This window comes from Lolium rigidum, chromosome 3, assembly GCF_022539505.1.
Source record: "Lolium rigidum isolate FL_2022 chromosome 3, APGP_CSIRO_Lrig_0.1, whole genome shotgun sequence".
Lineage (NCBI taxonomy): Eukaryota > Viridiplantae > Streptophyta > Magnoliopsida > Poales > Poaceae > Lolium > Lolium rigidum.
The window spans coordinates 268,043,666-268,115,754 of record NC_061510.1 but is presented as its reverse complement, the minus strand read 5'-3'; the positions used below and the strand labels follow the sequence as shown (position 1 = coordinate 268,115,754).

Genomic DNA, 72,089 nt, shown 5'->3' with positions numbered 1-72,089 from the left:
CTAACGAATTGAAAGAAACGCATGCAGGTAATGTATGCAGCAAGGAGCATTTACATAGCATTGCGAGAAGAAAGTTGTAGCTACTGGATACCAAGAATGCATTAGAGGACTCACATTTGTGTGAGCTAGGATGGCGTGGTGAATAAGATCTCCCATCCGAGTCACTTTAATTCGCGCGGTCACAATTTTCACGATCGTCACCCAACCATGACCGTATGTGTGCATGTCTTCAACAAATCGGAAACTAACATGCCTGAGAAATGAGAAGAACACATGTATCAGTCAAACTAACAAATGAAATCTTTGATGCAGTATTATAGTGTAGAAAGAAGAAGTTACAAGTGAGGATTCCAGGCGAAGCGAGAGTACGGCCTTGGTGGCATTATTCTCTTCGATCAGGCGCGTCCGAAGCTAAGTTGTACTACCATGGTTAGTTCCTAATGTTGAAGATTAGTTGCATCATATTCTGCTAATTTCTAGACCGGGTCCTGCTTTTGTACATCAAGTATTCTGCCTGGGTGCAATTCACGTCCGCATTAACCTTGATTCCATTTATCTTCATATTACCTTATGGGACGAGCTTGATTATGGAATGATCTTGATTATGGGGCGAAATTGATTCTGGGCGAGTTTGACTGGAGCGTGATTACATTCCTTTTGGGAATTATGGGACGATGTTGATTATATTACCTTATGGGACGAGCTTGATTATGGAATGATCTTGATTATGGAGCGAAATTGATTCTGGGCGAGTTTGACTGGGGCGTGATTACATTCCTTCTAGAAATTATGGGCGTGATTACATTCCTTTTGGGAATTCTGGGCGATTTCTGGTACGAGTTTTATTCTGGGCGAGATTACATTCCTTCTGGGCGAGATTGATTCTCGGCGATATTACATACGTTCTACGATTTCTGGTGTGGCCCATTCGGTGCGGCCCATTTGGGTGACGACCAAAACTGGTTGTAGTGAGAGGTTGGCAGAATAGGGAACATGTTCCTCCTTTTTAAGTAGTGTAGATACACATATATGTGTAGCAGTCCATATTCGTTGTCCATCATAGAGATCGCATCTTATGGAAAATAAAACTAAGAGCCCAGCCCACTAAGCACGACTCCCATAAGTTCTCTATATACCCACCGGCCACGATCGAGGGAATCACGCACGTCCACGCCCCGCAGTCCCACTCCTCGCCTCCCTGAAACCTAGCCGCCTCCCTCATCTAGGGCACCCCTCTCGATCGTTCGTGATGCCTCCCTCGCCGGTGTCAGCCGGATTGCAGCGGCGAAGTGCTGGATGCGCCAAGGGCTCCCTGGCAGAGTGCCATGTCCGGTTCCCTTTGGAAGCAGGGCCGGCGTGCCGGCCGGCTCTCCACAAGATGGGGACACAGCCGCCCGAAGGAGCGTATTGCGTCGATGAATGTCGCTAGCGGCAATTCCGTGTTGATGTCGAGCTATGTGGACGACATGGAGACGAAGAGGTTCATGATGTAGTGCTTGCCCCATTGCAGCAGGTGAGTTATTCATTCATGTGGAAGCTGGGAGGGACTCTGATTTTTGTGGAATTAGTCTTGCGTGAAAAAGTTCAGGTTTGTAATCTTGGCAAGTGCGAACAATATGAAGCACAAGTATTGGAGGCCACTGTTCTTGGTTCCAGGCGACATCAAGCAGTGCGTTCTGAAGGGTAAGGAAAGACGAAAGATTATCCTTTGAACATGGTGGTGCAAGACAACTAGAACTGTAACTGACACTTTAATGCAATGCAGGATTTAGGCAATAACATGCGCGTCGCTAATCGTGGCGGTTCCGAATATCTGCAGGTATGGCAGATGTAAAATATCATCAAAGTCAGAAGTTGGTCTTAAAATTGTTTTTTCTAATAGCTTATGTTGATTCCAAGTACTCCATTTTTTTACAGGAAGGCAAAGGGAAGAACGGCGGTGAGCCGTCCACAGATTGTCTTTACCCCAAGTACCGCACATAATTAAAAAAGGTTGGATGTTCTAGCGTGACCCCAAAGTCTGTATGCTATGTCGTTACATGGGTGGCCTAGTTACTGAAAATATTCTGTCTTCTGTTAGGTTGATTCATTCAGATCCCATACCGCATGGTTATTTTATATCCAGATTTCCTCATGTGTACTTCCATTTGTATGGTCACCACTATGACTTGTGAGTGTTATGAGCACTGTTCCAAATGCAAGGGATAGTAAAAAATTACTTGTGTACTGACTTACGCCTCCAAGGTGAGTGTTACGTAAGTTGTTTTAACCATGTACTTAGTAGAATTCACTACCCTTACACTGTTTTGCCACTTTTGTATTTAAAACAAAAGTTTGTATTTTCAGGTCGCATACAAGAGTACATACATCGGCCTGCATATTTGGATGTCAGCTCCCACGGGGCTAGGAAAAATATTAGAAGGAATATATAGGATTTGGTAGAATATCATATTTTTATGCAAGATTGTAAAGTGTCTACTTTTCAGACAATTTCATGTATGAGATGGCGGTTCCAATATAAATCGAATCATTATCGTGTTGTATATTTGTATTCCTAAAGTTTCATGTGCTTTCTATGTCCGCGGTGAGAAAAAAATACCATTTTCTAGAGCGATGAAGCCGTCCATGCCACAAATAAAAAAGAAAGCCATCCAGGCTAGAAAATAGTATTATTTAGAAAAATAAAAAATTCCATACATGTTGGACGTCTCTACCAACGCATACAACTGTTATGCGTACACCGTAGCAACTTTACAACGCTTGCTCCATTGGTTACCAACGGATCTACATGTGTTGCATTGTACCCTTGCAACACCCAAAAACGCAACGCATTTTTATCCGTTGGTAAATGCGCTAGCAACGCCTATATGAGCATTTAGATACAGATAATTGTGTTGTTGTAGGAGGGGTCCTCTTGTAGTGGTACGGACGCTTGCAATCCGTGCGTAGACTCAAGTCGTACTACTCGAATACTTTCCTCTGCCAAGTTTTTCACAAGTCTTCATAGGTCATCCGATACATTTTCTTTTCGCAAAGGATAATGAGTAACGTGCCCAACTTTTGTTGGCTAACTACCGGTGGCAAAACAACGTTACTCTACACAGAATCAAGTCCCCGGGCATAATCCTGGAGTGCAAAAAACTTTCAACGGGTGTGCACCACGTCCTCCCGATGGGAGTGATTAACGAAGTGTGCAAAAAACTTTCAAACTTTTATTCCTTCGACTGCTTATTCTGTCGAATCTTCTTTTTATCGGGTGCGCGTCAGCGCTCCCGATGGGAGTAGCCCCCGAGTCCAAGTTCGGATGCCCGGAATCCGTGCGCGGACTCAAATCCTTCATCCGATGACTTTTTATGTTTCCTTCGAATGCTTCCAAATTATGACGTCATTGCTGTCGTGTAACTGTTGCAGGCTGATTTGACGGGTCCATCATGACGAGCTAGCCCTAGCCCTGCTCAATTAGTGTTTTAGGGCTTGACCACTATACGCGTAACGACCGAGGTGGCTCCTCGATTTTCTCCACGGTTCCCGCAGCATCTCCTCATTCCCCCTCTTCTTCCTTCTTTCGCCATTGTTGCGCCGCCGCCACAGTTTCAATCTTCCTCAGATCTCGCGATGGTGAAGAAGAAGAATACCGCCACCGTCGCTAGCTCCACCAGCGGAGGTGCCGCTGCCAAGTCCTCTCCTCTTCCAAAGGGGAGCGCTCCGAGCGCCCCTCCCCCAGCTCCGGCGCCGCCAGCGCCGTCGGGCTCGATGGTCAAACCTGGGGACTGGGTAGCTTCAACCGTCACCAAGCGTGATGAAAAGAGGTCCCGAAGCTTGGGATTGATATCCTCCGACGCGGGAGATGTGATCCTTCCAGGTGCGATCTCTCGGCCTGATCCTCCTGCTGGATTTTCTGTGATGTTCTTATCTTTTCTTCATCGAGGCCTTTCGCTCCCCACTCATGGATTCCTCCTCCATCTCTTGCGGACGTATGAAATCCAATTATGGCAACTTACCCCCAACTCAATCCTCCATGTTGATGTGTTCATCACCCTTTGCGAGGCGTTTTTGGGTATTGAACCTCATTTCGGGCTATGGAAGAAGATCTTCTATGTGAAAAGATACAGTAGTAGTAATGGGTACTTTGTCACCGGAGGAGTAGGTTTTGTTGCTCGCTCAGAAGTTAATTACTTTAACTTCCCAATGAGAGAGTCCGTGCAAGGATGGAGGTTGAAATGGTTTTATGTTAAAGATTCCTCGTCACCCGAATGTCGACTTCCCTGCTATGCCGACGTTACTGAAGCCAAGCCCAAGGACTCTTGGAAGAACATCCTCTCAGCCGACGAAAGGGCCTCAGCCGAAGAATTGTTTGCCAAATTCCTTCGAATCAAAGAGGCCGACGGCCAAACTATGATTGGTACGGAGGTGGCAGCAGTTTTCTCGAAGCGCCGAATCCGGCCGATCATGGCCAGAGTTCACCCGATGTGGTTATACTCAGGTCCAAAGGATGAGACCAGGATTAATGCTGCCGATCTATCAGAAAAAGAGTTGCTTGATGAAGTTCGTCGTCTTACTTCCTTCAACCAGGAAGATTCTATTCCGCTGATCTCTTCTTATGCTCCCCTTGATGTTGATCATCCACCATCAGGGGTATTTTCCTTTCTTCACATCTCTATTATAGCTCCTTGCTTAGCCAACATGATTACCTTTGTTCTTACTTGTCATTTTTCTTTGCCAGATCCCTATGGCTTCTGAAAATACACGTGATTCACCGGATGATACTTCTGAGGGGAGAGGCTCCTCAATCCCCGTAGATTTTCACACCACCGATCAAACAGGTTTAGAGGATGAATATAATGGTCCGATGAATCCTGAAGTTGCCCACGCTGATCTTCCCTCCTCGGCCGATAACACTTGTATCGCAGACGGATCAGTGCGTTACGTCGACACTGATCGTGATACTTTTGTTGATGCAGCTGCGGATGGGGCCAGAGCTTTTCCTGCGAAGAGATCAACCGGTGGCTTTGCCGATGAAGATGATCTCTGCGACATGTAAGTAGTTCCCTTTTGAAAGTTATACTACTATGCCCCCTTTTTTTTTACTTTTCATACTCCTGTTATAATCACATTCAACTGTTTACTTTTGCAGTGATGAGGGCTTTATCGAGCCTCCTCCTAAAAAGGCCAAGTCTGATGCCGTTTCGCCGATCGTGGTGGCTTCCGAAGCTTCAACTCCTAAGGCTGCCCCCATGGCTCAAGTATCGACTGTGTCTTCCCTTTCTAAAGGGAAGGATATTTCTCCAACTGCCGCTACTGCGGCTCCTTTTTCTGTAAGTCCTCTTCTGATCTTAATACGGATTTCTTGGAGCGTGCCTTGTTTAATTGTTTTTCTTTCTCTCTTAAGGACCTGCGTGGCGTTATCTCTTCTCTGGAGGTTTTCGCCTCCCGATTCACTTCTCTAGAGGCCGACAAAGTTCGGCTGCAAGAGGAAGTCGAATCTTCCTCCTCAAAACTCGGATGGCGCGAGTCAAGATAGCTGCCGCAGCTCGCCAAGAGATTGATTCTCTGAAGGAAGAGCTGGCCAGACTGAAAGGGAAGCTGAAGGAGGAGGAAGCATCCAGGCTGGTAGCTGAGGCTCGAGCAGCCGAAAAGGATGAAGTCCTTCGTCAATCTTCTTTGGCCTTGCTTGGTAATCTCTAACATACTTTCGTCGAGTGACGTTCTTAGGAATTTACTTTTTGTCAATGACTGAATTTTTCCCTTCCTTTCTATTGCAGAGGCAGCAAACATTCCTGTTGATGTCCTGGAAAGAGTTCCAAATAATTCCCAGCGAACGATGTGTCAACGATTCTCGCTTCTCACCAGCTTACACAAGAGCTTCTTGTGAAGGGGAAGGGTGCTCTGGCGCGGATGCACTCGATGATCTTCCCCAAGATTAAGCAAGAGAAGACCCTGGGACAGCTAATCGATACCTTCGCGGTTGACACCAAAGAGGTCATCGAGGTATTCAAGCGTACATCGCGCACTTTTGGTGCTCTCCTTGCCTTCCAGCTTATGATGGGTTACGGCTTTAAGAGTGACATCGAGGAAATGACTAAGGGGCTTCCAAAAGGGCAAGACGGGCAGCCTGTTGATTTGAGCACCTTTAAGGCGTCTCGCTCTTACTTGTGCCCGTCGGCTCCTTGAACTGGTTGCATCAAGGAAATCGTCTATCGGTCCTAGTTCATCGACTCAAACTCAGCTTCCTTGATTCTTGTAACAAACTTGTGCCTTGAGCTGATGCAAAACATTGCTCTGCCGCAAAAACTCATGCTTTGTAATAAACTCCATGCTAGCATTGTTGTTAGCACACTTTTTCTATGATACCGCTTTCTTGCGCTTCTCCCGATGGGAGTTATTTTGGACGTTCGGCTGTACCATATCCATCACTTCGTATAACCGAGCACTTTCTGCAGGTCTTCCCGGTACCCTCGTTTGCGGACGATTCGTCGGGTGCGCTTCCCGAAAGCGATCGGATCCAGCCGCATGAAAGACCGGATGACACGGATGGAGAATGATTTACGCAGCACTTATGCCTTGGCTGCCATCATTAATAAAAAGAGCGAGATTGCAGCCGTCGTGGAGCGGTACATTCTTGGCGAGCTGCACAAGGCTACCGAAAGTTTAAACTCGTAAGTTTCTTGATCCCTTTGCCTGCTTGCTAGCAACTTCTTGTCTGAGTCTTTTATTAATTCTTTTGGCAGTCATAGCGTTGAACCCTGCGGAAGAGAACAAGCGGATACACGAGCGGGTGCATGCTTTGACTCAGCTTTCCTCATCCGAAGAAACTTTCTGGCGGGAACACTCGAAGGCCTCGGCTGTCGTCAAATTTCAGGATCGAATGCAACAGGTCCACCAGTTCTTCGACAAGTGCTACAAGGCCATGAGGGTAGTTTGGAAAACAATGTTTCCTCTGAATGCAGTTCCGCCTACCCTTTTGACTTTGATGTCTGAATTTGGAAGTGCCAAGAAGGTTCGGGAGCTAGTAAGATCTCAAGTCTTTGCAGGGGCCAGGTGCACGCTTGCCCTTGTGCTTGCTTGCTACCCTTCAGCTTGCTTGCTGTCTATTGCCAACGCAACTGGTGACTTCGAGGAGCTGTACCCGAAGGTTTTAGCTCCTGCTCATGTAATTGTCGACAGGCTTGAGGAAATGTCAAAGGTTCCTGAGGAAAAGGAAACTCCGCAAGGGTGATATAAAGGTGTAAAGTTACTTTTGTAAATTGTATTGGCTAGTTCATCCGAGTGCTCGGATTTTTGGACCAAAAACTTTCTTATTTGGTTGGTACATGAATGTGTACTTTTACCATGCCGTTGGCAAATATTTAAAGGGGCGAAGCTTAATTGCCCGTTGGATGTATGAGTACTAGTTGGTTAGCAAATCATTATGAGTGATCAGCTCGTGTTGCAGGTTTTGCTAAACCTGTTGTATGCGCAACTTTGCTTTCAACCGTTTATAAATTTCGACAGTCATTCCCGAATTTTTCGGGTGTAATGATTCTACCGATGAGCCCGTTGTTCCTTTGATATTTCCATCAGTAAAATATCGAACGTGGGTTGTTGTTTGTAAATTTTTGCTATTTACGGCACTCGTAGAGGCATCTATAGCGGAGGAAAAGGTGGACGTCCTTTAGCACTCGTAGAGGCTTTTTTGGAGCGCGATCTTCTGCCTTGTACTATGTTTACATAGTGATGGGGCTTAGAAGTTTGTCGTTACTTGCAATGCTTAACAAGGGAATAAAGCTTAAGTTCTTATTAATAAGGTAAGCACGATGCTAGAGGGCGGAAAAGGGAAGCCCTGTTTTAAAGTAAAGGGGAAAAGAAAGTAAAGGCTAGTAGACTGCCTAGATACGGAAGGGGTTCTTCTCCTCCTCTGGCTTCTTCACTACGTCAGTGATTGCTGCAGCGTTGCTGATTTCGTCACGGGTTTGGGCGGTGATCGTCATCTTCTTGCTATCTCCTGAGCCTTCTGTGCCATCAGCTGCCGATCCCTTTGCTGCCGAGGCTCCTGCTGCAGAAGCTTCTGATGTTGAAGCTTTAGGGGTGAAAGCAGCTGAATTCTTCTTGGCGTCCCTGCCATCTTTTTCTTCCTTAATTTATCGTATAGACAGCTTGGGCGGAGGGTCGAAGATTTCTTGCTGTGACCCGAACTTTGCAGCAATCCTCTGAAAGTCGCGATCACAATTGTCCGAGCGTGAGAAACTTCCATAGACTGTGATGCTTGTCCCGTTGTTCCCAGGCATTTTCAGCTTGAGGTATGCATAATGCGGCACAGCCATGAACTTGGCATACGCTGGTCTCCCGAGTATAGCGTGATACTGTGACTCCCAGTTCACCACTTCAAACTCGATCTTCTCCTTCCTGAAATTGTCGGCCCTGCCGAAGATGACATTCAAGTAGACTTTGCCAAGGGAGTGGCCCGGTGCGGTTGGAAGGATCCCATGAAAGCAGGTGTCTGTTTCTTCCAACATGTTCATGGCGATCCTCATACTTCTAATTGTGTCGACAAAAATCAGGTTTAGACCGCTTCCACCATCCATGAAAACTTTGCTCATCTTGAACCCCCCAATTTGTGCTTCGACTACCAGGGCGGCGTGCCCTGGCTTTGGTATGGTCATCGGGTGATCTGCTCGATCGAACGTAATGTTCCGAGAGGACCATTCGACGTACTCGGGGATGTTTGCCATGATGCTTTCTCGCCAAGTTGATCTCTCGGGTGAGTTTCTTCATCTCTCTTTTCGAGACACCTGTCCTATGGATCATGCTCATCTGCCCACGGGGTGGTGGAAATGCCTCGTTGGGTTGATGAGGTTCAGCTTGCTTGGACCCGATGTTGCGGTGGGGGTGGTGGTGGTGGTGGTGGTAGCCGTTGCTGGCTCTGCCTATCGGATGAGTTTATGCATATCGATGAACTGCCGATAGTCCCTGAGCAGGTGGCTAGACTTTATTTTACCATCCTTGGAGTCGGTATATGAATGCAGGTAGCATGGGGCGTTGATCTGCTCAGCGTAGGGTAGTTCGGGTGTTCTCCGTTGTCGTGGTTTATAGTTGCCACGGTTACCAGAGTTGCTCCGATTACCATCCTGTCGATCGTCTCGCCTGTCATCATACCGGTCGCCCTGCCGATCAGAGTAGCCTGCGGCCACCAAGTTGTTGTCATCGTAACCGCGGTTCTTCCTTCTCTTGTTGCGGTCCCTCCGACCGCCCGAATCATGTTTCGGCTGGTCATCCTCTTCGTCGTCGCTGCGCTGTCGTGGCTTTCGAACGTTGTCTTCGCCATCGGCCCAGCTGTTGGCGATTTCCATTAACTTGGTTATGGTTTTAGGCGTTTTGCGCCCAAGCTCCTCTATGTAGCTTTCCCGCTGAACACCGTCGCTGAAAGCGTCAATTGCTCTGTCGACAGATACGTCTTCGGCGGCGTTTAGGAGTTTTGTGAATCTCCCGATGTACGAACGCATTGATTCCCTCCGCTATCGGCGGCAATTCCGCAGCTCTTCGATCCCGACGGGCCTCTTGTATGTTGCTTGGAAGTTGGCAACGAAGGCATCTACTAGGTCGTCCCATGATTTAACGGAGCCTTTCGGCAGCCCCTTAGCCGGGCCCGTGCTTGAATCTTTCAAGTAAAGCTGCAAGCATTGCATTGCTGCTATCTCGGTTTCCTTTGTGCAGGATCACGGTCCGCAGGTAGTCGTCTATCCAAGATCTTGGTTCTTGCTGCCCATCGTACTTGGCGGCATCGGTAGGGGTAGGCTTGAACTTTTTGGGTGGCATCGTTTCGCGGATCTTGTAACTTAGACAGTCGGCTCCCCTGAGCTCGCCGTCGTACTCCTGGTCTTCATCCGAAGAATCGCTGTCGTCGTCCTTCCTAGTGGCGCGTCGCCGCCTTGCTTTGTCGATCCTGCTTTGGGTGATTTCGTCTCGAGCATCTCTCGCATGATGTTTCGACCCACTGCCTTGGATGGTGGTCCTTTCTTTTGGCGGGGCTAGGTTGTTCCCCAATATTGCGAGACTCTCCAGGGCACCTCGATGAGCTTGAGCCATGGATCCTTCGGGCGCTGGTTGATGAGGTATGCGGCGAGGTTGGCCGTTGCTCCTGCGACGGTCTTCGGCCGTGGCATGCCGGCGGTATCCATAGTCATAAAGGATTTGGTTAGATTCGACGTTATTTCTCCGGCGTCATCTTCCGAAAGCCTCGGATAGTCTTGACCGGTTCTTGCCTGTTCCGTGAGTGTTTCGGGAGGCACTCCCTTGCGAGCCCCTTCGCCGTTCGCTGGATCGATCCGCCGCTGATAGGCGTCTCTCAAGGGTGGCTTGCTCTTTCGACAGGTGCTCCCGGTTTTTCTCTAGTATGGAGCGATAAGCATTGAGGTTTCCAACCGAAGTTCTCCGCGGGGAGCGGCGTGTTGTTGAGTACTGCTTCCCTTGCTGCCGCCCACTCCTCATCCGCGATAGTGTAATCGTTGTCGCGGTTGCTGGCGCTGTTTCCAAAACTTGCCCTTCTACTGGAACGAGGGGTATGGTCCTCGTCTCCTCTGCGCCTTGCGTTTCCCGTGTTATTGGCGACATAAACCTGATGGTGTGCCGCCCTTCGGGTGGTTCCCTGGATGATGCTGTCGATACTGTCCTCTCCCGATGAATACTGGGCGTTGCAGATGAACGGCGTGTCGCTTGATCCCAGCCCGTGCCCGGTGTCACGGTTCGGGCGATGAGTACGAAGTTAGTTTCGAGGATGAGGAATCATCCGATCCTACCGACATGGAGGACGCCGAGTGGGGAGTCGAGGGCACAGGGGAGCACGTCGATCCCGTCAATCCAGCCGACAGGTCGAGTGATGATGACGCGCTTGATCCCGCCGATCCGGAAGTGGGGGATTCCAGCAGTCGAAGGATTCCCTCTGCGTTGACGTTGTAGTGGACGCTGCCGAAGGTCATCTCCATGTTTCCTTGTAGATCTCGAAAAGTTCGAGCGGGAGGAATCGCCGTGTGGAGTAAACTCGTAGGAGCCGAATCGGATCGGGCTTCCCGGGGTCGGTGACGATGGTGTCGATGAAGCTCGCCGATGAAGCTGCGGCGAAACCGCCGGTGTCATGATCGGACCTGCCGATGCTCTGCCTTGTGCCGACAGGGTTCCCACAGACGGCGCCAATTGTCGAGGGTACTCCTCGCCAATGCCCTCCGATAGGGGCTTAGGGTTGACGGAATACTGCAAGCTGACACGAGACATCGGTTCACAGACAAGCGGGGAGAGCGATTTACCCAGGTTCGGGGCCCTCGATGAGGTAAAACCCTTACGTCCTGCCTGTCTGTTCTTGATTATGATGATAATGGGTTACAATGGGGTGCCGAATAGTTCGGCTGAGATCTCGTCGAGATGGCTATTGCTATGATGACCTAGCTCTAAGCTTTTTCCGGCTAAGATTGCTAAGATCGATTCTCGTCCCTCGGCAGCCCCTCTCCTGGCCTTTATATAGGAGGCCAGGTCTCAAGGGTCCTAACCGAGTACGACTAGGTTTACAGTAGTTTAGATCCAATCTTTCCTTGTTTGTTCGCTTCCTTGTCTTGCCTGTCAAGGAATCTTCTAGTGCGCCGACCTAGTGGCCCATCTCGCCTTCAGGTATCTTCATGGGCCTCCAATTTGTCAATACCAGATAGGGCAATACTGGTTACCCGAAGGGTAATGCCCACGTCAGACCGCCATCGTCCGATCCGGGAGACCCGGACCTAGGGTTTCCCCCGGAGCAGCACAAGTGAGAGACCGCAGACTGCGACGGCGATGCCTTCAAGAAGGTAGCGGCGCGACATGTCGCCATCATCCGCCAACCGAGGTCGGAGCATGGTTTTCACCGCCAGCCGCGCATCCCCAACTCGCCAAGTGTAGTGCCAAGCCGGGCAAAGGTGATGCCTTCGACAAGGTAACGACGTCGACCGACGCTGCCATCATCCGCCAAGACCGAGGTCGAGGCTCAGTTTTCACCGGCCGCCATGACACCCCGGACTAGATCTTGCCGCCACCCTGCCGCCCACACAGCCAGAGCCACGGGCCACCGCCGCAAAGAAAACGGCACCGCTGCCACCATCCGGAGCCGCTGCTCCGGCGTCCAGGCCCCCGCCAAGACCACCGCCAGCAGCCCCTCCAGCACCGAAGGCCGCCGCCACCGAGCCGCCAGATCCCGAGAGCTACCCTCCGCCACGGACGGAGGAGCCACTGGTGAACACGATATTAGAAAATGCAAGAAATTAAAAAGCACAAAGGCGTACAAAATCACCAATACTAACTAATCAAGATAGTGTCATAATGGCACAACAGTGAAAGAACTTCCCCTGAACATCACATGAAACTTTTGCAAATTGTTTTGACGAAGTAGAAATTTGAACCAAACTGGGATCATGCTTTCTGGTACACAATAATCAGAACCAAGAGGATCTTATAATGGAAAAGGATGTAAAAACATGAGATTGGACACTGCAATTGTGTATTATGAGGACTATGGCGAATCAAGTGTGTGAGGAGGCAAGAATCAGTGCCACAAAATATTCAGATTAGAAATTATACAATAGTGCGAGCAAGGTATGCAAATAAATAAACTACAACCATTGTGTAAGATTTTGCTGACCGATTTTGTTTTGCGAAGCAGTGGTATATACCTTTATGAACACCTTCACTCAAAATAATCTGAAGATTCCAATAGTAGCACAAAGTAGATATAACCAGTTCAACAAAAAAATGCCGGGTCACATTGCTTTGTAGGATCCAGAACTACACAACGGTTTCATCCATTCATGACTTATTTATACATTGCACAAATCAAAAAATAAACATCATGGTGTATGCAAATCCAACGAATCCACCTTACTACTGAGCTTCTTAAGTGAGCTCACTTGTACACTAAGAATGTTCATTGAGTATTAGCATAAAGTATACATGTTTATTTCAAGGAGCACATATGACAATTCATATTAGCCTACAACTTGGATGGTTGGGATACGGTAATATACCACCTGTGTTTCTTTCTAAAATTATGGATTCTGCAAAAGCGTTAGCTGTAACACAGACTGCGGGCTGTGCACTACCATCAACATATTAATATTCGCCAAAAGCATAAATGATGTATCATTAGAGAACACAGAAACCTATAAGTACCTTGATATCCCTTCAATTTCTGCTTCAAGCTGCTTCAACAGTTCCCTTTCTGTGAACATCATATACAATCATTACAAGAACAAATCAAAGGACTCGGTGAGGTAGTAGGCTTGGTTCCCCGACCACACATGACACATCCAACGCGTACTCCGTCTTTGTGCACCCTCCCTATCACCAACCCCGTTTCACCGTTGATATCCTGCAACATAACCCCCAAATAAACAGTTACATGTCTTCTACACATATCATCAAACATGTTACATACATAGGTTTCTCTACATCAGAGGACACACACACAGAGAGAGAGAGAGAGAGGAACATGGAAGGAGTGCGAGAGAGAGAGAGGAACATGGAAGAAGGGGTGGAGGAGGGCAGTGTGGTACGGATGTTGCAGCTTATGATCTTCCTTCTCTTCGATGGGTGCACCCAGCTCAAGCAGTGATGGCCGCCGTCCATGAAGAAGATGAGCCGGAGAAAGGGTCGAGCAAACTGCCGATGTCACGGTAGTCCTGCCTCTTCTCGCGCGGTGTTGCGGCGGCCGTCCATGCGCATCCTGCCGATATGGACGAGCAGGTGAGATGAAGGGGGAAGAGGGCAAGATGTTGGGTGGCAGAAAGGAGGCGACCTGAGAGGAGGGTGGGGCTTGGGAGGTGAGGGAGAAGAGGTCGAGCGAGCACGAGCAGCGGCGGAGCGGGAGGGATCTAGGGGAAGAGGGAGAAGTGGATTGGGGACGAGCTATGGGAGCGGATTGGGGGAGAAAGCGGGAGAGCGATTGGCTTGTGGCGGCTAGGGTTTTCACCGTTGGTGGAGCGATTTTATATGAGGCGGTGAAAAAAATCTACGGCCAAAATTCACTGCAAGGCATAATCTAACAGACGTATATCAAATCGATATGAGCTTCCCATGTGGTTGCATCTATTATACCTTTAGATTCAATGTTGACTTGAACCCGATCTGACGCATGAATGTATGTTTCACCCAATGGTTCAACCTCCAATTGAGCTTGCTTTGCCTTCCCAACTTCAACATTTCCATGTCACTACCGTGCCCACGACTATATGTCAAAATTGACTTAACTAAGCACATTTTTTTTTGAGAATATGTATTTGGATCGAGTTGTAATATAGAACAAATGTGGATTTACTAACAACACCGAAACACCCATAGATTAGGGAGGAAATGTTGTTGCAGGAAGAGAGGGTCCACAGTGAATGCAAACACTCATTGTTGGGGCACTTGGCCTCCGTGCCATCTTGCCTATAGACTGGGACGTACACTGATTAGTTGTAAGTTGTAACGCCAAACTGTAAAATGGCCTCCCAGGAGGTGTGAATCTGTAACAAACTCTTCTATGCAATGAAAAGAAACGCAATATCATCGTGTTTTCTTGAAGAAAAAAAAGCAAACTCTCAAGTCTGAACCACATAACACGCAATGAAAAATATATGATATGACTAGCAGCAGTCAAACACCAATAGGTGAAAAGGCAGCAATACTGCTAGAAGTTCCAGACTGATATAACCTCTGAACCACCAAAAGCTATCAATTTTTTTGGAAGTGACTGCCAACCCAACAAACATCGGTGGATCAAAAAATAGCAACAAATGATACTGAAGAAAAAACCCGTTCTGAAACAATATGTGTGGTCAAAGATGTGCAAATGACTACCAATGATATACTACCAACAAATGGTATGCTCCTAGCAAATTGATCAATCGAAAAATGTAGTAAGAGAACCTCCGAGTGAAAGATGCCTACATATACATATCCTAAAAAACAAAGAGAGGTAATGCACCTATATCACCAAAACCAGCTACAAAAAAGAGAAATGAAGAGGGATCCGTATCTACCCTAGCATCTACTAGATCTCCCACCCGCTAAAGAAGAGGCTATGTAAAAAAAACAACGCTCAACTATTTCTAGAAAAGGCTGTAGAGACTAGGCGTGAGAAGGCTCAAATTAAAAAAGCATTTTAATTTGGGACGGAGTGGAGCATCAAAAGCATTTTAACTACTAACTCCATCTTAGCAAAAACAAATATTTCTGGGGTACTCCGCAAAGATTGTTCTAAACAGGCATATGAATTATGAAAAGCATACATTGCGGTAGAGTGGCAAGGCATGCATAAGGTTCTAGTTCAATTTGATTTCAATGGAAAAACTTGAACTCGCCGGACCTTTCAGGACCACTAGTATCTACTACAGGAATCATGATCAATCCGTGACACAGAGTTCGCCGCGTTCTTCGGCTGGGCGCAACAACATGTCGGCGGGACCTCCTTGTACGATGGGAGATTTCCATTGTGAATAAGAGATGTGAAGTATGACAATCCAATCTATGATGATGAGCTTGGAATCCACCACGAGAACAGTGTTTGCCAGTACGCTAGGGATTTCGCAGCTGGACTGGTGGGGCATATAATTGCCAATGTGAAGCTCAGCAGTCCACGTCGTCCAAATACGCAAAGTTTGCAGAGAGTCGGTTGTATGTGCATGTGCAATCTGATATATGGTTGTTGGATTACGGTGAAAAATTTATACAACTTCATGTGTAGTGAGTACACTCGTCTCATGAATTGATTCAAGAGGGTTATGTGTGTGTATGTGCACTTATACATTAATATTTGATAATTTCCAGCTCGAAGAGAAAGATTGGGAAAGATTCATCGGGCAAGGGAAGCTGAGGGCACAAAAGCGCTATGCAAAGGATATCAACCAAGCATGTAAGATATAATCCTTTATAACTTGTATCTCATTGTATACGTGTGCTACAACACAAACACTTCATTGCTTTATGATCCACACCTACATGGTAAGATCTGAAATCGTACAAGCAAATACGTTACAAAACAAGATACAAATAATGCAAACTGGATTTTGGAATTTACATATCACCAAACCCATGATGGAAGTTCATGAATGCTTGTATTACACAACAAAAATAACAACATTATTATCATCGCATAAATCATGTCGAAGACACCCTCCGCATGGTTTTTCTATAGTCCACACAATTTCTGAACCACTCACTCAATGGCTGTGAGACATGTATACTCCTGTATAAATAAAAAGAAACAAAGGGTTAGCTTACTACCTATGGAAAGACTAGATATTAATGTCACAGTAATGAAATATATTAGTAATATATTTTTATACGTTAGAACATTTCTAGTCAATCAATCATACTCCAGAAAGACTCCAGGGGCGCCGCCGCCATCGCGAAACTCCGTTTCGGGGGACAGAAGTCTCTGTTCCGGCATGCCGCCGGGACGGGGAATTGCCCCCGGAATTCATCTCCATCTACACCACCGCCATCTTCATCACCGTTGCTGTCTCCCATGATGAGGAGGGAGTAGTTCTCCCCCGAGGCTGAGGGCTCTACCGGTAGCTATGTGGTTCATCTCTCTCTCTCATGGTGTGATCTTTATGTGATCATGAGCTTTGTATCACTATTAATCTATGTGCTACTCTAGTGATGTTATTAAAGTAGTCTATTCCTCCTCCATGATGTAATGTTGACAGTGTGTGCATCATGTAGTACTTGGCGTAGGTTATGATTTTAATCTCTTGTAGATTATGAAGTTAACTATTACTATGATAGTATTGATGTGATCTATTCCCCCTTTCATAGCTATTGGTGACAGTGTGTATGCTATGTTAGTACTCGGTCTAAATTGCAACGATCTATTATGCACTCTAGAGGTTACTTTAATATGAACTCCGTGAAGTTGTGGAGCTTGTTTACTCCGGCTTGATGTGTGCTCTTGTAGCCCTACACACTGAATGGTGTTTGTTATCCAACAAGAGAGTGTTTGAAAGTAGCATAAGTGAAGAGAAGTTATTTATTTATGTGATCATTGTTGAGAGTGTCCACTAGTGAAAGTATGATCCCTAGGCCTTATTTCTAAGCATTGAAACACTGTTTCCAACAAGTTCTGCTATATGTTCGCTTGCTGCCATTTTTATTTCAGATTGCAATTACTACTTATAATCATCCATATTACTTGTATTTCACTATCTCTTCGCCGAACTAGTGCACCTATACATCTGACAAGTGTATTAGGTGTGTTGGGGGCACAAGAGACTTCTTGTATCTTAATTGCAGGGTTGCTTGAGAGGGATATCTTTGACCTCTACCTCCCTGAGTTCGATAAACCTTGGGTGATTCACTTAAGGGAAACTTGCTGCTGTTCTACAAACCTCTTCTCTTGGAGGCCCAACAATGTCTACAGGAATAGAAGCGTGCGTAGACATCAGCCCACCATGCCACCGAGACTCAGCGCCAACAATGTGGTAGATGAATACCACTCCACCAACATCCGCCAACATCCAGCAGCTGCTCCAAAAACGATGCCCCAAGAGGTAGAACGACGCAGGGCGCACCGCCATCGTCCGATCCGGGAGACCCGGACCTAGGGTTTCCCCCGGAGCAGCACAAGCGAGAGACTGCAGACTGCGACGACGATGCCTTCAAGAAGGTAGCGGCGCGACATGTCGCCATCATCCGCCAACCGAGGTCGGAGCACGGTTTTCACCGGCAGCCGCACATCCCCAACTCGCCAAGTGTAGTGCCAAGCCGGGCAAAGATGATGCCTTCGACAAGGTAACGACGTCGACCGACGCTGCCATCATCCGCCAAGACCGAGGTCGAGGCTCAGTTTTCACCGGCCGCCATGACACCCCGGACTAGATCTTGCCGCCACCCTGCCGCCCACACAGCCAGGGCCACGGGCCACCGCCGCAAATAAAACAGCACCGCTGCCACCATCCGGAGCCGCTGCTCCGGCGTCCAGGCCCCCGCCGAGACCACCGCCAGCAGCCCCTCCAGCACCGAAGGCCGCCGCCACCGAGCCGCCAGATCCCGAGAGCTACCCTCCGCCACGGATGGAGGAGCCACTGGTGAACACGGTATTAGAAAATGCAAGAAATTAAAAAGCACAAAGTCGTACAAAATCACCAATACTAACTAATCAAGATAGTGTCATAATGGCACAACAGTGAAAGAACTTCCCCTGAACATCACATGAAACTTTTGCAAATTGTTTTGAAGAAGTAGAAATTTACACCAAACTGGGATCATGCTTTCTGGTACACAATAATCAAAACCAAGAGGATCTTATAATGGAAAAGGATGTAAAAACATGAGATTGGACACTGAAATTGTGTAATATCAGGACTATGGCGAATCAAGTGTGTGAGGAGGCAAGGATCAGTGCCACCAAATATTCAGATTAGAAATTATACAGTAGTACGAGCAAGGCCTGCAAATAAATAAACTATAACCATTGTGTAAGATTTTGTTGACCGTTTTTTTTTTTGCCAATCAGTGGTAACCTTTATGAACACGTTTACTCAAAATAATCAGAATATTCCAATAGTAGCACAAAGTAGATATAACCAGTCCAACAAAAAATGCTCGGGTCACATTGCTTTCTAGGATCCAGAACTGCACAACGGTTTCATCCATTCATGACTTATTTATACATTGCACAAATCAAAAAATAAACATCATGGTGTATGCAAATCCAACGAATCCACCTTACTACTGAGCTTCTTAAGTGAGCTCACTTGTACACTAAGAATGTTCATTGAGTATTAGCATAAAGTATACATGTTTATTTCAAGGAGCACATATGACAATTCATATTAGCCTACAACTTGGATGGTTGGGATACGGTAATATACCACCTGTGTTTCTTTCTAAAATTATGGATTCTGCACAAGCGTTAGCTGCAACACAGACTGCGGGCTGTGCACTACCATCAACATATTAATATTCGCCAAAAGCATAAATGATGTATCATTAGAGAACACAGAAACCTATAAGTACCTTGATATCCCTTCAATTTCTGCTTCAAGCTGCTTCAACAGTTCCCTTTCTGTGAACATCGTATACAATCATTACAAGAACAAATCAAAGGACTCGGTGAGGTAGTAGGCTTGGTTCCCTGACCACACATGACACATCCAACGCGTACTCCGTCTTTGTGCACCCTCCCTATCACCAACCCCGTTTCACCGTTGATAACCTGCAAAATAACCCCCAAATAAACAGTTACATGTCTTCTACACATATCATCAAACATGTTACATACATAGGTTTCTCTACATCAGAGTACACACAAAGAGAGAGAGAGAGAGGAACATGGAAGGAGTGCGGGAGAGAGAGAGAGGAACATGGAAGAAGGGGTGGAGGAGGGCAGTGTGGTACGGATGTTGCAGCCTATGATCTTCCTTCTCTTCGATGGGTGCACCCAGCTCAAGCAGTGATGGCCGCCGTCCATGAAGAAGATGAGCCGGAGAAAGGTTCGAGCAAACTGCCGATGTCACGGTAGTCCTTCCTCTTCTCGCGCGGTGTTGAGGCGGCCGTCCATGCGCATCCTGCTGATATGGACGAGCAGGTGAGATGGAGGGGGAAGAGGGCAAGATGTTGGGTGGCAGAAAGGAGGCGACCTGAGAGGAGAGCGGGATTTGGGAGGTGAGGGAGAAGAGGTCGAGCGAGCACGAGCAGCGGCGGAGCGGGAGGGATCTAGGGGAAGAGGGAGAAGTGGATTGGGGACGAGCTATGGGAGCGGATTGGGGGAGAAAGCGGGAGAGCGATTGGCTTGTGGCGGCTAGGGTTTTCACCGTTGGTGGAGCGATTTTATATGAGGCGGTGAAAAAAATCTACGGCCAAAATTCACTGCAAGGCATAATCTAACAGACGTATATCAAATCGATATGAGCTTCCCATGTGGTTGCATCTATTATACCTTTAGATTCAATGTTGACTCGAACCCGATCTGACCCATGAATGTATGTTTCACCCAATGGTTCAACCTCCAATTGAGCTTGCTTTGCCTTCCCAACTTCAACATTTCCATGTCACTACCGTGCCCACGACTATATGTCAAAATTGACTTAACTAAGCACATTTTTTTTTGAGAATATGTATTTGGATCGAGTTGTAATATAGAACAAATGTGGATTTACTAACAACACCGAAACACCCATAGATTAGGGAGGAAATGTTGTTGCAGGAAGAGAGGGTCCACAGTGAATGCAAACACTCATTGTTGGGGCACTTGGCCTCCGTGCCATCTTGCCTATAGACTAGGACGTACACTGATTAGTTGTAAGTTGTAACGCCAAACTGTAAAATGGCCTCCCAGGAGGTGTGAATCTGTAACAAACTCTTCTATGCAATGAAAAGAAACGCAATATCATCGTGTTTTCTTGAAGAAAAAAAAGCAAACTCTCAAGTCTGAACCACATAACACGCAATGAAAAATATATGATATGACTAGCAGCAGTCAAACACCAATAGGTGAAAAGGCAGCAATACTGCTAGAAGTTCCAGACTGATATAACCTCTGAACCACCACAAGCTATCAATTTTTTTTGGAAGTGACTGCCAACCCAACAAACATCGGTGGATCAAAAAATAGCAACAAATGATACTGAAGAAAAAACCCGTTCTGAAACAATATGTGTGGTCAAAGATGTGCAAATGACTACCAATGATATACTACCAACAAATGGTATGCTCCTAGCAAATTGATCAATCGAAAAATGTAGTAAGAGAACCTCCGAGTGAAAGATGCCTACATATACATATCATAAAAAACAAAGAGGGGTAATGCGCCTATATCACCAAAACCAGCTACAAATTAAAAGAGAAATGAAGAGGGATCCGTATCTACCCTAGCATCTACTAGATCTCCCACCCGCTAAAGAAGAGGCTATGTGAAAAAAACAACGCTCAACTATTTCTAGAAAAGGCTGTAGAGACTAGGCGTGAGAAGGCTCAAATTAAAAAAGCATTTTAATTTGGGACGGAGTGGAGCATCAAAAGCATTTTAACTACTAACTCCATCTTAGCAAAAACAAATATTTCTGGGGTACTCCGCAAAGATTGTTCTAAACAGGCATATGAATTATGAAAAGCATACATTGCGGTAGCGTGGCAAGGCATGCATAAGGTTCTAGTTTAATTTGATTTCAATGGAAAAACTTGAACTCGCCGGACCTTTCAGGACCACTAGTATCTACTACAGGAATCATGATCAATCCGTGACACAGAGTTCGCCGCGTTCTTCGGCTGAGCGCAACAACATGTCGGCGGGACCTCCTTGTACGATGGGAGATTTCCATTGTGAATAAGAGATGTGAAGTATGACAATCCAATCTATGATGATGAGCTTGGAATCCACCACGAGAACAGTGTTTACCAGTACGCTAGGGATTTCGCAGCTGGACTGGTGGGGCATATAATTGCCAATGTGAAGCTCAGCAGTCCACGTCGTCCAAATACGCAGAGTTTGCAGAGAGTCGGTTGTATGTGCATGTGCAATCTGATATATGGTTGTTGGATTACGGTGAAAAATTTATACAACTTCATGTGTAGTGAGTACACTCGTCTCATGAATTGATTCAAGAGGGTTATGTGTGTGTATGTGCACTTATACATTAATATTTGATAATTTCCAGCTCGAAGAGAAAGATTGGGAAAGATTCATCGGGCAAGGGAAGCTGAGGGCACAAAGGCGCTATGCAAAGGATATCAACCAAGCATGTAAGATATAATCCTTTATAACTTGTATTACATTGTATACGTGTGCTACAACACAAACACTTCATTGCTTTATGATCCACACCTACATGGTAAGATCTGAAATCGTACAAGCAAATACGTTACAAATAATGCAAACTGGATTTTGGAATTTACATATCACCAAACCCATGATGGAAGTTCATGAATGCTTTTATTACACAACAAAAATAACAACATTATTATCATCGCATAAATCATGTCGAAGACACCCTCCGCATGGTTTTTCTATAGTCCACACAATTTCTGAACCACTCACTCAATGGCTGTGAGACATGTATACTCCTGTATAAATAAAAAGAAACAATGGGTTAGCTTACTACCTATGGAAAGACTAGATATTAATGTCACAGTAATGAAATATATTAGTAATATATTTTTATCTGTTAGAACATTTCTAGTTAATACTAACATTTCTTGGGGTGTACAATGCACTGATGTTGAGCTCTCTGTAGTTCTCGACACTGGGAGTGTTCTGGATTATTTTGTAGATGATGACTCCATGTGCTGAAGCAAACTGTCCGGTACCACCCATAATTATCAGCTCGCCTGCATCGCCTAGCATCCCCATCACTCCAAGTGTGGAACTAGGGAACCTATTTTAGGTATACAAAGTTATATCACGGAAGAACATAGGGCAAAATGAATAATTGTTGGCATCCGAAACTCGCAATACAGTTGTACTACCTCTATCATAAATGGACATCGGAGATTTGTCTAAATTTAGATATATCTAGACGTTATTTAGTGTCTAGATACATCTAAGATTTATACAAAACTCAGACATCTATTTATGATCAGAGGGAGTATTATTTCTTTGCCACTATGTTAATTACCTGGAACCCTGCTGGAACACTATACTGAAGTAACTGAAGATTACTACATCCGGAACTCCACTCGACAATGGCATGCCTAGCGCTTTCATGCCTTTTGCACGGGCGACGATAGTTGCGTTTGGTTGAGGTGCATCAACTACGGTGTAATCAACAACAACCGTTGTTCCAAACCCTCCAGTAGCGGGGGATTTAATCGTCACTACCTGGTTGCTTCTTGGGTCGGGTTCAACGATTTGATGCATGTACAACCGCAAATTTAGCTCACACTCACAAGAAATACTTGGGCATGAGAGCGATGTGTAGGGCATGGCTAGTAAGATGAAGAGAATGGGTAGGGCAAAGCTAGGGCTGGCCATGGCTAGCATGGTTTGCTCTATGACTGTTAGAGCAGGTCTAACAGACCCCTTAAAAGCCCCAACCCCGTAAAATAACCGCCGATATACGGGGTAGAGCTTTACCCGGCCGTCTAGCAGACCCCGTAAATCCGCCCCCGGTATCGAATTTTTACAGTTTTGGGTACGGGGCGGCTCCTCGCCCCTTACAAGTACAGGGTGGGAGGCCGAATACGGGCGAACCCCTAGTCGTGGCGGGCTGAATTTTCAGGAAATCAACTGTTCATCGCGCCGGTCGCGGCCGAGGCGGCGTCGCGTGACGGGCCGTGGCGGCCGGAGGCCGGTGCATGGCATGGCGCGACGAGCAGCCAGCGAGCCGGAGGGCGCGACGAGCGACAGCAGGCCGTGGCGGGCGGGGGCGGCCGGAGGCCTCGGGCGGCCGGAGCGGGGCCGGGCGTCGCGGGGCGGCCGGAGCGTCGCGGGGCCGGAGCGGGGCGGGGCCGGGCGTCGCGGGGGCGGCCGGAGCGGGGTCGGAGCGTGGCGGGCGGGGCCGGGGCGTCGCGGGGCGGCCGGAGCGGAGACGAGGCGGCCAGGCCGTGGCGGGGCGTGGCGGGCGAGGGCGGCCGGGCCATGGCGGGCGGGGCGGCCGGCGGCCGGTGCGGGCGGGGGCGGCCGGTGCGGGGGCGGGGCGGCCGGAGCGGAGACGCGATTTGGCCATGGCCTGCAGGTGCTCGCGAGGTGGAAGAAGAAGAGAAGGAAGATGAGGAAAGAAAAAAAAATTTAATGTGGCATATTCTTGGAATATGCTTTTTTACCGTTTAGGGATACGGGGTCTGCTAGCTCGTCCGAGTTTTTGGCCGGCGAAAACTGGATACAAGGCCCTCTACTCGCGTTTTAAGGGGCGAAAAAATACGGGGCCTGTTAGACATGCTCTTAGGAAGAGAAGGCTATACTTAGATATACTGTATGCTTCTTTCTCTGGCGCTGTGCGAGAAGAAGAGGGCTCGTATATATATTGCATCATTGTATTTTTTTTCGTGTGACCTTTCGAGCTTGGATACAATTTTGTACAGCTCTGGCTGGCCTTTCGAGCATCGATAGTACCAATCTTTCAAGTGATACAACGTTATACCTGCTCTACCATTCTTCTTGACCAAAGTTGGGAAGTAATTGCATTTGTCATTAATTAATCATCCAAATTAGTCTTGACCGTACTTAGTGTTTTACAAATGCCAGCTTGTTTGTCCTATCTAGTGCTGCTATCAACGACCACATGCTAATCTCCACCCTTGGGTTAGCATATATGTTTTTCAGGATTTTTTTTTTGGGGTTTTCAAGTCGAGCTGTGCACAGCTAAATATTGCTCAAATGTTGCAAAAGAGCAAGGGACAGTTTAGTTCGTATATCTTCACTGTATGTTTACTGCTATGTGATAAAAACTTAGCATGTTGGACAGAAAAAAGTACGTGAGCATCAATTAATCCTGGCCGGCACCAATGGAAGCATATGCCATTTTTTGTCATTTCGTGGGCGGCTCTAGCATTCTTCTTGACGGAAGTTAGGAAGAGTAGCCACAGTTTGTCTTTAATTAATATATCCAAATTAAACCTAACCATACTCATTGTTTTACAAACGAGATCCACGCCTTATCGGAGGTGAACAACTCCACATAGATAGGCTTCCAAATATTATCATAAAACTCATCACAACTACTTCATCTGTTAGGGATTATAAGGCCGGTGTGTATTCATAGGTCATAAATTTAACTAACGTAATACAAAATATATATTACAAAACAAATATCATTATAAAGTTTAGTTGTTCTACTTTATAATGATATAATTTGTATATTATACAATGCATGTTATGTCGGTCAAATTGACAATGTAGAGATACACGCCAACCTTATAATCCCTAACGGAAGGAGAAGAAAACAAAGCACGGCTCATATAGCAAAGCTTCACCAAGTGTGCCGGCAACATGTCTCTTACATGGATTACCTCTATCCTGGAATAAGTCTGCACGGACTGGAAGGGCGGTTTCCCTTGCGAGACAGAGTATCAAAATTGTCGAGAAGGTAGACGAAAAAAGCATGAACCGGAATCATGTCAAAGTCGATGAGCGTACTTATCGATGCAAGCAAATTACAAGCCCCCAGGGCTTCTACGTTCCTACAACCATAGACAGAGAGGACAATCTCATCACCACTAGGGAAAAGGCTAGGCGCGGCGCACCGTTTTTTGCTACCCATGACGCACCCACGTGCGCCACGCCTAACAGGTACCCATGGCGTATGGTTCGATGCGACACGCATATAGCCGTGGCGTACTTCGTGGTGCGCCACATGGTGCGCCATGAGTGTTTTTTTAAAATTATTTTTTGAAACCATAGATCTACATCTAGATCTGATGACGGTTTTACGATTAGACCCCCGCACTGTCAAACATTTTTGCCATCGGATGCTCATCGTCGTCGGGAGGTGCATGGTCGATCTCCGGCGTTCATGGAAGGGGTGGAGCAGGGCATGGTCGGTCGTTCGTCGGCGTCCATTGGCAGGGCGGATTTCCCCCCTGCTTGTCATTCAAAAATAGGAATGGACTTGCCATATTCCTATGTAATACATTCCCATGCCCTTTAAGGAAATCAACATGGGCTGAACCCACATTTTATTTTTCCTTTGGGAAGTTCATAGTTCAAATATTTTTGTGTGTTGAAATCCTGTGGGGTTTCACACCTCAACGAAATTCCACTGAGATATTTTCTGTTGCTGAGTTCCAAAGAGGCTCAGTTTGAAAATGAACATGTTTGTGCCACGTTTTGCACCAACAAGGCAACCATACTCACATTCAGTCTCTACATATCCTCATTCTGCCTCAGTTGGTGGATAAGTAAAAAAGAACTTCGGTATCTGCACTTAAAAAAGCTCATTCCTCAGGGCGACAATAAAAATCTTAAACTTGCTATACAAGTCGCACATACCTATGAAAATTTAACAACTTGTTGCATTAATTAGTAAAAGCTTCAGGGAAGTAGGATATTATCTTCTTCACAGGTCACCAGTTGTGTATTCTATGCTTGGACTGTTGGACACATTTCTTTGCTCATCGCTTCCTGCTATACTTCATTCTCCTGTCATATTTATATTACCATGTAGCCTGTGCAGCGCTGGTTTAATTGATTGTTTGTCATTGAAAGAAGCAATTCTTGTAATTTCAGTCAATTAGTAATTTTTGTTCTATTTTTCCAGTATCTCCAAAGCTGTTACCGTTTAAGGTTTATATACTTTGTCCATGTTGCTTGGTTGTTAATTCATCAATTCAATATACTTGTAGAAGTTCAATCTGAAAGAAAAAATTGCTTATATATTACAAATTTGTAATGCAGCAGTGGAAATGGCTCAGCTTATATGTGGTGGCTGCCAAACTTTGCTGATGTACACCCGTAATGCAGACACTGTGAGATGCTAATGTTCCAGTACAGTCAATCTTGTCAGATCAGGTAATGCTAATTCTGCTCACTAGTCATCAACCCGTGCATCGCACGGGCTACATATGCCCACAAATCGATATATTAAAATTCTTTATTACAAATATTAAGCATGCCTAATTTCCTCAGCTTATCTTCTTTAATTAACTGAATTATTTGTATACATATCAAGATATTCTAGTTTAAATATATATTCATGTTCTAACATTGTCTTCATCGTCTATGGTTTCTTTTCTTAGCATGATATTTCTATAATGTTCCTTATATTCTTGCAGATAGTACTATCCACCTTACAACTTACATGCAACTAATGAAGGAGCACATTTACTTACATTGTCCCGGGGTTGACTGCAATTGTAGAAGTCTTCGGTATATTGTGTGCCTCAGTTTTACATGATAATTCCTTTTATTTTCTGATAGTTAAAAGATAAAGCCAAGTTGTGTTACCCCATCTGAAACGGCAGGCAGGCTAGAACACACAAAGGACAATATCATGCCATTCTCAGCCTGTTTAGCAGTATAACAGATCAGTGAAAAAAGTAGTAGTTCTAATATAAGTTCCAAAAACAAATTAAATATTGTTCAGTCGTCATACCTAGAAGTCCCACTGTTGCGGTGACAAACAATTCTCCAAACCGGCACATGCATGGCATCTAAATCCGAATAAATAGATGTAGCTTGTCAAAAGTGCATCATGCAGTGTATCAAATTTCAACGCACAAATATGCAATTGTATAGGCATAAATATATAGGCAGATTACCTGCTTCACTTTTCTTGCGAAATCATCTCCATGCTACAACAAAAATCTAATTATAAAGCAGGCCCAGGCCCAGGCCCAGATGGAAGCAACCAATATTTTGTTTAATAAAAGAATCACTCTAGAAGAACGTTTTAGAGTATGTGCATGTTAATAGAGACCATGCAGCATGTCGAGCTTACCATGATTTATTTAAAAATCCCAAAGGACGTCTCCCAATGTCCTTACCGGCAACAGATTTCTGCGCATATTTGCCCTAAAAAATGTATCGAGACAATGCCTACTTAAGTCGAGACTTGATTTGTATCCACATAGGCAATTTTAGCTTGATAAACAATTCGGGCATAAAATACAGAATCTGGTAATAGCTCAGATCATATAAACACTCAATATAAAGATTCTAATTCCTATTTGCAGTCAGTGTAAATAATTAGGTTAATACATACATCATAAATATTCATATTTAGATGATGGAAGGCATAAATTTGCTAATTTGGTGCACTAACAGTGTGTGGCCATTAGCAATCTAGGTAACTCATAGTTGTAGGTGACGAAAAGCATGTAAAACCTAATAGCTAAAACTTTCAAATTATATTCTTTGAGTGACCGCTCCAAACTATAAATATCGGACTTAAAGGAAATGTCATATGAATTGTTAGAAACTGAATATTGGAAATCCATCTGCTGCAGCGTTGGCAGGTGGCTCTTTAGGTCCCGCCACCGCTCCGGCAACATTATGGATGATCCAAATGTAATCAGTGCCCTATTCATTTTTTCAATCACGTGTCCTTAATAAGCACTTATGGTTGATAAATTTCATCCAGTATTCATAGTCATACAATCTCCGATGAAAATGCACGTAACTCATCACGCTCTATTTTATCCCATCATGGCGTGTACCCGCTGCGTTGGCCTCTATGACTTAATCTATGTGATGAAATAATGCATGGATAGACCTGTAGATATACAGCGAACCTGCGGCAATAATAATTTTTTTTCGTAGATCAGGAACAATATTATGAATCTTTCCCTTGGTAATATCAACAGCAGCCTCGGCAGCTACTTGGAAAAATCGTGTGCGTGTGCAACAGTATTTTGATTTTTTGTGATCTCCCTTCTTTCCTCTGGCTCATAATCCATGTTCAGGAGTATTATTGCAGCTAGACTTAAGTTTTTTATTTGTTTGTTGAAGATTTCAGATAATTTGTGGAATTCTGCTAATGAATTCAACAAAGCTGTAAAATAGTGCAGTGTATTTTATGGATGGGGATTTACCTGCCTGCGACGGCAGCGCAGTTCGTGTACTCGGCAGCCATGCCGACGATGACGGCCGCTTAATCTGTTCCAAACTGTTGATGTGTAATCTTCTTGGAGCAGCAATCATGAGATTTCTTAGAGCCTGGAAAGATCCTGAATCTTTTTAGAGCGGATTCTATATATGCTTCTCTCCTTGTGGCACACGTGATCTCTCCTTGGGTCTGCCTAGTTGCTAGCACCTAGGAAAAGCTGACGGGATATAGAGATTGAAGATGGAAAGGATTGGAGGAGGCCAGATTGGCTTTAGTGCACTGGTGGAGAACAGACCTTTCGTCCCAAACTTCTGGGAGCAACAGTCCCGTTTTTGAACCAAACCGGGTCCAATGAGGGGTACTAGTCCCGGTTCACCGTGGAAACCCTTTGGTCCCAGTCCGTTTGGGGTCTTTTATCCCGGTTCGTAATACCAACCGGGACTAAAGGGTTGGTCTCTGGGGCAAAAGCCATTAGTCTCGGTTCGTATTACCAACCGGGACTAAAGGTGGCTCCTCCACACACCCCCTGGATCGCCTTTTTAACACTGTAAAATAGAAAAGAAAATGATAGAAAATTTAAAAAATAAAATGTTTTCAGATTCTTGTATGTTATGCAACCTACTATTAGGGGAAATTAACAAATTTGAATTTTCACTTTTTTTTGCAAAAAAGGTTTGAAAAATGGTAAAACCGCATTAACTTTTGCATACGACATCGAAAAAAAACGTATAATATATCAAAATCATCGTGGGGAAAAGTTACATCCGAATTCACAGTAGTACTTGGCGTAGGTTATGATTGTAATCTCTTGTAGATTATGAAGTTAACTATTACTATGATAGTATTGATGTGATCTATTCCCCCTTTCATAGCTATTGGTGACAGTATGTATGCTATGTTAGTACTCGGTCTAAATTGCAACGATCTATTATGCACTCTAGAGGTTACTTTAATATGAACTCCGTGAAGTTGTGGAGCTTGTTTACTCCGGCTTGAGGTGTGCTCTTGTAGCCCTACACAATGAATGGTGTTTGTTATCCAACAAGAGAGTGTTTGAAAGTAGCACAAGTGAAGAGAAGTTATTTATTTATGTGATCATTGTTGAGAGTGTCCACTAGTGAAAGTATGATCCCTAGGCCTTGTTTCTAAGCATTGAAACACCGTTTCCAACAAGTTCTGCTATATGTTCGCTTGCTGCCATTTTTATTTCAGATTGCAATTACTACTTATAATCATCCATATTACTTGTATTTCACTATCTCTTCGCCGAACTAGGACACCTATACATCTGACAAGTGTATTAGGTGTGTTGGGGACACAAGAGACTTCTTGTATCTTAATTGCAGGCTTGCTTGAGAGGGATATCTTTGACCTCTACCTCCCTGAGTTCGATAAACCTTGGGTGATTCACTTAAGGGAAACTTGCTGCTGTTCTACAAACCTCTGCTCTTGGAGGCCCAACACTGTCTACAGGAATAGAAGCGTGCGTAGACATCAGCCCACCATGCCACCGAGACTCAGCGCCAACAATGTGGTAGATGAATACCACTCCACCAACATCCGCCAACATCCAGCAGCTGCTCCAAAAACGATGCCCCAAGAGGTAGAACGATCGTCCGATCCGGGAGACCCGGACCTAGGGTTTCCCCCGGAGCAGCACAAGTGAGAGACCGCAGACTGCGACGGCGATGCCTTCAAGAAGGTAGCGGCGCGACATGTCGCCATCATCCGCCAACCGAGGTCGGAGCATGGTTTTCACCGCCAGCCGCGCATCCCCAACTCGCCAAGTGTAGTGCCAAGCCGGGCAAAGATGATGCCTTCGACAAGGTAACGACGTCGACCGACGCTGCCATCATCCGCCAAGACCGAGGTCGAGGCTCAGTTTTCACCGGCCGCCATGACACCCCGGACTAGATCTTGCCGCCACCCTGCCGCCCACACAGCCAGGGCCACGGGCCACCGCCGCAAAGAAAACGGCACCGCTGCCACCATCCGGAGCCGCTGCTCCGGCGTCCAGGCCCCCGCCGAGACAACCGCCAGCAGCCCCTCCAGCACCGAAGGCCGCCGCCACCGAGCCGCCAGATCCCGAGTGTCGTTGCCTAATCGACGGTACCTCGGAGGAGGGATCCTCACGAGGGGGAGAAGAGGTAGGGGCCATAGGGCGGAGTGCACACGGGACGGTGGTACGCGAGTTACCCAGCTTCGGAACACCTGCACGATGACGGGGCCTACTGTTGCTTGTCCGGAATTATCCGGGCGCTTTCGCGTTGTTACAATGAGTTGTGGTTGTGCCTCTAGGGCTCCCGGGATCCGGCTTATAAAGGCGCACGGATCTAGGGTTTACATGGAGAGTCCTAGCCGGATTACGGATAGCCTAACTACGGTACAATATCTTGCCGTGCACGTCACGGATCCGCCTTCCATATATGTCGTATCGGATCCGGGTTCCTCATGGGCCTCCATGGATCCGGGTTACTCCTAATGTCGGTACGGATCCGGCTTACCGATCTCGGGCTGGACTTCTTCCTTCATGATCAACAAGCAAGTGGGCCGCCCGATGGGCCACATGCCTCATCACCATCTGTGGGCCACCCGGGCTTGCCGGATCTAGGCACTGTCGATGGTACACCCATGAAGTATACCCACAACAGTAGCCCCCAGAGTTCTCCGAGTTTCGCCTGCAGTTTCCGCCTTGCCGATCCAACACAATCTCCGGCAAACGTTGGTAACGCGGAGAAACTTGAAGAGCTCCAACTTTGCATTTTCTTCTTCTTTCCAACTTATAGCCGGATAATGCTCCCATCCCGCGGGACTTCATCCATCGACGTTCCAAAGAACATTTCCGGGTTACTCCCTGCTCGAACGAGAGCCAACTTATCCTCACGGAATTACCCGGAATCTTAAAAGACTCAAACAGTCCCGGAAATCTTTCACCTTCAGATCAAACTTAACAACGGAAGTTCCTCATTTCCCGCGCACAACTTCCTCATTTCCCGCGCTAAATTTTCGCAGACGCAAATCTTCAGCCGGAATTTTCGGGAGTGCATGGTCAAGTCACCTCCACATCGTTTTACCGCAGTTGACCTAAACACGTGTCCTCCATCTAACGGCGTGACCGTTCAGTTTCCACCGTCGGATCTGGATCCCGAATCTCCGCGCGTGGCCTATAAATACCCCGCGGCCCGGTGAAAAATCCATTCTTTTACCTCTCTTCTCCACCTCGTCTTCCTCCTCGCGCCGCGCCGCCCACCAGATCTTGACTCCGGCGAGCTTTGCCACGGTGAGCTCCTCGCGCCGCCAAACCAAGGCTCCCCTCGCGCCAAGATTCTCACGTTTGAACGAGAAATTCGCTCCGCCGCCGATTCGTGGTTACGCAGGACGATTTCCTTCAAGTTCGGCGACCTCATCTTCGCCGGAGCTCCGTCGAACCACCGCGCCATTAGCGGTAAGTACGCCGGCCTCGTAGAAGATAACTTAGTGTAGAAGATAGCCTTAGCGATCCGGGTACTCAAATACTTTGTATGGGTGCAGCCGGAAGCATGCCACTCGAATCGTCGCATTGTACTAGTAGCTCTCCGAGTAGCCCGGATCCCAACCAAATAGAACCCATATGCCCGGATCCCATATCATTCCTGCCACCATATATTTCCGACATCAGACTAGCTCAACCTTTTTCCGCATCTTCTAGCACCGCTCCAGGCCGGATCCCTTCCCTCCAAGAGCTCCAAGAAGAACTCGAGGGGCAAGCTCGGATGGCAGCAAAGGTGCAGGAGACGGAAAACAAGAAGGCGTCCAAGGCCCGGATCCGCGAAGGAGAACGGGGTCAATGGTGGCCTTGCGAAACTACCGACGTGGAGCTTAGGGAGCTCCAGAACGAAGGAATGATCTCCGCACATTGGAGTTTCACTCGTGATTCCGACGTCCCCAAGCCAGAAGCCGGAGAAATAGTCATGACCAAGGCTTGGGTGGAACGCGGACTTTCACTTCCCTGTTCGGAGTTTTTTCTCTCTATCCTCAACACCTACGGGCTCCAGCCCCACAACATCTACCCAAATTCATACCTTCTCTTGTCCAACTTCGTGACTCTCTGCGCTCCTCGTACCAAGATCTGGAAATGAAACTAACGGAGGCGGAACTAAAGAGGGAGGAGGCCGAAAAGCAGCTGGCGGAGAAAAATTCCGAGTTCATCAGGGAAAAGGGCGAGCTGAAATTGAAGATAAATGTTGACAGTGAGACCATCAAATGTCAGCAAAAAGAGCTCAATGGACTCCGGAAGTATATGGAGACCGCGGAACAGCACTGGGATTTGCTCAATGAGAACATCTTGGGTACCGATACTGGAACCTTGCCCAAATATTTGTTCCGACGTTTTACTTTATGCTCAAAATTGTATGCTTATATCCTGACTGTTTTATGCAGAGCCGCTTGGGTATTCGGAAGAGCGCCGGAATTTGTACCCACGGGATGACCTTCTTCAACTTGCAGGCGATGACTGCAAAGATCTCATCTCCGCCTCCCGCAAGATATGTTATAACTTATCCATCAAGAGGAGCCGCACTTGCGACGTCCGGAAACTTATTAGAAAGATGGATGTTCTGCCGGAGCTAGTGACGGATCTGCAAGCATCATCAGCCCGAGGCGCAGCTGCAATGGCCTTGACCATGTGCCTAGCACATAATGCGGATCTTGATCTTGATCAGGTAACCACGGGCGTTCCTCCGGATGCGGATGTTAGCGCGCTACTGGATGCAGTGAGCGGCTACGACACCCGTATTGCGCGCAGGATCCGGCACGAGGAATTCTACGACAAGGTCGTCCTTCCTGCGGACGAGCCCTTAGAAGCGGAACTTCAGAAGGAGCTTGCTGCCAAGGCGCGACCTGCGGAATCCGGAACCCAGTTTACCTGGACCAGCTCCAAGGATGCTCCCCAAGAGGAACCCAAGACCAGCACTGCTGCTTCTGAAAAAGAAAGTGATGAAGACGTGTCTTCTCCGGCCGAAGGCGCCAAGGAAAAAGATCCAGAGGGCAAGACTTCTCCGGCTAAGGGGGAGTGAAAACTTTTATTCCTGCGGGAAAAACAATGCATCATTTTGGCCCCAGCGAGGGTTTGGAATAAGACTTTAAATTCTTAAGTAGCTAGGAACGAAACGATTATGCATGGGGCGGAAACACTTATCCTGCTATCCGTTTAATATTATGTGCATGTTTCGTTTTATGTCGGAAAGCAAGTGCTGATTTCGTTATTTTCCGGCTTGCCCGCTTGACCTTCCACGAGCCGGAAAACCTTAGCCGGAAATGCTCGCCGGCGGCGACGAAGCCCAATGGCAATCCGTCCATAACCGCGGAAACAAGCCCCCAGGCATAGGTGCCGGAAATCGCTACTAGGAATCCACGAGTTCGCAACGGATAACAACTTAATCGAGAAAACTTAAGCTTACGTCCTAAAGGACGGTTTTAGAAATCACAACTTTTATACACGCCTAGGCGGAAAACATCCAGCTCTGCGGTTTTAGTCGGAAAAAACATACACGATCTAAAATGAACAAGTAAAGGAGGTAAAAGACTCAAAGAGTGAACCATAAGCTTTATTTCATTGATCATGTATAACTATTAGAGTTTGTAACTCGGAAAGAATATGCTAAGTGTAGAAAGGACGTAGCTGTGCGATATTCCAAGGGCGATCTGTTTCATCGTAGATGTCATCCGGATCCTCACGCTTGCGTTTCCGGCGCCAGTTAGCAGGTCTATCTCTCAGCTCGCGGAAATCAACAAGGTAGTACGACCCGTTATGAAGCACTTTGCTAACGACGAAGGGTCCTTCCCATGGAGATTGCAACTTATGGTCTTTCACTTGTCGAAGGCGGAGGACTAGGTCTCCTGCCATGAAGGAGCGATTCCGTACTCGACGACTGTGATAACGTCGGAGCTTTTGCTGGTAGATGGCGGAGCGCTGGTCAGCAAGATTCCGAGCTTCTTCGATCGAGGTCCACGGATAGGCTGTCCGGCCTCGTCGACTGTTTCTTCATTATAGGCGGAAACTCGCGGTGAATCGTGGATGATGTCGGAGGGAATCACGGCTTCGGATCCGTATACCAGGAAGAAAGGGGTAAACCCTCGTTGACCTGTTAGGGGTAGTTCGCAAACTCCACAAGACAGCGTCAAGTTCGTCGGCCCAAGCTCCGACTGCTCGTCGCAGCGGTTCTTCAAGGCGTGGCTTGATTCCTGATAATATTAGACCGTTAGCTCTTTCAACTTGACCATTGGATTGTGGGTGGGCCACAGATGCAAGGTCCAATCGAATCCCCATTGTCTCACAATAATCCTTTAATTCTCCCTGAGCGAAGTTTGTGCCATTATCTGTTATGATGCTGTGTGGGATGCCGAATCTCATCACGAGGCTGCAGACAAATTTTAGTGCCGTAGCACCGTCGGCTTTTCTCACTGGCTTGGCCTCGATCCACTTGCTGAACTTGTCAACAGCGACCAGAAGGTATTCACAACCACCAGGAGATGATCTTTTTAACTTACCAACCATATCGAGCCCCCAGACCGCAAATGGCCAGGTGATAGGTATGGTCTTCAGCTCTTGGGCTGGAGCGGTTGGTTGAGTAGCGTAGTACTGACAACCTCGGCAGGTCTTGACTATCTTGTCAGCATCCTCTTTAGCTGTGAGCCAATAAAAGCCTAGCCGAAAAGCTTTTGCAACGAGTGACCTGGGAGCGGCATGGTGCCCGCAATCCCCTGCGTGGATCTCTCTGAGGATTTCAATGCCATCTTGATTGGAGACGCATTTGAGAAACACCCCTGTTGCGCTTCGTTTGTACAGCTGTCCATCAACAATTGTGTAGGATCGTGCTCGTCTGATGATCTGGCGCGCGAGGACCTCGTCCTCCGGCAACTTCGATCGATGAGGTAGTCCAGGAAAGGTTGTGTCCAAGCCGGAATGGTAGCTAATACCTCTCTGGCCGGAGACACTGCCACTTCTGGGTTTTCCGGGTTAGCGCCCTTCACCGAGGGTATCCGTAGGTGCTCTAGGAAGATTCCTGGCGGAATTGGCTTTCTGCCGGATCCGAGCTTGGATAGCATATCTGCCGCTGTGTTATCATCTCTCCTGACGTACTTGACTTCGTATCCGAGGAAGCTCTTGGCGATCTCATCAACTTCGTCTCTGTAGGCCGCCATGACGGAATTTCTGGCGTTCCAGGTTCCGGCTACTTGCTGTGCCACCAGGTCGGAATCTCCGCAACAAATGATGTGCTTGATCCCTATTTCCTTAGCGATGCGCAGTCCGTGTAGTAGAGCCTCGTATTCCGCCATGTTATTTGTAGCTTCGAAGTGGATCTGCAGAACGTCATCGCAGTTCTTCTCCGGTAGGGGACTTCGGGGTGACTCCGGCTCCTGAGCCTTGATGCTGCTTGGATCCGTCGAAGTGCATGACCCATGTTTTCGGTTCCGGCTCCAGACTTGCATCCGGAGCTTCTGTCCAATCTGCAACGAAATCTGCCAAGACCTGGGATTTTACCGCAGTCCTTGGCTTGTAGGCGATGTCGAAGGCGGATAATTCAATGCCCCATTTAGCCGTCCGTCCTGTTGCGTCAGCGTTGTTGAGAATTGTTGACAGCGGAGCTTTGCTCACAACTGTTACTGGGTGCTCTTGGAAGTAGTGTCTCAGCTTCCGCTGCCTAGGAAAACTCCATAAGCTAGCTTCTGAAAGTGAGGGTATCTTTGCTTTGACTCCGTCAGCACCTCGCTTATGTAGTAGACAGGTCTTTGGACGTCATATTCATGACCTTCTTCCTTTCGCTCCACCACGATGACGAGGCTGATGACTTTGTTGGTAGCTGCCAGATAAAGGAGCATTGGCTCTGACTCTGCTGGGGCTGCCAGGATAGGTGGGGAGGTAAGTATTTCCTTCAACCCTCGAAGAGCTGCGTCAGCTGCGTCGTCCCAGACAAATTTGTCTGTTTTCTTCAACAACTTGTACAGAGGTAGCGCCTTCTCGCCAAGACGGCTAACAAACCTACTGATTGCTGCGACACAACCGGTTAGTCGTTGCACATCTTTGAGACAAGTTGGCCGTTTGATACACGGGATTGCCTTGATCTTTTCCGGGTTAACCTCAATGCCTCCGTGAGAGACTATGAAGCCAAGGAGTTTTCCGGCTGGCACGCCAAAGACGCACTTCAGCGGATTCAACATCATCTTGTACCGACGGAGATTCTCAAAGGTTTCGTGAGGTCGCTGATCAAGTCGGATCCTTTCCGGGTCATGACCGCGATGTCGTCGACGTAGGCGTGCACGTTCCGGCCAATTTGGTCCTTCGAGCATCGCTGCATCGTACGTTGGTAGGTGGCACCTGCGTTTTCAAACCAAAAGGCATAGTAACATAGCAAGTAAGTGCCAAACGGGGTAATGAATGAAGTCGCCTTTTGGTCGGATTCCTTCATCCGGATCTGATGGTACCCGGAATACGCATCAAGAAAACACGAAGTTCCGCCCCGCCGTCGAATCAATGACTTGGTCAATGCGCGGCAGGGGGAACGGATCCTTCGGGCAATGTTTGTTCAAGCCAGAGTAATCGATGCACATTCTTAGTATTTCAGTGTTCTTTTTGGGTACAAGGACGGGATTCACGACCCAATCGGTGTGGATAACTTCTATTACAAAACCTGCTTCTAGTAGCTTTGCTAGTTCCATTCCTATGGCGCGGCGCTTCTTATCTCCAAAGCGTCGCATAGCTTGCTTCACCGGTTTACCCCCGGATTTATGTTGAGGTAGTGCTCGGCGAGTTCCCTAGGTACTCCGGACATGTCAGAAGGTTGCCATGCGAAGATGTCCATGGTAGCGCGGAGGAACTCGACGAGCGCGCTTTCCTATTTGGGGTCCATGTTGGCTCCGATCGAGACTTGCTTGCTAGGGTCATCTTCCTTGAAGCTGACTTTCTTGGTCTCTATCGCGGCCCTGAAGGAGTTTTTCTGTTCGGAGATCTGCTTCTTGGTGGTTTGCATCTCGGCCGGATCCACCGCGGCCCCGTAGCCTTTCAGCTCTTCTCCGGATATGACTGACTCTGCGAAGGCGGCTTCGCCCAACTCGCACTCGTGAGCCTTTTTGTAGTCTCCGGTTATGGTGATCATACCATTGGGACCCGGCATCTTGAGCTTGTTGTAGATATAGCACGCTCTTGCGTGGAACTTGTGGTAGGTGGGCCTGCCGAAGATGACGTGGTAGGAGCTCTTGAAGGGCACAACTTCAAACGTGATCTTTTCTTCGCGGAAATTATGAACATCGCCGAAAGCCACGGGAAGTGTGATGCTGCCGAGGGAGTTCGCCTTCTTACCCGGAACCACGCCGTGAAACTCAGTTGTGCTGTGTTTGAGCTGTCCCTTGGTGAGGTTCATCCGCTCCAGTGTCTCCAGGTACATGATGTTCAAGCTGGCTCCGCCATCCATGAGGCACTTGGAGAAGTCATACCCGTCTATGCGGGGACTCACAACCAAGGCGTAGTATTCTTTTGGCACAATGGCGGGATGATCCTCCCTGTCAAATGTGCACGGAACTTCCGACCACCTGACATACTGCGGCACAGCCGAAACTGTAGCTGATTTTGTAGCGCGGACTGTGGGGGTTCCGAGGAAGGTGTGGTAAGCCCCCACGCTCTTTTTCTCGAAGGGGTTGGATTTACCTGCGGATCCGGCTTTGGGATCCGACGAGTTATCATCCTCGTCCATCGCCTCGGAACTGTCCTCCTCCTTGTCCTTGTTCTTGCCCTTGCCTCCTTTGCCGCGTGGGCGGTGTTTCCGGGCTCGCTTGTATCCTGCCTCCGGGTCGTTCTTTAGGTCGTTGACCCACTTGCAGTTGCGGTTGGTGTGAGTGGACTTCCCCGTAGCCGGATCCAAGTGGGCCAGGCAGGGCATGTCTCTGTACTCCTCGTAGGTTTGCGGGGCGCGGGATCCGCCAGCAGTGACCTCAGTGCCATGCTGCTGACCCCTGCCGGCTCCGCCTCCGCGGCCGCGTCCTCTTCCGCCTCCTGAGCCTCCGCGTTGGAACGCCATGGCGACCATGTCGGATCCGCCACTCTTCTGGTCATCAGGGTTTTTGCGTTTGTGGCCGCTGCCGTTACCGTTATCACGGTTCTTCTTTTGTTGGTGCAGGGGGATTGTCTGTAGCTGCGATATCACCGCCTGCGTCGTCATCGGCGGCAGTGTGATCACTGGCAATGGAGATCATCTCGTCCAAAGTCAGTTTGTTGGCGTTAGCCAAACATGTAAGCTTATGCCTCAGCAATCCTCCTCTCCGCAGTCCACCAACGAAGGCGTACATGGCGAGTGGTGTGGTCGACGTTTTCGCACTCGTTCCTGCATGCCAACCATCGTGTGAGGAAGTTTCTTGAGGTTTCTCCCTTCTTCTGGATACAAGCTTGTAAGTCGCTTGCCGTGGCAGGTCTTTTGTAGGTGCCTCCGAAGTGTTTCTCAAAAGCGGTCTTCGGGTCGAACCAGCAAAAGATGGAGTTTTTCTCGAGGTCGGCTGAGCCGGATCCGGGCTGGTCCTACAAGGTACAAGCTGGAGCATGCGGCGGCGATATTAGGGGTTCCTCCGGCGAAGGTTACTGCATTGTAGTAATCCTCGATCCAGGTATCCGGCCTTTCGGTGCCATCATAATGCTTCAGGTTTCCGGGTAACTTGAGGGAGCTCCTTGGCTTTGGTTCCTCTCGAATCATCCTGCCAAAGCACTTTGGTCCGATGTAGTCGGTTCTGTATTCGTTGAGGCGTTCCCGCGCGTCGCGCGAGCCGTGACGGGGGGACTGTGAGCGAGAGCGAGATCTCCGGCCACCGCCTCCGCCTCCACCTCCGCCGCCACCGCTAGGTGGTGGTGAGGAGACCTGCGAGGGGGCCGATCCGACCTCCTCGCTTCCGCCTACGGATTCTCCCCGGCCCTCCCGGTGCCGGCTCCGGCTCCCGTGGCTGCCTTCACCGTGGCGCCGGCTGCCCCGGTCGTTCCGGCTCCGGCGGGGCTCCGGGTCGCGCTCCTCATTCCGGCTCCTCCTAGGCTCGGGCTCACGATCATTGTTCCGATTCCGGCGAGGCTCCGGCGTGCGCTCCCTGTTCCGGTTTCCGGAAGGCATCACGATGTCGCGGATAATAATTCCACCATGCCCTTGAGGCCTGGTGTTTCCGGCTGGACTACGGCGACGAGGGGGACGCGGGTAACCATTAGGCGGAGGAGAGGCGTTGCGGTACTTGTCTCGTCCAGAGTACATTGCATCCTTTCCCTTTCTTGGATCTGACGGTGGCGTCTTTGATGGTACGGGGATCGGATTTGGCTGTTCCCTGGCTTTCCTTCTGCGTTCCGAGGATCCGGTTCGCGACTCGTCATCTCGATGGCGATTGTTGTGGCCGTCCTTCTGCGCAGTGGAGACGCAATGCTCCGGGTTGGATTCCAACTTGCGCGAAGTATCTGCCTTGCTCTGCTCGTTTAACCGCTGAAGCGACGAGCGTGCGCAAGTAGTTGATGTCAACCTCCTCATCACTTTTCTTCAGAATTTCTGCAGCTCTTGCCAAATTGTCCTTTGGGGTGGCGAGCGGCTGCTGTTCGGCAGGGGTTGCGAAGTTGATCCTGCGGGGAGGGATTGCTTCTCTGACGATTCTATCAGCCTCCGCCTATGCGTAGGTCATTTTCACCTCCCACTCATTTCTCATACTCTTGACTTGCTCGAGCGTTGCGGTGACTTCGCGATCCTGTCTTTCAAAGCGATCCATGATCAGTGCAGCTTCTTCCCTCTCATCCAATATAGCAGCTGCGGTGTTGGCAAACTTTTTAGCTGTGGCCAGCATCTCCTTTCTAGTGGCCTCTAAAGCCTCCGGATCTGCGGCATCGCCAGGGGTTATTGGCTTGTTGAGGACGTCTGACTTTGCGACCAAATCCATGCGTGCTTGTGCAACTATCTCTTCAGGCGACAGGAGGCTCTCCGAGGAAGGATCCCTACGGGGCCGCTCCCGTGACATCGGAGATCCGTGGTGGGATGGCTGGGGGTCGGATTGAGTGTCTGCCGCTTCTGATCCGTCTTCTCCGAGCGCCGCTACAGTTGCAAGTACCTGCTTTGGCTGGGCGGAGTCGACTTCAGGCTGGCCACCGTATCCGAGTTCCGTCACCTTGCGATCAAACTCTGCAGTGTCCATGGACTGGGTGTCTCCGGAGATTGGGCTTAGATTTCCCAAAGTCGACTCTTCAACCGGAGTTTCGCTTTCTCCGACAGCCTCTTGCTGATCCGGAGCAGCGTTGTTTTCCGGGGCCTCGACCTGCTCGGGACCAGCTCCGGCTCCATGAGGGGCGGTTCCGGCGGTATGGGCCAAGAAGTGTACGAAGTGACACCTTTGCTTCTCTAACACCTGGGAGACCCGGGCGGATCCGCATTGGTCTTCCACCGTTACTTCCTGCTCGGGGGCGGATTGGGTGGGTTTTGATTTTTTCGGATCTAAGGCGGAATCTTCGCTAGGAAGTTCCAGCGTCTCGGATCGGATCTTTGCGACTCGCGTCCTGCTCGGCGGCGGTCGCGTCAGCGCTACTTACCGGTGGGTTTCCGTCGGAATCGACGGTTTCCCCGATGAAGATGTGTATGCCGCCAACTGGGACGATGGAGAGCTTGACGGGGTCGGTTTTAGCCGGAATCCAGCACTCATCCGGAGGGACGATCGGCAGATTTCCGGCGTAAAGGACACGCCCCACATCGATGGTGTCGTCGTAGCTTCCCATGGTGGAACCCTCCCGGTTCCGGCCTCCAGACGCCGCAGGCCCCACGGTGGGCGCCAACTGTCGTTGCCTAATCGACGGTACCTCGGAGGAGGGATCCTCACGAGGGGAGAAGAGGTAGGGGCCATAGGGCGGAGTGCACACGGGACGGTGGTACGCGAGTTACCCAGCTTCGGAACACCCGCACGATGACAGGGCCTACTGCCGCTTGTCCGGAATTATCCGGGCGCTTTCGCGTTGTTACAATGAGTTGTGGTTGTGCCTCTAGGGCTCCTGGGATCCGGCTTATAAGGCGCACGGATCTAGGGTTTACATGGAGAGTCCTAGCCGGATTACGTATAGCCTAACTACGGTACAATATCTTGCCGTGCACGTCACGGATCCGCCTTCCATATATGTCGTATCGGATCCGGGTTCCTCATGGGCCTCCATGGATCCGGGTTACTCCTAATGTCGGTACGGATCCGGCTTATCGATCCTGGGCTGGACTTCTTCCTTCATGATCAACGAGCAATCGGGCCGCCCGATGGGCCACATGCCTCATCACCATCTGTGGGCCACCCGGGCTTGCCGGATCTAGGCACTGTCGATGGTACACCCATGAAGTATACCCACAACACCGAGAGCTACCCTCCGCCACGGACGGAGGAGCCACTGGTGAACACGGTATTAGAAAATGCAAGAAATTAAAAAGCACAAAGGCGTACAAAATCACCAATACTAACTAATCAAGATAGTGTCATAATGGCACAACAGTGAAAGAACTTCCCCTGAACATCACATGAAACTTTTGCAAATTGTTTTGACGAAGTAGAAATTTGAACCAAACTGGGATCATGCTTTCTGGTACACAATAATCAGAACCAAGAGGATCTTATAATGGAAAAGGATGTAAAAACATGAGATTGGACACTGAAATTGTGTATTATGAGGACTATGGCGAATCAAGTGTGTGAGGAGGCAAGGATCCAGTGCCACAAAATATTAGGATTAGAAATTATACAATAGTGCGAGCAAGGTATGCAAATAAATAATCTACAACCATTGTGTAAGATTTTGCTGACCGATTTTGTTTTGCGAAGCAGTGGTATATACCTTTATGAACACCTTCACTCAAAATAATCTGAAGATTCCAATAGTAGCACAAAGTAGATATAACCAGTTCAACAAAAAAATGCCGGGTTACATTGCTTTGTAGGATCCAGAACTACACAACGGTTTCATCCATTCATGACTTATTTATACATTGCACAAATCAAAAAATAAACATCATGGTGTATGCAAATCCAACGAATCCACCTTACTACTGAGCTTCTTAAGTGAGCTCACTTGTACACTAAGAATGTTCATTGAGTATTAGCATAAAGTATACATGTTTATTTCAAGGAGCACATATGACAATTCATATTAGCCTACAACTTGGATGGTTGGGATACGGTAATATACCACCTGTGTTTCTTTCTAAAATTATGGATTCTGCAAAAGCGTTAGCTGCAACACAGACTGCGGGCTGTGCACTACCATCAACATATTAATATTCGCCAAAAGCATAAATGATGTATCATTAGAGAACATAAAAACCTATAAGTACCTTGATATCCCTTCAATTTCTGCTTCAAGCTGCTTCAACAGTTCCCTTTCTGTGAACATCATATACAATCATTACAAGAACAAATCAAAGGACTCGGTGAGGTAGTAGGCTTGGTTCGCCGACCACACATGAGACATCCAACGCGTACTCCGTCATTGTGCACCCTCCCTATCACCAACCCCGTTTCACCGTTGTAGGTGACGAAAAGCATGTAAAACCTAATAGCTAAAACTTTCAAATTATATTCTTTGAGTGACCGCTCCAAACTATAAATATCGGACTTAAAGGAAATGTCATATGAATTGTTAGAAACTGAATATTGGAAATCCATCTGCTGCAGCGTTGGCAGGTGGCTCTTTAGGTCCCGCCACCGCTCCGGCAACATTATGGATGATCCAAATGTAATCAGTGCCCTATTCATTTTTTCAATCACGTGTCCTTAATAAGCACTTATGGTTGATAAATTTCATCCAGTATTCATAGTCATACAATCTCCGATGAAAATGCACGTAACTCATCACGCTCTATTTTATCCCATCATGGCGTGTACCCGCTGCGTTGGCCTCTATGACTTAATCTATGTGATGAAATAATGCATGGATAGACCTGTAGATATACAGCGAACCTGCGGCAATAATAATTTTTTTTCGTAGATCAGGAACAATATTATGAATCTTTCCCTTGGTAATATCAACAGCAGCCTCGGCAGCTACTTGGAAAAATCGTGTGCGTGTGCAACAGTATTTTGATTTTTTGTGATCTCCCTTCTTTCCTCTGGCTCATAATCCATGTTCAGGAGTATTATTGCAGCTAGACTTAAGTTTTTTATTTGTTTGTTGAAGATTTCAGATAATTTGTGGAATTCTGCTAATGAATTCAACAAAGCTGTAAAATAGTGCAGTGTATTTTATGGATGGGGATTTACCTGCCTGCGACGGCAGCGCAGTTCGTGTACTCGGCAGCCATGCCGACGATGACGGCCGCTTAATCTGTTCCAAACTGTTGATGTGTAATCTTCTTGGAGCAGCAATCATGAGATTTCTTAGAGCCTGGAAAGATCCTGAATCTTTTTAGAGCGGATTCTATATATGCTTCTCTCCTTGTGGCACACGTGATCTCTCCTTGGGTCTGCCTAGTTGCTAGCACCTAGGAAAAGCTGACGGGATATAGAGATTGAAGATGGAAAGGATTGGAGGAGGCCAGATTGGCTTTAGTGCACTGGTGGAGAACAGACCTTTCCTCCCAAGCTTCTGGGAGCAACAGTCCCGTTTTTGACCGGGTCCAATGAGGGGTACTAGTCCCGGTTCACCGTGGAAACCCTTTGGTCCCGGTCCGTTTGGGGTCTTTTATCCCGGTTCGTAATACCAACCGGGACTAAAGGGTTGGTCTCTCGGGCAAAAGCCATTAGTCCCGGTTCGTATTACCAACCGGGACTAAAGGTCTACCCTTTAGTCCCGGTTCGTAATACGAACCGGGACTAAAGGGTTTTTGGGTTTTGTTTGGCTCCTCCACACACCCCCTGGATCGCCTTTTTTAACACTGTAAAATAGAAAAGAAAATGATAGAAAATTTAAAAAATAAAATGTTTTCAGATTCTTGTATGTTATGCAACCTACTATTAGAGAAAATTAACAAATTTGAATTTTCACTTTTTTGGCAAAAAAGGTTTGAAAAATGGTAAAACCGCATTAACTTTTGCATACGACATCGAAAAAAAACGTATAATATATCAAAATCATCGTGGGGAAAAGTTACATCCGAATTCACCCGGGTTCACCCGGTTAGCCAATTTTTAAATTCTCAAAATTCCAAATGAAAATATGAAAGCAGGAAGATTTTAGTTTTTGCTAGAAATTCAGGATTTTATATTTTTAAATTTTATAATTTAATAATTTCATCGTGCATAAAGATTACTGTTACTTAACCATAAAGTTAGCCAATTTTATAGATTTTCAAAGTTTGGAAAAAAATTATTAAAAAATTTAATATTAAAGAACAATTATAATACAAATTAAAACAAATATTTATAAAAAAATAAAATTATAATATAATTATCAGAACATGTTATTACGTCATTAATTTTATTTATTAATATAATTATTTGGAATTCGAACAATAAATAAGTGTGACATCAACCAACATGTTAATAGGATTGATATGATAGTATTATCACAACATGCGCTTGAATCACTTGGAAGCGGGATGGGAAAGGAACTTAGGGCATCTCCAACCGGCTGACCCAAACGGACGCGCTGGGCCGTCCGGTTTGGGCCGTTTGGGTGGCCGAGCGGACACGCGGACAGCGGCCCGCGTCCGCGTGTCCGTTTGGGTCGCGCGCTGCGCCCAACGCGCGGACGCATCGCATAACCGGAGAAACACGAAAACAAAAAAAGAGGCAAATTTAAACGAAATTTCATTGAACATATGCCCTATTTTGGGCAAATTTGTACATAACCCTATTTTGGGCAAATAAAACTAACAAAAGAAGCCCCTATATGGGCTTTTAAATTTAAAGTAAAACCCTCTATTAGGGTTTGGTCGGCGGCGCGGTGGCCGCCGGTGCGCCGCCTAGCCCCTGTGGGCGGGGTCTCCGGCCACGGAGACCACAGGGCCTCCTCCCACGGCGAGTGGGGGTCCGGAGCCACCCGAGGCTGCGGCGGCGCACGGAGCAGCGCCTCCTCCCTGAGGCGCTCCTGCCTCTCCTGCCAGGCACGGCGCCTGGCCTCCTTGCGCCGCCGCTGCTCCTCGAGGCGCTCCTCGTCGGCGCGGCGCCTGGCCTCCTCCCGCCGCGCCGCCTCCTCCTCCTCCCGTCGCGCCTGGCGGGCCTGGGCGTAGAGCTCCCAGCCCTCCGCCTCCTCGGCCTCCCGCCGGGCCGCCTCCTCCATCTCGGAGGTGCGAATGGCCGCATGGAGGTGCGGCCATTTCGCCTCCTCCTCCGCCGCCGAGATCATGAGCGCGGCGCGGAGGTCCGGGTCCTCCTCCGAGGACTCCGGCTTCGGCTCGAGCAGGAGAGGCGGTGGTTGCGGCAATGCCGCACGGCCGCGGGCGGCCTCTCCGATGTGGAGGCCGCCTCGGTTTCTTCCCGCAGCCCGCAGCGCCGGCGGGCGACGGCGGCTGCTGCTCGCTTCGTCGTCGTTGGCGGAAGCGAACCGTCGCTTGGCCATGGCGGCGATTTCGCTGCGGGGAGTGGAGTGGGGACTGGAGTGGAGGACCAGATCCCCTCCAGTCCCCATTAAATAGACTCCCTGGTCACCGACAGGTAGGCCCCAGGGAGACGAGACGAGACGACGCGAGCGGACGGCGCGTGCCATCCGCGGCCACGCAAACCTAGCCCAGATTTGGGCCGGGTTTGCGTCGTTCCGGACGCGGCGGCCATCCGCTTTTGCGGTGCGTCCCCGCGCTGGGCCGCGTTTTTGTCCGGCTCGACCCAAACGGACGCGTGGGCGCGGTTTGGGTCGCGCGGTTGGAGATGCCCTTAGAAGTTAAGCGTGCTAGTGCTGGAGTAGTGGGAGGATGGGTGACCAAGCGGGAAGTTGGACCACAGGTAAGTAATTTGACTAGAGATTATAAGCGTAGTTAAAGATTAAGTGTAGTTAGAGACTAAACTAGTTAAATAACTGAAATACTAGAAATTCTGAAAAATAGAAAAAATGGAGGAGCGAAAAATAATTGGGCATAACAAAATGAATTAAAAAAATAATAAATAAACTTTAGTCCCGATTGGTGTTACAAACCGGGACTAAAGGTCATTTTCTCGACGCGCGCTAGCAGCCCACGTGGCGGGACCTTTAGTCCCGGTTTGTTTTACAACCGGAACTAAAGGGGAGGGCCTTTAGTCCCGGATGATATTCTCGCGATGATATAGGCCCTTATAAACCGGGATTATAGGCTCTTTTTCTACTAGTGGTCCTAGGTCTCTCGATGATATTCTCGCAGGACGGGAGATGTGATATTCTCCCAGGACGGGAGATGCAAAGCGGAGAACATATTTTTTCGGCTGTTAATGGAGAGTCCTGACACAATACGAATAACCGGATTCATCCGACGGCTGCACATAGCTTCGATATATTATTGGACGGATAATTAGTAGCTCTTTCTAGGATTAACGAGGAGGCTTGATGGGAATCTCCAATTAGTAAATATAAGATTTCCTTTTTTTTCTTTTTTCTTATAAGCTTCACATTATGCTTTTGATAGAAAGGCATGGTACATTGTCTGAGGAATGTGTATGTCATCCATGGAACTTTTGATGTCGTCAATTGGCTTCCGCTAATTAATTTAGCAAGTAGCGATGCAACACCTGATAGTGGCATGCTTCAGGGTTTAGAATAATAGCACCCTCACATGGAAAAGCATGTGTATAACTAGTTTGACTCTACATTGTTGGTATAGTTACTCTCTACTCTCTAGTACAGCCTAGATTTGCATGCTGAACATCTATCTATTATATATTAAAAGTAAATGATGGGCTCTAAGAAATAAGAGAAAAGGCTAGAAAATCTCACAATAATATTATATATTAAAAGTAAATGATGGGCTCTAAGAAATAAGAGAAAAGGCTAGAAAATCTCACAATAATCAGAAAAATCTGGCCATCAATTTGGGCTCTAAGAAATAAGAGAAAAGGCTAGAAAATCTCACAATAATCAGAAAAATCTGGCCATCAATTTATCCAACTAGCTAATAACAGCCGATGGATATTACAGATAATATGTAGGTAGGAAAGATCAAGAAAATTACCCACCACTGCCCTACATAATTTTTCACATACCTCTTCGATATGAAATCTAGCAAACAAACTAATAGGTCAAGATCTCTCTTCCATGGAAAGAAAACAACCACGACGCGCGCCGCCACCAGGCTATGGCCTCATGCACGCCGCCGCTGTGCGTTGGGTGGCTAACCCACTCCAGATGCATGCAGATAAAAGCTATATGTTTCAATTTCAGTTGCATCATGCATGCGTCAGACCATCAAGCAGTAGCAGCATGCACGAAGGACTGAAACCAGATCTAGCTCAGATAATCATACCTAGGTACGTGATGTATGCATCTTTTCTATAGTTCAAGAAAGAATTTTTTTAGCAAAGCTTCGTATATATGTCTACAGTATTACAACTTATCGTTGCCGGCCGGCCGGACGGATGTCGTGAATCGGATCGGATTTTCTCATGGACATGATCAAATCGCTCTCCTTGGCATCGCCGAAGTTGATGGACGTATTGCTCCGATTCCCTCTGCCAGTTGGCTGGGTCTCCAACTTTGCGTGCACATCCGACCATCAAGGACCTATGTTCTTATCGGCTGGTCAAACGGCTCTTCCCCGCACGGCGTTAGGTTCTAAAATTACCTCTTGCAAAACGGTCCTGCAGATCGAGCTATGGCTGGATTGTCCCAGCGGAGCTAAGCACCGGTATGTATAACATATGTATATATGTTTCCATCCGTTGATCACTTAGTCATGTACTGCTTAGAGGGAGAGGAAGATGTACATATATAGAGATTAGTTTTGTGTTGCTGCTACAAAAATAAATAGAGGTATAGACACTTCTTTTGCTGAACAAACCACATAGGAGTGGTGTGCTAATAGACCACTTTATACATCTCAATCTTGCAATAAAAAAAAGAGGATTAAAGAAAAGATACGCTCAGTTTTTGGCTGCACAAATTACATGGGAGTGTCAGGCTAATTAATCAGTACACCATACACATTGATCTCAAGAAAAATAGAACATCGAGGTTAATTAATTTCACCTTTTTGTTTTGCGGAAAAACACACAGAAGGCTATGTGGTGCATACTGGAAATATAAAATTATTTGTTTGATTATTTATATTTGCTTTCTTAGATAGTATGAATAGAAAAAACGATCATTATAGTAGAACAACAGGTGACGCATATATGAATTATGGTTTCCAATAAATATCTGACACTTCAAATACATCTAAGCACTTTGTAATACAAGCTCTTATCATGACAAAGAATAGATGCATTCAAATCAAAATTTGGTGCTGGCCTCTCCAGAGATAATCACTTGATTACGGTGCCACCATTATCTATAAATCAATTGACCACATGTATGTGACATCTTCATGTCTTTGTGTCTCAGCATATGTGCGCTTGCAGCTATCCTGCGCCATCAACGCAGCATAAAGGAGAGTGATGAATGGAGATCGATGCCGGAGCACTGCAGAGGCTCCCGTCTGGAACATCATTGTTGTCCTCTGTGACAGGATTGGTCGGAAAGCACTAATTCGCAGCTCAGGTGTGTTCCTCCCACTAACCTCTGCAAGGATATGATATCTCATTTCTCCTCGGATGTTTACATGTCGTATGTTATCCGCATGTAATGCAGAATCAAATGAACTCATCCATAGTGTCTATGAGACATTTTTTTTAGATGCATATTTTGGTTGTCAGAGCTTAGAAACATTGTATAGCAGTTGTTTATCACGCAGGTGCAACCAAGGAGCAAACCATCCAAGTTTACTTGGTTTCGATAGACACTTGGCTGATTAATTCACCGTAATGTGTGGATGCATATGGTGTCCATGAAGAACATGGACAAAAGGGTGTGTTGCTGTACAGGTTAACAAGAAAAAAATGACATGCCAAAATTTCCGACAAGAATCAAATTCGTTGGACATAAATTAGACAATATGTTGATATTGCTAACAGATTGGTGGAGTTGAATCATACTAACCACCATTTCTGTGATGCAAATAAACCTTTTCCACTTCCCTGAAAGAAGAACATGTTTAAAAAAAATCGTATCTAGACCTCTTGATAGGAATCTATTCTATTATGAGCAAAGATAGGTAGCAATAGGTTTAAAAACACTCTAATTAAGCTTCGACGTACACTGTAAGTACTTTTATGGTCATAAGATTTATTTTATATAGGTTATATAGTAGGGATTTCTAGTTTCGTGCCCCTGGTTCGTTAGTTGTACTCAGTTTTCCCCAGTCCCTTAGTTTTTCCTCAGTTTTCCCCTCCTCTAGTTTGAAACACGCACAAGTGCTGGAACGGCCGGTAGCCGTCAGGTCAGAGGCCTTGACCGTTAGTCCGACCGGGTGGGGCCGCACAGGGGCAGCTCCTCCCCGACCGTCTCGTGCCGACGGGTAGGGTCGGGAGACACGTCGGAGCAGCCATCCATCTATCGCCGACGTGTGGGCCGTTTTATTTCATGATTTTATACGCGGTGCTGCCAATGACAAATGGGGCCGCTCTATAGGGCTGCCGCAGCCAATGACCAGTGGGGTCGTATATTTCTCGATAAAAGACATATATTGCCGCTCCGTGGGGCTGCCGCAGCCAATGACCAGTGGGGTCGTCTATTTATTTAGGGAAACTCATATATTGCCGCTCTGTGGGGCCTCCGCAGCCAATGACCAGTGGGGTCGTCTATTTATTTAGGGAAACTCATATATTGCCGCTCTGTGGGGCCTCCGCAGCCAATGACCAGTGGGGTCGTCTATTTTTCAGGAAAAGACATATATTACCGCTTCCGTGGGCTGCCGCAGCCAATGACCGGTGGGGTCGTCTATTTATTTAGAGAAACTCATATATTGCCGCTCTGTGGGGCCTCCGCAGCCAATGACCAGTGGGGTCGTCTATTTTTCAGGAAAAGACATATATTGCCGCTCTGTGGGGCTGCTGTAACATCCCAAAAATTTCAAAATAAAACAAATGAACTTCCCTAGTTCCAAATTTTGGAACCAACAAAAACTTTTATTAAATTAAGTATGATACATAGTGATCCTGCTTAATTCTTGTGCTATTGCCATGTTTGCTTGTAATAGTAGTTTTGAAATGATCTTAAACCCTAAACCTCACCCCTCTTTTCACCCTACTAGTTAAAATAAAATAAAAGGAAATTAAATAAGAAAAAGGTATATGTGCCTATGGCTATTTTTATAAATCTTTACCCTATGCTTTTCTACTTTGCTTAGAGGTTTGGAAAACCTTCATACACCTTACCTAGTACCTATCAAACCAAATCCAAATGGTTTCCAAAGAAAATTTAAAAGAAACTAAAAATGCCATAGAGGCAAATGAGAGTAAAGTACAAATTGGTGAATTTAAGAATCTTGACCCTAGGACTTGTGGTGAATAGTTGGATCACTTCCATATACCCTTTTAATACTCAACAACCTCAAATGGGCCAAGAACACTCAAATCAAAAATCAAATGCAACATATGCATAGAGGCATATGAGACACATAGCCACTTCACCAATTTTTGCCCTATGACATTAAACCTTGACCAAAGGGTGTGCAACCATTTCTAAACTTCATATAACCCTAAATTGACCCTAACCCAGGTCCAAGTGAAGCAAGATCAACACTTTACAAAAATAATAAAAAGTGTCACATCACCTCTTATGTGTTATGGCCATTTTTGCAAATCTTTGACCAAGATCTTTTGAAATGGATTCAATGGTTTGAAAATGTTTCTAAACCAATAAGAATCACATTAGAGTCAACCAAAGTCAATTCAAAAATAGAGAAATCACATAGTGAGAAAATCCCCAAAATTCACTCACATACACTTAGCCCAATTTGCAAATCTTCAACCAAGGCCACCATGGCTTGATCTCTTGCTTGTAGAATACTTATATATGATAAACAAACACATTTGCATCAAATAAACAAGAATCAAATCAAAGGAAAATTCAAAACTCACATACATGTGATAATGGTCATATCACCCCTTTATAACATCTTCCCTACTTTACACCCCTGCCTTTGACTTTTCTCCAACCAACCTTGGTCAACTATGACCATGTAATCCAAGACCATGTCAAGGTCAACAACTTCCATGTTGACCATCTCTGCTGAAGTTGACTAGGTTGACCAGAATAGAATGGACAAGTGAGGACTTTGAAATAAAGAGAAGATGACACACTTTTTGAATTCTTGCAAACCTTCACCAAAATGACCACCACCACCACCAATCTACTTCAAATAATATATGAATAAGATCCACCAAGGGAATTTCCAAAATTTGAAACTTTTTCTCTTTCGGCCATATCAACAAACACCTTGTGGGCAGCACCTAGAATTGAGCCCATACCGATTTTTTTGGCATAGACTTGGTCCAACCCCGACCATCCTCGCTGCTCCGGAGCATCCCCGCATCTCCCCTCTACCTCACCACCCACTTGCCTGCCTCTGCTTGGACCATTTTTGACCGAACTAGACCATGCCGGCCCTCTTGTCACCTCACCATGCTCACCCCTCTCCTCTCACATCCATCTCCCCTCACCATGTCATTTGACTTCCCCCGACCTCGCCGAGGCTGACCCTGCACGCCCTTGACCGAGACGGCGACGACACTGCCCAGGCCACGCGCGCCCAGACACGCCCAGCACATGCCAGGATCGGCATGGACGCGCGCCAGGACGCGCACGCTGGCAACCCTGGACGCGACAGGACGCCGCTCGCCCCGTCGACTCAACGCTCCCCTCGACCTCTCCTTTCACCTGAAGCTTCCCATCGACGCCAGGAACCTGCCAGACACGCCCACTGGCCCTCGCCCGCCCTGTGGACGACGCCCTCGTCGCCGACCGTCCGCCAGTACCGCGCCAGTGCATCTCGTCGTCTGACCCGCTCCGTCCTTCCCTCGTCCTCGCCACGAAGCGCGTCGGCACCACCACGACGTCGCCAACGCTCGCAGCCCATCCCTTGCCCCTTCGCCGCCCGGAACGACGACGCCATCGACGACTCGCCCGCTCCGCCTCGGCCTTGCCTCGCCCCTATAAAAAGAGCACGATCCAGCCTCCAAAATCCACACCATTCGCTTCCCCTCACTCCTCGGCTCGCCAATCCCTCTTCCCCTCTCCGATTCACTCCTCCTTCGCCGGAATTTGGCCGCAGCCCGCCGCTGCAGTAGCTCGACGCCGCCGACGATCCCGAGCACCCCCGGAGCTGCTGCGACCCTCCTTCGACTCTTCGTCATCGACAACGTCGCCGCAGCCCGTCGCCGTCGATCGCCGGAGCCCCAGCACGCCGCCGACCCCCTACCTCCGCCGCTCCAGCAAGCTTTCTCCCCGACGGTGACGACGAAGCACAACCGTCAGATCTTCCTCTGATCGCGCGGACGAGGTTAGTCCATACCGTTTCGGTGTTATAAGCCACTGACCACTGGGCCCCATGCTGTCAGCAGCCCAAAACGTTAGTTGGGCTGGTTTCCTCTGTTCAAACCGTTCAGCCCATTAACTCTCCCGCCAGCCCACGTCTTAAATTCGAAAATGCAAAATAGAGAAATAATGCAAAACTGGTGCTGTGTTCAAAATTGAATAACTCCAAATCTACTGAGCCAAATTTTACAAATTTTATATATTTAGAAAGCTCATGAAAGGACCCATCCAACCACACTGGATTCAAATCAAAATATGTTGTATATTTTTAATAGTAAAAATAACAAAGCAGTAGCTTTTCAAACATCAAACAATTATTAAAAATCAACCATTTTGAATTTTGAGGTGATTCCACCTCTCAAAATTCACATTTCAAATACTCTAATTGATTATGTGAAAATATGATATGGGTACTGTATATGATCATGGGATAGAAGCGGAATATTGGCTATGTAGTCAATACTAGCCCATTTAAATTATTTCAAATTTTAGGAATTCAAATCTATGAGGTATAGCACCTCATTTAAATCATCTTTTCAAGATTGTATGAAGTCATGTGATGCCCCTGGTTGCTTGGTCTCATATTTGCTCACTTAAGAATATTAAATGTTTGCCATAGTAGCATTTAAATTGTTTCAACAAATTATTAAATCTTATGGGAGTGTTTCTCTCATTTAAATATTGTCATGAACAATTCAAAATGAGATTGAGACTCTGGTCATTTAAGTCTCACATGAATTGTTGATGATATTAAATCTTTACCATGCTAGAATGAAATGGTATGAGGTGCTCACCTCATTTAAATCTTTTTCTTAAATGATAAGTGTGAAGAGGTTGACTTTGGTCAACCTAGGTCACATATTATTCATAAGAGAAATTAAATCTTAAGAAGATAATGAGAGGAAATTATTTCTCTAAGTAATTGAAAATAACACCTAAGTTAGTATGAGAGGAAATTATTTTTCTTAAATCTTAAGGAAAACACCTCCACCCACTTAATAGTAATGCGTGATGCTAGTCTAAGTGTGTGAACCATGTATCAGCTTAGTTTAATTAGATAAGTTTGGTGTGATGATTGTGTACCCCGTATTCGTATTTTAGACGCTAGTACCGAGGAGTACCAGGAGGAGGAGGAGGTCTACTTCCAAGGAGAAGAAGACCACTTTGACCAGTTTCCCAACCAAGGCAAGATAATACTCTTGCAAAGTGCAAAGCTCACCATGAGCAAGGCATTACCCCAATTACTTTATGCTTATGATCCTATTTCCCAGTTTTACTTTACAAGCTTTATTTACTTTTGTTTTATCAAAGTACTTTTGGATTTATGATTCACTTGGTTAGTATTGGATTAGTACAAGAGTATCAAACTTAGCCTAGAAGCAAGGCAAATACTTAGCACCCCTCATACATAGTGGCTAGTGCTAAATACTAAAATGACTACTCTAGATGGGAACATGTGTTATGAAATGATGATGGTGAAAACCTTGGAATGATGAGTCATTTCCATTGAAAGATTTTGAAAGTGAATATGACATGAAATTGACTTGGTGATTTTGGCTAAAAACTCGATGATTGAGTTGGATGCGATACCATTCCAATTTTTGAGTACCCCCACAATACCTGATTATGGGTAAGGCTTAGTCGGAAATTTATGTATCTTAGTATGGGTTCCCTCTAAACAAGCGTCATCGGGGTTAGGCTGAAGGCTGCCTCTACAACAAAAGAAACGATGAGAAATGACGTGTAACGAGGTGAATGTCCGGCCCAAGCCCCGTGCGGCTCCCGGGTTAACAGCTTGGTTTTCACCGGGAGGCCAAGCTCATGGGGAGAGGTGCCTATACTAGGATATGTAAGTGAAAGGTTATGGTTGATGATCCGCGTACTGAGTTACGATTATTCGGGGTTTTATCCCTGACGGATGTAATCAAAAGTTGTGGCACAAGTGTACAACCTCTGCAGAGTGTAAACCTATTCGAATAGCCGCGTCCACGGTTAAGGACGGTTGGAAAGGCCATACTGTTCCGTCATCAGACCATTTTCAAAAATGTGACATATGACTTGTGATTTTTGCTTTTGAAAGGTAAATGTTGAGTTTGACTTGAATTACAACAAAGGTTGTGGGAATGACACTAATGTTCCCACTTGAGTTAGTTAGCACATGAAAGGTCTTGATTTCAAATACTTGTGAACAAAAATTGGCTTTATGCAAAGGAAACTAGAGCTTAGCACCCCCTTACTAGAAATGTTCGTACTTACATTAGTATTAGTTTGCGAGTACTTTAAAGTACTCACGGCCGTGTCCCCGGCTATTCAAATGGCCAGACTATGAAGAGGAGCAGCGAGTATGAAGAGGATGGACAGCAGGACGTCTACGACAACTAGGACTACTCCTGACGTCAAGCGTTGGCCTGTGGACTATAGAGTCCCCTTCTATCTACGCTTCCGCTATGTATTTGTGATGTGTGTTGAAACAATAGTTCAACTATTATTGTAATATTGGATCATGTGATCTATTTGTAAGACGACTATGATATGTAATGAATGATGACTTATGATATTCAACTCGTTATGTCTCGCAACAACAATATTCCTGGGATTGCGATGTATGGCATAACAGGCACTGGACTTAAAAATCCGGGTGTTGACAAGTTGGTATCAGAGCCATTGTTTGACCTTAGGAGACCCTAGTTAGAATGGACGTCTGAAAAACTTAGTTTCAAAACCAATGAAGTGAATATTTATGAAAACTTATTCTCACTCTTATCCTTGAAATCTTTTCAAAAAGGAGAAGTCCATGCTCTACTTTTCCTTGAAATTCTACCTAAAATTTTGCACACTTGATCACTTTAGTAGAACTCACACCTACGCAAGAGTTTTATCAGGATTCCCCTTTGTATCGTAGAGCGAATGAATGGTTCTTCAAACCAACGGTGTGTTAGATTTGTAATGTGTGATGCTTGGTATGAATGAAAAAGTGTTGTTGGTTTTTACCCCCGCAACACTACTCAAAATTTCAAATATTGAACTTTTTAAAATTTAACAAAACAAACCATAGAAATTTCCCTCTTATCTTAGCATCTACCTCGATGTTCAGATGGCCCCACCAACCCGCAACACCACCCAGGATGCCATGATGCAACTGCTGCAGACAATGATGGCAGACCGAGAAGCCGAGAGAGCTGAGCGCCAAGCAAACATTGCTGCACTGCAACAGATAGCTCAGAACAATCAAGGCCATGGAAACCACGATCACCCGGGATCGAAGTTAAAGAGCTTCCGAACACCAACCCTCCAATATTCAACAAGACTCGAAGAACCCCTAGACGCTGATGACTGGCTCCAGACAATGGAGAACAACCTCGAAGTTGCGGGAGTTGAAGCCGCAGAGAAAGTGTTGTTTGCCACGCACTACTTAGCCGGACCAGCAAGAGCTTGGTGGACAAGCACCCGTGCAATGAATGCAAGACAGATGATGACCTGGGAAGACTTCAAGCTGAAGTTTAGCAAGTACCATGTGCCCCAAGGACTGATCAAGAAGATGAGAGACGAGTTCCGCGAACTCAAGCAAGGAAGGATGTCCGTGGTGGAATACCGCGACAGGTTTCTTACTCGTCAAGGTACGCCCGGATGAGACCGACACCAATGAGAAGAGAAAGGAAAGATTTACTGAACGGACTACACGATGAGATGCAAACTCGTGTTAGTGAACATTCCGTTCGCCGACTTGGAAGCCCTGGTGGACTCAGCCATCCAGATGGAAGGAAAGCTACATCAAGCCAACGAGAACCGCAAGAGAAGAATGATGAACCAGAATGGACCCAACCACGCCCAGAAGTACCGCAACAGCTCAACCGGAGGATTTGCCTCAAGATACAACAAGCCCCCTGCTCAGACATACCGCCCAAGCTACACCAATAACAACGGAGGACCCCCGAAGCCCGGAGGCAACCACAACAACAGCAACAACAACAACAGCAACCCCAACAACAACACCAACCACCCCAATGGCACCAACAACCACCCCAATACTGCCCCGTGACCGGGAGTAACGCTGTTCCCGTCAACCCCAAAGACAAGTCAACTCGTGGAACTGCTATGAATGTGGAATCGTGGGTCACTACTCCAATGAGTGCCCCAAGAAGCTTGCCAGGATTGCCGCCAACACCGCAACGACCTCGCTCAAGCAACAACGCCGCTTTGCCGAAGAAGGAACCGGAACAACAACAACGGCCGTTTCTACCACATGACCGCCAATGAAGCCCGAGGAAGCCCCTCAGTGCCATGCCAAGTATGTTCCCCTGTTAACCTCACCGCTCAATCTTTCTTAGGAACCTAACTTTTCTTAAAATCTCGGGACGAGATTTGTTTAAGGGGAAGGGTTTGTAACATCCCAAAAATTTCAAAATAAAACAAATGAACTTCCCTAGTTCCAAATTTTGGAACCAACAAAAACTTTTATTAAATTAAGTATGATACATAGTGATCCTGCTTAATTCTTGTGCTATTGCCATGTTTGCTTGTAATAGTAGTTTTGAAATGATCTTAAACCCTAAACCTCACCCCTCTTTTCACCCTACTAGTTAAAATAAAATAAAAGGAAATTAAATAAGAAAAAGGTATATGTGCCTATGGCTATTTTTATAAATCTTTACCCTATGCTTTTCTACTTTGCTTAGAGGTTTGGAAAACCTTCATACACCTTACCTAGTACCTATCAAACCAAATCCAAATGGTTTCCAAAGAAAATTTAAAAGAAACTAAAAATGCCATAGAGGCAAATGAGAGTAAAGTACAAATTGGTGAATTTAAGAATCTTGACCCTAGGACTTGTGGTGAATAGTTGGATCACTTCCATATACCCTTTTAATACTCAACAACCTCAAATGGGCCAAGAACACTCAAATCAAAAATCAAATGCAACATATGCATAGAGGCATATGAGACACATAGCCACTTCACCAATTTTTGCCCTATGACATTAAACCTTGACCAAAGGGTGTGCAACCATTTCTAAACTTCATATAACCCTAAATTGACCCTAACCCAGGTCCAAGTGAAGCAAGATCAACACTTTACAAAAATAATAAAAAGTGACACATCACCTCTTATGTGTTATGGCCATTTTTGCAAATCTTTGACCAAGATCTTTTGAAATGGATTCAATGGTTTGAAAATGTTTCTAAACCAATAAGAATCACATTAGAGTCAACCAAAGTCAATTCAAAAATAGAGAAATCACATAGTGAGAAAATCCCCAAAATTCACTCACATACACTTAGCCCAATTTGCAAATCTTCAACCAAGGCCACCATGGCTTGATCTCTTGCTTGTAGAATACTTATATATGATAAACAAACACATTTGCATCAAATAAACAAGAATCAAATCAAAGGAAAATTCAAAACTCACATACATGTGATAATGGTCATATCACCCCTTTATAACATCTTCCCTACTTTACACCCCCGCCTTTGACTTTTCTCCAACCAACCTTGGTCAACTATGACCATGTAATCCAAGACCATGTCAAGGTCAACAACTTCCATGTTGACCATCTCTGCTGAAGTTGACTAGGTTGACCAGAATAGAATGGACAAGTGAGGACTTTGAAATAAAGAGAAGATGACACACTTTTTGAATTCTTGCAAACCTTCACCAAAATGACCACCACCACCACCAATCTACTTCAAATAATATATGAATAAGATCCACCAAGGGAATTTCCAAAATTTGAAACTTTTTCTCTTTCGGCCATATCAACAAACACCTTGTGGGCAGCACCTAGAATTGAGCCCATACTGATTTTTTTGGCATAGACTTGGTCCAACCCTGACCATCCCTGCTGCTCTGGAGCATCCCTGCATCTCCCCTCTACCTCACCACCCACTTGCCTGCCTCTGCTTGGACCATTTTTGACCAGAACTAGACCATGCCGGCCCTCTTGTCACCTCACCATGCTCACCCCTCTCCTCTCACATCCATCTCCCCTCACCATGTCATTTGACTTCCCCTGACCCTGCTGAGGCTGACCCTGCACGCCCTTGACCGAGACGGCGACGACACTGCCCAGGCCACGCGCGCCCAGACACGCCCAGCACATGCCAGGATCGGCATGGACGCGCGCCAGGACGCGCACGCTGGCAACCCTGGACGCGACAGGACGCCGCTCGCCCCGTCGACTCAACGCTCCCCTCGACCTCTCCTTTCACCTGAAGCTTCCCATCGACGCCAGGAACCTGCCAGACACGCCCACTGGCCCTCGCCCGCCCTGTGGACGACGCCCTCGTCGCCGACCGTCCGCCAGTACCGCGCCAGTGCATCTCGTCGTCTGACCCGCTCCGTCCTTCCCTGTCCTCGCCACGAAGCGCGTCAGCACCACCACGACGTCGCCAACGCTCAGAGCCCATCCCTTGCCCCTTCGCCGCCCTGGAACGACGACGCCATCGACGACCTCGCCCGCTCCGCCTCGGCCTTGCCTCGCCCCTATAAAAAGAGCACGATCCAGCCTCCAAAATCCACACCATTCGCTTCCCTCACTCCTCCGGCTCGCCAATCCCTCTTCCCTCTCCGATTCACTCCTCCTTCGCCGGAATTTGGCCGCAGCCCGCCGCTGCAGTAGCTCGACGCCGCCGACGATCCCGAGCACCCCCGGAGCTGCTGCGACCCTCCTTCGACTCTTCGTCATCGACAACGTCGCCGCAGCCCGTCGCCGTCGATCGCCGGAGCCCCAGCACGCCGCCGACCCCCTACCTCCGCCGCTCCAAGCAAGCTTTCTCCCCGACGGTGACGACGAAGCACAACCGTCAGATCTTCCTCTGATCGCGCGGACGAGGTTAGTCCATACCGTTTCGGTGTTATAAGCCACTGACCACTGGGCCCCATGCTGTCAGCAGCCCAAAACGTTAGTTGGGCTGGTTTCCTCTGTTCAAACCGTTCAGCCCATTAACTCTCCCGCCAGCCCACGTCTTAAATTCGAAAATGCAAAATAGAGAAATAATGCAAAACTGGTGCTGTGTTCAAAATTGAATAACTCCAAATCTACTCGAGCCAAATTTTACAAATTTTATATATTTAGAAAGCTCATGAAAGGACCCATCCAACCACACTGGATTCAAATCAAAATATGTTGTATATTTTTAATAGTAAAAATAACAAAGAAGTAGCTTTTCAAACATCAAACAATTATTAAAAATCAACCCTTTTGAATTTTGAGGTGATTCCACCTCTCAAAATTCACATTTCAAATACTCTAATTGATTATGTGAAAATATGATATGGGTACTGTATATGATCATGGGATAGAAGCAGAATATTGGCTATGTAGTCAATACTAGCCCATTTAAATTATTTCAAATTTTAGGAATTCAAATCTATGAGGTATAGCACCTCATTTAAATCATCTTTTCAAGATTGTATGAAGTCATGTGATGCCCCTGGTTGCTTGGTCTCATATTTGCTCACTTAAGAATATTAAATGTTTGCCATAGTAGCATTTAAATTGTTTCAACAAATTATTAAATCTTATGGGAGTGTTTCTCTCATTTAAATATTGTCATGAACAATTCAAAATGAGATTGAGACTCGGTCATTTAAGTCTCACATGAATTGTTGATGATATTAAATCTTTACCATGCTAGAATGAAATGGTATGAGGTGCTCACCTCATTTAAATCTTTTCTTAAATGATAAGTGTGAAGAGGTTGACTTTGGTCAACCTAGGTCACATATTATTCATAAGAGAAATTAAATCTTAAGAAGATAATGAGAGGAAATTATTTCTCTAAGTAATTGAAAATAACACCTAAGTTAGTATGAGAGGAAATTATTTTTCTTAAATCTTAAGGAAAACACCTCCACCCACTTAATAGTAATGCGTGATGCTAGTCTAAGTGTGTGAACCATGTATCAGCTTAGTTTAATTAGATAAGTTTGGTGTGATGATTGTGTACCCCGTATTCGTATTTTAGACGCTAGTACCGAGGAGTACCAGGAGGAGGAGGAGGTCTACTTCCAAGGAGAAGAAGACCACTTTGACCAGCTTTCCCAACCAAGGCAAGATAATACTCTTGCAAAGTGCAAAGCTCACCATGAGCAAGGCATTACCCCAATTACTTTATGCTTATGATCCTATTTCCCAGCTTTTACTTTACAAGCTTTATTTACTTTTGTTTTATCAAAGTACTTTTGGATTTATGATTCACTTGGTTAGTATTGGATTAGTACAAGAGTATCAAACTTAGCCTAGAAGCAAGGCAAATACTTAGCACCCCTCATACATAGTGGCTAGTGCTAAATACTAAAATGACTACTCTAGATGGGAACATGTGTTATGAAATGATGATGGTGAAAACCTTGGAATGATGAGTCATTTCCATTGAAAGATTTTGAAAGTGAATATGACATGAAATTGACTTGGTGATTTTGGCTAAAAACTGATGATTGAGTTGGATGCGATACCATTCCAATTTTTGAGTACCCCCACAATACCTGATTATGGGTAAGGCTTAGCGGGAAATTTATGTATCTTAGTATGGGTTCCCTCTAAACAAGCGTCATCGGGGTTAGGCTGAAGGCTGCCTCTACAACAAAAGAAACGATGAGAAATGACGTGTAACGAGGTGAATGTCCGGCCCAAGCCCTGTGCAGTTCCCGGGTTAACAGCTTGGTTTTCACCGGGAGGCCAAGCTCATGGGGAGAGGTGCCTATACTAGGATATGTAAGTGAAAGGTTATGGTTGATGATCCGCGTACCGAGTTACGATTATTCGGGGTTTTATCCCCGACGGATGTAATCAAAAGTTGTGGCACAAGTGTACAACCTCTCGCAGAGTGTAAACCTATTCGAATAGCCGCGTCCACGGTTAAGGACGGTTGGAAAGGCCATACTCGTTCCGTCATCGGACCATTTTCAAAAATGTGACATATGACTTGTGATTTTTGCTTTTGAAAGGTAAATGTTGAGTTTGACTTGAATTACAACAAAGGTTGTGGGAATGACACTAATGTTCCCACTTGAGTTAGTTAGCACATGAAAGGTCTTGATTTCAAATACTTGTGAACAAAAATTGGCTTTATGCAAAGGAAACTAGAGCTTAGCACCCCCTTACTAGAAATGTTCGTACTTACATTAGTATTAGTTTGCGAGTACTTTAAAGTACTCACGGCCGTGTCCCCGGCTATTCAAATGGCCGGACTATGAAGAGGAGCAACGAAGATGAAGAGGATGGACAGCAGGACGTCTACGACAACTAGGACTACTCCTGACGTCAAGCGTTGGCCTGTGGACTATAGAGTCCCCTTCTATCTACGCTTCCGCTATGTATTTGTGATGTGTGTTGAAACAATAGTTCAACTATTATTGTAATATTGGATCATGTGATCTATTTGTAAGACGACTATGATATGTAATGAATGATGACTTATGATATTCAACTGTTATGTCTCGCAACAACAATATTCCTGGGATTGCGATGTATGGCATAACAGGCACCTGGACTTAAAAATCCGGGTGTTGACAGCTGCCGCAGCCAATGACCAGTGGGGTCGTCTATTTATTTAGAGAGAAAAAATCATATCTTGCCGCTCTGATATATGTCTTTAGAGAATATCATAGAGAGAAGCAACAAGTTCGCTAATTAATTATTCTTAAGCTAGACCGGAGAACCGCCGGCAGCTCGTTCCCCACCGTCGGACGGAGCAGCCATCGCCGGCGGCGCGCCGGCGCCTCGTCGCGCCGCCGGCTCTGTCTCCCGGCGGCGTCGGACGAACTGCGGCGCTGCACGTCAACCACGGCTCCAGCACTTGTTTCGTCCGCACGCATTGTACCCACCGCAGGAAAGTCCGCCGCAAGCAGATCCGCCACCCACGACGACCGGGATTTGTTCCGCGCACCAATTGGTAGACCTCCGCTTCTGCCTCCCCCGCCCCCTAATCGATTCGGTTCCCGTAATTTATTGGAGTTTGCAGGTACGAAATAGTCCTCAATGTCTCGTCGTAGCGGGTACACCGGCGAGGGTGGGGATTCGATCATGTCGTGGCCACGTTCTACTTCTCCTACCTCGTCGGAAGTGCAGGTATATAGCTTCAGCTCTCTGTACTACCGTTGAATTTGGGGTGAATTTGAAGTTCCGCCATGGCCTCGTTGGGGTGATTTCAGTTGTTCTTTTTTCCATTATTGTTACAGTTAGCCGTGCAAGCCGATGATCCATGGTACATTGCATACCAAGATGAATCAACCCAGTGGTGTAGCCGGAGGATGGATTTGGAGGAGAAGGTGGCCAATTTAGGTGATGAATTGGCCCGTAAAAACCTGATGATATTCGAGCTGAAGCGTATTGTGGATGAAGAAAAGAAGAATTCAGAGCTTATTCGCAAGGAGAAGTTGAGAGTTGAGACAGATCTTGCCGTATTTGATCAAGTGGTAGAAAATCTAGAACATGAACTAAAAGTGATGGGAGAGGAGAAAAGTAGATTCATCTCGTGCAGTTTTATTAGGTGTCATCCCTGTCCTAGCAGCTTATGTGGTTCGGTAGACGATTTAGTATAGAATTGTTATTCAGTAGATGGCTCTAACCACTCGTATTTTGTTGTGGCTCTAAGCACTGTATTTCGGTGTACAATTTCCTACTTGTGCTAAGTAATGTGCACGATAATTTTAGCAAGGGATCCCAAAAGTGAAAGCATGTACCAGCCTCCGGATCAAATACATATCAATATCTTCCCAATCAAGTTGGGATAGAATTCAAATCATACATACGGATGTACATGGACACATCAAGAACGTGAAGAAGCTTTTTTTGAGACGGAGGTAGTAGTTCGAACAATTTTATCCCATTTGGAAATTGAAAAATACAAATTTATAATAATTTATCCCAATTTGCGGCGTCGAACACGGTCGCGCAGCGATGGGCAAGAAAGGCCGGGACGACGGGCGGCCGAGGGGTGGTCATCTCGCGCCATCAAACGTTGAAGCGATGTTATCGGCGATGGCTTCAATGTTCGTGGCATCGATGACCGGTGTCGGAACCGCCGCTGTCTTGGTGTTCTTCATCGGCGACGGATCTGCGGAGGGCTGGATCGGCGGCTTTGCAGCGCGGTTGTAGACGATGGCTTCAATCGTCTTGGCATCGATTCGCACTCTCGGCACCGGAAGTGAGACATCAACAGGCTCCGACATTGAAGGCTGGGTCTGCGCCTTCGAAGCGATGTTGTAGGCGATGGCTTCAATGTTCGTGGCATCGATGACCACTGTCGGCACGGCCGCCGTCTTGGTGTTCTTCATCATTCAACGGATCTGAGAATAGAATCGAAAGTGAGACAGAGAGAGACATTTCAACTATTTCTGACGGTTAGATCCTCACCGGCACTCTTAGATCCACGGCGCACGCACGGTTAGATGCACGCCGCCGCACGCACGGTTAGATCCGCGCCGCCGCACGCCGACGCACGCACGGTTAGATCCGCGCCGCCGCACGCCGCCGCACGCACGGTTAGATCCGCGCCGCCGCACGCACGGTTAGATCCGCGCCGCCGCACGCACGGTTAGATCTGCGCCGCCGCACGCACGGTTAGATCTGCGCCGCCGCACGCCGCCGCACGCCGCCGCACGCACGGTTAGATCCGCGCCGCCGCGACCGCCGTAGTAAGAGAGGAAATACGAGAGAGGAGGATGCGACTGGAATATGCGACTGCCAGTGGTTGGTAGGTATGTGCTCTGCTCTTGTCTCCGTATGCGTCCATCGTGGTAGAGAGAGATACAGGCCGTCCGATCATAAATGATCGAACGGTGCAAGCGTTCGTTGAGCTTTCAACTAACCAAGATCCGTGTGACATACATCTCGACCAATCGGAGATCAGCCAAGTGAGTACAAGTTAGGAAAACTGAGTAGAACTAAGAGGGGGAAAAGTGAGGAAATGTTTATCGGAAGGGCAAAACCGAGTATGACCGAGTAAAACAAGTGGGCCCGAAGGGGAAAACCGAGTAACACTAAGTAAAACAGGGGCACCCAAATAATAAACGGACTAAGGGAAATTGAAGCTTTTGGCATAAAAATTGTAAAATTGTGTTATTTGAACAATATATTACATTTTGGCCGACTAGATATTGTTTGCAACTCAAAGATACACAAGTGTGACGAATTTGGACTCATTTGGACAAAGTTTGTAAGCATAGTGGGTATTTGGGAGGTGTATTGAGCGTAAAGCCCCGCATCTTCATATCTAGTAGCTCATGGACTAGGAAGTGGTTTTGAAGCTTTTGGCATAAAAACTTCATATCTCTATATTTCCTTTTCCATTATTATTTCTCTAGGTTGTAGGTAACATAATAAGGCTCCATGGGAAGGTTCCACCATGTTTTGAATTATTTTGAATTGAACCCTAAAACCCTAAAACCCTAAAACCCTAAAATGATAAATGTGGCTTAAATGTGGCATACAAATTGTTCATACAAATTCAAATTGTTCAACACAAAGGGATCCCCAATACAAAGGGAACCACAATACAAATTGTTCATACAAATTCAAATTGTTCAACACAAAGGCATCCCCAATACAAATTGTTCAACACAAAGGGATCGCCAATACAAAGGGAACCCCAATACAAATTGTTTATACAAATTCAAATTAGTTGTTCAGTAATAAAATCTTTCTCTTGCTCCCGGTGTGACTCGCCGGGGCCACCACCTTACTCCGGGTAACCCTAACAGTGGATATTACCGGTGTCTACCTTCCTTTTGCCCTCTTTCTTGTTCTTCTTCTTCCGCAAAGCTTGTGCTTTTTCTTCCGCCATGCACTCTTCGAAGTTAGCTTGTATCATGGCCTTACCACTTTCGTGGCATTCTCGACTATACTGTTCCCTCTCCTCTAGACTCATCGGTTGAAGCCATTCTATATCCATCTTTTCCCTCTGCTCTCCATCCAATGGTTCAAGCAGCTCTACATCCATCTCGTTCCCCCCGCTCTCGATCCATCGGTTCAATCTCCTCATGTTGAACTGCTGCTTCAATCTCCTCTCGCATTTGCTCGCTTCAATCTCCTCATGTTGAACTGCCGCTTCAATCTTCTCCGCATTTGTCTGCTTCAATCACATCATGTTGAACTGCTCGCTTCAATCTCAAGTTGAATTGCTGCTTCATTCTCCTCTCGCATTTTCTCGCTCCCGCCCGATCTTCCATTCCAAAAGCTGGGTCAACTCCATTTTTACAAAGCCTAGCAATGTGTCCAGGGATTCCACAACGTTTGCACTTACGTTTTCGAATCGGTGCACCACCCTCCGCACTAGCTCGATCCTATTCTTCCTCGGCCTACCTGCCGGTCTAGTCAATACTGGAGAGTACAGCTTTGAAGCCCGGATCGACTTTCATCCATTGGTCTTTTCCCAACAAGGTAGGAACATTCATAGCATATGCAGCCCTAAATTTGGCAACAGAGAAGTACTCGACACATACCGATCAACTTCACCCTCTTCACCCCCTATAACACTCATGAAAAACAATGCGTGTATGCAGGGTATCCCACGGATCTGCCATCCCCTACAATGGCATTTCCTATCAACCAAACTCACCGGATACCTCCACCGCCTCGTTTTCTTTGTCGCTGTAGGTTACCTCAGCCTCCATTCCTTTTCTCGACGCACTCGCATCCTCAATTGTTTTGCCCTGGCATGCAAAGACTTAATCAAAGACGGGAGCATGAGATGGCCAACATAATTTGTGGATGCAATTCTTTGACGCTGATCGATCTTTATCATGATCATCTGCCTAATCTTATCAAATATTTGCCACAAGCATAAGCCCTTTCAATGACTTGACCTTTGAATTGAAACTCTCCGCAAGGTTACTTGTTACATAGTCTACCTTGCAAATTTCATTGAATTGGCTTCTTGACCACACCCTACCATGATGTTCATCCAAGTACTCCTTCACCCCAGGTTTTTGTTTATACAACACATCCAAATGAAACAGATGCTTCCTAGAGCTGCATGTGTATGAAGCTGGCCATAGGTTGTCAGTAAAAACTTTACCCTTGAATTTCTTTGTAAAATTCTGTACCAAGTGTCGCATACATTCCCTATGCTCCACTCCAGGGAATACTGCTTCTACCGCAGTCTCCAAACCTTTGCAAGCGTCTGTGTGGATAACAAGTCCTGTTGGATGACCTATAAGGTCGCGCAAATTCTGCAGAAACCAAGTCCAACTTTCCTGTGACTCAACCTCCAAAACCCCATAAGCAACAGGGAACATCCAATTATGTCCATCAACTGCAAGTAGCAGCAACTAGCTGTCCTTTAAACCTGCCATGAAGAGCTGATGCATCCACGGCCAAATAAGGCCCGCAACCGTCCAAAAAGCCTTTCCAAGCAAGCTTTGAAACAAACAAAAGCCCTTCTCGAAACATTCCTTGTGCATTACCTTTCCGCTTTTCAATTTGTAGGGAACTCGTATGCTTGTCTATCGCTACAACACTCGCCTGGACTAGCCATCTCCACTTCAGCTTTGAAAGTGTAAAGCAACCGAAAGCTTTCATTCCATGGACCATTGATCTTGTCAAGAGCCATTTCCTTTGCATAGAACATTCTCATGTAAGGTACCTCCATTTTATACTTCTCAACCAGCTTTTTTACGAGTGCTGTTGGACCAAGTGAAGGCTCTTCTCTCAGCCAATCTAGGATTACATCTCGCCAACCACCTAGTCTTCGCTAGCTTTGTTTTCAGCTCGGCTCTCCCCTAGAGGTGGACACCTATGGATCTCATTATTCTTCTTTATCTGAAACATAATGATAAGGGATGTCGTAATAGATAACAAATTTTACACCGTGATCTAAATACACAACTGGTTGGCGTAGTACCCGAACCAAGCCGCTTCGCGCATTGTGGATGCATGCAGCCTAAACCTACACCTTGGGTATGGGCATTTAATTGTGAACCTACCCGGCTCACTTTTAATAACCTCGAAATTATTCTTAGTGAGAATGTGATATGTAGTAATTGCATTACGGCAGTCCAACATCGTTTGAAACACGGTGCCTTCTACAAGCTGGGGTTTCTCCTCGTTCCACTCAATTGTTGGCAAGTCTTCACCTTCGTAATCGGCTAAAACGAGGCTGTCATCATTCTCATTCTTCTCTTTATCATCGGTGTCATCAAATCCGGCACCAAAAGCCATATCTTCCATGTATTGATCCTCCATTGCCCGCTTACTCGCATCGATCTACCAATTCAGGAAACATCAACTCATCCTCATCATCTTGAGGAGGCTGATCCTCAATGTCCGCATCGTCCTCCACATCGACCGTACGAACGATCTGGCTACCACTAGCACTGGGACAGATGGTGCTGCTGTGGACCTACAAGGAGCGCCACGGCGCACACTATTAGCAGAGGCAGCAGCAGTAGAGAGACATGATGCCCGACCACCTGATGATGCCCCAGCACCAGATGATGCCTGGCCCCTGTCCACATGGATACGAATTTTACCGAACCGGCAAGAAGCATTCAAAGCAAAAAAGAAATCCCAGATCTTCTTCGGAAATTAGTGGAACAAATCTTCCCTCCGAGCTGTTGAAATATTCGTAATGAACTGCATCGAGAGAGCTCCAGGTGTAGTTATCGTAGATGTTAGCTTTGAAATCCGTTAACGAGATGGTGGTTGCAACCACCGCAGGGAAGTTAAACCCAGTCTTACAGCGTTTAGAATCACGCGTAAAGCTAGAATCCAGCCTAACCACCAGCCGAAAAGCCAGTCACTGGATCCATCCTATTCGAAAAGCAACGCAGCTTAGTTGAGCAACAACGATTGGCGCTCAAAAACTGCCTACTGTTAATTCACATGGGATAGGCAGACGATGCTTACCCAGATGGAATCCATGCGTTAGATCCCTCCGATTCCCAATCTTCTCCACGGCTGGCGGGAATAGTCCGCGCACCAGACGGAATTACAAAGAGGACAGGGGTAGATCCAGATCTGGTGGAGGCGGAGCCCGGGGGTGGTGGTGGGGGCGGGGCCGGCTCGGCGGCGGACGACGCCATAAGGTAGGTGGGCAGGATGGCGTGGCGGCGGAGGGGCGGTGTGTGAGCTCCTCCAGTCTCGGACGGAGGGGAAAGCTTTGGGTCAGCTCTTCCAGTCAATAGTCAACACATTTCGAAAGCAACGGTCAAGTCAAAACCACCGCGGCTCCCTAGCCGTCACCGGTAACGGAAGGCCTCTCGAACAGACGGCAACCCTCCCGTCCGAGCCTCTGGAAGGGGTTTCAAACTAGAGGGAGGGGAAAACTGAGGAAAAGTTAAGAGGCTGGGGAAAACTGAGTACAACTAACGAACCAGGGGCACGAAACTAGAAATCCCTATATAGTACATAGATAGAAGATTGATTTTTCTCCATATCCTCATATTTTCCTGATTTCTTAGTCTACGCTTTACTCATTGATCTTCAGGTTTGACGCACTTCAGTAGGTAAGTATACAGTTTTTCATGTCCATTTATCATCAGTTAGCTGTAGTAAAGAAGTTAGCGTAGTATGCTGGTCAATTGTTACTGTATGTTTTATGGTGGAGTCAAGCAAGAGTTTGTTGTCAATAAGAAATTCCTGCTTCGTTTCGGTGCCTAGGTGAGAGTGTTCATGGTGTGCATAAGGACATAACTTTCTGAGCTCCAACTATTTATTTTCCGTTGCTAGCGAATGGTCCCATGGATATAAAATTATCTCACATATATTTCCTTTTTATCCAAGTTTGATTTAGAGATCAACGAAAACCTATAGTGTTTAATTTCATTATTGTAGTATCAAGAACAATTGTTTGAACATAATATTCAAAATTTTGTTGTCTATTATTAAATTTTAAAAAGGTGGAAATGGAACATAATTCATCCATTCAAATGAGCAACTTAAAGGGCCATGGACGAATATAGTGTTTAATTTCATTATTTTAGTAGCAAGAACAATTATTTTGAACATAATATTCCAAATTTTGTTGTCTATTAAATTTTCAAAAAGGGTAAAATGGTAACATAATTCATCCATTCAAATGAGAAAATTAAAGGGCCATGGACAAATTGATTTAGATTTTTCTCAAACTCTTTCTCTTACACCAACCTGGATTTCAGCGAAAAGACTTGAATTCTAGGAGGACTATAATGAGGAGGACGACAGACCACGATCTACTAAAAAGAGAAATTGTGGTTCGAGTCCACGTCGTGAGATGGCCAGGGCCATTAGGAGGTTTTTCGAAGAATAGGATTATTTGGTTTGTTTAACGTTTTCAATTGTTCACGGATGGGGTTTGTGACCACTACCATTTTAGTAAAGGATTTATCATCATATTGTTGTAGAAACCATATTAGACTCACACAACTACCCACTTTTGATTCAATACTTTGGTAATTAATGTATATTATACATTATTTGGAAAAATAATCAAAATGGCTAGATTTTCTTTAAAACAATGTTACATAATTCATTCTTATTTCATAAAACATAATCAAATATGTATATATAAAGTAAATATAAAGCTTACATATATAAACATAACGATGTGTATTTTATAAAGGTTATACATTAGTGGAGAATAATATTTGCGCATGATAAAAAAATATAGTTAATGGCTCCGAAAATTTGAAGATGATGCCCTCGCATTTGCGAGGGCCACTGTGCTAGTTGAATAAAACATAATGTTCAGTTTATCGAAAATTTGATTTGCTCTCTCGTTAGTAGGCTATGTTATACTGGCTCTATGAAATATTGCACTTCAATTTCGTGTGTACTTCCTTTCCTTGAGCTATTTTACTTTTGCACGTAATGCAGTCAACAATATAGCCCACGTGAACTGTGGTCGGTGCCGGACAACTTTGATGTATCCACATGGAGCACCTTCTGTCAAATGTGCCATCTGCGAGTATATCACAAAATACTGGGGTAAGTTGAGCCTCGCTCTCAACCTTCATGTGATGCAAGTTCATGCAATATATTACAGGAATATTTACTGATTTTGAACCATCTGTGTTCTGAATTTCAGATAAATACCATGTCACCAACACCATGTCCAAGGCCTACATCAAATGATTTTTTTTTTTGATAATGAGCGCTTTTATTACTCATAACTGCATTTTTTGATAAAGGAGCATAGCCCCAGCCTCTGCATCAATAGATGCACACTGCTTGCTTTATTAAAATCGAAATATCAAGTCATAATAGATCCATCATCACTTATTACAATCACGGAAACGCTAAGGTCGATACATGAATCAACCAACTACAAATACGGCTAACAGAAAAGCTATGCATTTGCTATTCTATTAAGATGCCGCCACCCAGTAGCCTGAAAAAAGAAATCCTGAGCAACCACTAGCATCCAGTTGCATTCAATAACCATATCCTCCCGCTGCTCCACCGGGAGAAGGAAAACCCATTGCTGGATTGAATGAGAAGCTCGCCGGATAACCTGCAAAAAATTAATCCACTTTGTTTGTTGAATTACACCCGGCCTCTGCATAACCAAGATGCACACAACTGTCCAAATCTGAGGAACCAAAGTTCTAAAAGGATAAAAAAAGACGTTGTATATATCAATGATGAGCAACTGTGTAGCCAGTGTCGGCTCGATCCGTAGATTATGCTGCCACTCATGTTGGGAAAAAATATCCCTCGCCGTAGCCTCCAACCGTTAAAATGGGGAGAATTCCACTTCCCGGCCTCTGCACCGACCAGCCTGGGCCGTAAGTATAAATAGGAACCTTAATTCGCGTTCGTGGGGATTTGAATTCAGGTGCTAGATTTGTACAATCACTCCCCCAACCAGTTGAGTTAGGCTCACTTCCCAACTGTTTTTGGAATTTACCAAGGCATGAATGTATCAAGGCTTACCTTGAGGAACAAAGAAACATCAAGTGTTTTTGGAATTTATAAAGGCATGAATGTCAGAAGGCTAAAATTGTGAATCTGTTGATTCTTTTGTATGTATATGAGCTGTTTTAGACTTCTATGTGGGAATGGTAAAATGGTTTAATGTAGTTATACATGTTTTGAATTGTGATATACGATGTGGCATATAGTGTTTTGGCGTAGGATGTGCATTTTCTAAAGATTTTGCAGCACAAAAGTTAGAAAAATGATTCGACTTGCTCTCTACCGAAGTGCTGAGAAATTTCACCTGCCCACTACCTCACGG

At 46.4% G+C, this 72,089-nt stretch overlaps 1 pseudogene; it reads left to right on the top strand.

The window, feature by feature from the left end:
- Positions 1-25,204: 25,204 nt before the first annotated feature.
- LOC124696495 lies at positions 25,205-70,997 on the top strand (annotated as a pseudogene).
- The last annotated feature ends 1,092 nt before the right edge of the window (positions 70,998-72,089 follow it).